Below are 72,089 nucleotides of genomic sequence, written 5' to 3'. Positions count from 1 at the left end.
TTATTGATTGGCCTCTGAATATAAATCATTGTTTCATCACAATTTTTTCATATTTTAAACTCTATGTTTTTACACATTTCCTTTTTTAAAGTAGCTGAAATGTAGTGATTTCATTCTCATTTATATATGAACTCAGAGATCAATATTAGATATCAAAATCACATAACTGATCAAATTACAAAATTTAAATTAGTTGCAACACAGTCATATTTTAAGTAAAATAATGAGTATCAACCAACACCAATAAAGCTAAAGTTATAACTAAATTATGACAAAAATATATATGTTGATTAGTTGCCTAAGTACAAAGTTTGGATTTAATTACATTTCTGACCGTTTCTTTTACATCTTTATTCCTCAGGCTGTAGATCAGGGGATTGAGCATAGGAATCATGACGGTAAAAAACACAGTAGCCACTTTGATCAGGAGCCAGGAGCTTTTGGAGTTGGGTACACAGTAGAGAAGAAGGATGATCCCGTGGAAAATGGTGATAGCTGTTAGATGGGAGGCACAGGTAGAGAACGCTTTGCGGAGTCCACCAGTGGAAGGCATCCTAATGATGGTGACGACAATGAAAACATAGGAAGCCAGGATTATCAGGAGGCTGGTAGTCTCATTGAATGTGGAAATGATGAAGCAAACCAACTGGCTGAAGGAGGGATCAGAACAGGATAAAGAGAGAATAGCAGAATATTCACAGCCAAAATGTTTTATGAGGTTAGGACCACAGTAGGTCTGGTCTAAAAGAGAATATGTGATTGTTAAAGAACATAGTCCTCCCCAAGTGTAGGTTGCAGCTACCAAGAGTGCACAGAGCTTACGAGACATAGCCACAGTATAGAGTAGGGGGTTACACACGGCCACGAAGCGGTCATAAGCCATCACTGCTAACATGAACATTTCAGTAATCACAAATGCACAGATAAAGTAAAATTGGATCATGCATCCTCTAAAGGAGATGCTTCTATCTTGCACAACCAAGATTTCTAGGAGTTTGGGTGTAAATACACTGGAGTAACAAATATCTAGAAACGATAGATGGCTAAGGAAAAAGTACATGGGTGTTTGCAACTTGGGGTTGATCCTCACCACCACAATGATGCCTAAATTCCCCACTACAGTGATGGTGTAGATGATCAAAAACACCAAGAAAAGAGGTGCCTGGAGATGTGGAAAATCTGAAAAACCCAGGAGGATGAACATGGTTACTGAGCTCTGATTTCTGTTCGCTAGTAACATGACAATTCCTAATTAAAAGAAAATCGAGGAGTGTGCAATAGACTATATCTCAAAATTAAAGAGGAACTGAGGAAAACTCAGTGTAAACCCAGGAAAGCATAGCAGAATCTTCTCTTTTCCTTTGGATTTCTACTGAAAAATTTGATGGTTTTTATATTTTGAGCCATTATAATTCTCCTTTACAATGTAAGTTTCTTTATCTGGAAAACAAGAAAAATCAAGTTTTATCAATAAACAATTTCCATAAATTATTTATACATGGATGTCATCATGAAAGCATGTAACGCCTTATAATTAAAATATGAGGGCAAATAAAATAAAGAGAATAATATTGAATTTATGATAGCAATTATATAAACATGACAAAAATAGTCCGGGGAAGGTAAAACAATTTTTCTAAATTAAGTAATATTGACATTTTGTTTACTTAGGCAAAAATAAGTATTCAACCATTTTGAAGACTATATTGATCTATTGAGTGCTTTCCTATTATAATGATCTTCTATTGTCAAGAATTCATAACTCCAGATTTTAGAATGAATTTGGCTAAAATTTGCACCAGTAAAATTTTTCAATGTCTATCCATCATTTCATCTTTCATCAGACTCACATATTTTGTGGGTAAACTATTTCTGAAGAGTTGTTCAAAATATATCCTTTTAACTTTGAATTTCTGATGCATGTTATTTATTCTGTAGTATGTAATACATAAGGAAAAATGGTTTGTGTTCAATGATTGCATGACAGAAGATCTACAGTACTCACACCAAAAGCATCCATGACAACACTGACCAAAACCCTCTACTCTTATAGAAAAAAAACTTTACTCTGGTGATCAATAAGAAATTACTAAACTATATGTGTGAATTGAAATATATACACTTCCTTTCTGTTAAATTAACATGTTGAACATTATAAGCTTCGAACAATTCTCGCATTATGAAGTATAAAACAAATATGTTTCTCAAAATGGATGTGGAAACAGAATATGATGTGATTTCAAATGTATTTGATAATGGACACTAATTTTGAGCTCATTGGGAACAAGCAATCTTGACATTCAGTCTACCACTGATCCCAACCATGAAGAACCAGCAATGAGATACCATTTTCTTTTCCATGAAAAAATTTTCAAACTTTAGTAAATTCCCTAAATTTTATCATAGAAAACTTTCATTTTCTGTCTTATTATAAAAATCACATGTGCTCTTTCTAAATTTTCTACTATATATTTATTTTACTAAATTACACCTATTCCAGTTAATCTTGGGAGACTATCTTGTATAGTTAACAAGAAATCTTAACTGAAAGTTTATTAATAAAAGTTACAGAGTATGAAATGGAGAAAACCCATATGACTAATAGAACTTAAGTTTGTGAATAATTCTAAACCATAAGTTAGTGACATATAGAGTAGAAAAGAGATAATAGTAAAATAATGAAAAGCATAATAATATATAACTTATATTCAGTTTTCCTCTCAAATATTTCTATTAGCAAATTCTTACAGTAAAGCTACTGGAATTTATTATCTAATGATTCATTTCATTTTTTTTTTTTTTGGTTTTTGGGCCACACCCGGCTGTGCTCAGGCGTTACTCCTGGCTGTCTGCTCAGAAATAGCTCCTGGCAGGCACAGGGGACCATATGGGACACCGGGATTTGAACCAACCACCTTTGGTCCTGGATCAGCTGCTTGCAAGGCAAACACCGCTGTGCTATCACTCCGGGCCCAATTCATTTCATTTTTTCTTTTTTCCTCTTTTTTTTTTTGGTTTTTGGTTTTTGGGTCATACCCAGCAGCACTCAGGGGTTACTCCTGGCCCTACGCTCAGAAATCGCTCCTGGCAAGGCTCGGGGGACCATATGGGATGCCGAGATTCAAACCACCATCTTTCTGGCATGCAAGACAACACCAGACCTCCATGCTATCTCTCCAACCCCATGATTTATTTCTACTTCAGTAAAAGTTATCAAAAGCAGTAGTCATCATAGTCAAGTCATTCATGTATCTTGTATCATATTCTTCATTTAGTATTTCCTCTTACTTTTTTACATTGAATGGAGTTCCAAGAAATCAAAGTTGACCCTTTTAACATTAAACACTTTTAACATTACACAGCTATGTATATTATATAATATTTAAATAAAGTCTTCTGATAATCCTGTATAAACTTATTTTTAACACATTTTGCGGTGGTACCATTTTCTTTCTTTACTGGTTTTGAATATTTTTCTGAATATACTCAGTATTTTGATAATACCAAATCTTCTGAAATGATATTAAAATATACTTATCTCAGAAATGTCAGCCCAGTCTATAAAGTCTTAATCTCAGCAATATGCTTTTTCTTGCCAAATATTTTGCGATATTGCTCAACTATTGTAGGAGAGCTTATTGAAAATTTCATGAAGCAAGCAATATAGTGCTACTTAAAACAAACTACTTAAACTATTTTGTTCAATTTGCTACCCTGACAATCTTAATTTATCTTGATTGTATCAGCAAGCAATAAATAAAACACATGTGTACTTGAAGTTTTCAAACATGAAGACTGTATTTATTATCCAATCAAATGAAAATCTCCGTCTGTTTTCTTCTGATACTCATTTGTCTTAAATATGGAACTGTGAGAAGGCAGTTCTTTTGGAGAGTTGTAATAAAATTATCTTATCTGTCTAAACAAAGCATTTATTGGTTATGGTATTTTTAAATGCAAATTAAATCAGAAAATAAATACTACACTCAGATATTTCAAACTCCAGAGAAACAAATGGACAAATCAGTAACAAAATCTCTTCTAAAAATCTGTCTATTATTCACAAGACTCAAGCAATAGAGCCAATGCTGGAGTGTCATTAAAATAATGACATTTGACAGAAACCTGGTATAGATCAGTTAAAATTCACCTCACAAAAGCAACTGTTTATTTCAACAATAGTATAGCATCGAAAAAAATATCCTAAGGCAACCAAGTCCAAAATAATCAACCCCATATAACAATCACAAACAGCAAGTAGAAGATATCCCTATGAAGAACTGGACACACTCCAGATAACTTTGGAATGCCTAATGTCCATAATTGTAACCATTTACAATTTAATTAATGAACAGAACTGGTATGCCAAGAAAAGTACAGGAATACAAATGCGGGCTTTTGATACTGTCTTCAACCAGTCTGGGTTTCTGAAAGGTTGAAGTGCCTTTTGCTCTGTTTTGCTCTTGGTCTCATCCTGCGTGTCTTGAAGACATTGACTTATACCTCAAGTAAAAGACATTCAAGAGTTTTCATGTTAATAATTTTCTCCTGAATTTAATAATCCAATAATCCTATCAAGCCTCAGTTCAATGCATTAGATTATAATTTACTAAGACTGAGATGTAGTACTGTGTACAGTATTGAAGGTGGGTTATATTTAAAACATCAAATTGAAACAACTATATCTGCATTTTTAAAATAGTCCCAGACATTTGCTACGATCCTTTTGCTTTATTTATTGCAAAATTTTTCCTTCCTATTAGGACTTTAAGTCTTTATAGCAAAAAAGTTATTATTATTATTGTTGTTGTTTAATTTTCTATTATTTATTTTTGTGAAGTAACTCCTTTTTCTCAGCATTACATAGTTTCTTCAAGAGTTACTGCCTAGCACTACCATTAAAAGGTTAAAATCTGTGGCCAGAAAAGTGGTGCAGCTGTAAAGCATTTGGATTTCTGTGTGCATAGCCAGGAATAACCCCTGAGTGTCACCGGGTGTGGCCAAAAAAACAAAAAACAAACAAATAAAAATGGTTAAATCCTATGTCTCTAATTTTATTTTACTTTGTTCTACAATATATGGCATAGTTTGTTATTTTATGTGTCATATTGTGTGTCTATGGATAAACATGTGTTTGAATTGATATATTTCTCTGCCAAACAACTTCTGAAGTATAAGTCTTACAGTAGGGATTTTCTTAAGATAAACTATAGTGTTTACCAAAAATTAAGGACTTTTTTTTAATATTATGTGCAATGGTTCTAAAATAATTCAAGCAGAATTGACACTTTATTGTAAATTTTGAACTAAGTGCTAATGTTTTCTTTAACAGAAAATTTCTTAATTATTACATACCACACAGCCAAATGAAAACATGATCCTATATTTAATCAACTCACCCAAAGTCAGATATTCCTGAAGGATTTTTATTGAAGGCTTTCTTTTTTACTATTATTCAGCCACTTACATTAGTCTCAAAGCTATGTTTTTAATTTAAAGATGTCCAACTAATTATATTTGCTAAGAAATTGAGTTGGTACTAAAAAATATCATTTTTTCCAACTTTAAGAAATCTTAGAGGGACCATCATAAAGATCTATGGAATGTAGATCTGGAAACTAAATTCATAATTATGCTATTTGTTTTTATAAACTTACCTGGGAGACACAGACCCTGGAGAATGCTGATAATTTGTTGTGATGTTATAACCAAAATAATTGGAAGAAACAATTCTCTGCTGCAACTTTCATATTTTTAAAAATCATAATTATTTGTATCATTATTTCTCAAGTTGATTTACTCTATTATAGAGACTACATTTCTTGAAATTATGAAAAGTGACAGGTTTATTTAATCCAATAATCCCAAACAAACAGTATTGCTACAATACATTTTTTCAGACATTATATTTTGATCACATATTTTTATCCTTATATTTATAGAGAAAGAAGTAATATAATGATATACATATTTATTTTATTACAGTGCTTAGGTTTGAGTTGGCTATATAAGTAAAATAGTTGAAGCATATGCCTTGCATGTAAGAGGCCACATATAACATCTCACACCTTTATTCCCACATACAAACTTCTTCAGGTCCCAAACCCAACAGGCACTATTGCACCACATGGTTGGGGGAGAACCTCTTGGAAGAAACACTACTGCACCCACAAACCAGAATCAGGAATAGCTTCTGAGCTCTGACACATGTCAACCCCCAAACAATAAGAAAATAAAAGAAATTTGGGCTTGTTTTGTTAATTCATGAATATACATATCCTCAACTGAGTTTAGAAGTGTTGAAATATATTTGGTGGTCCCATAGCACAGTGGTAGGGCATTTGCCTGGCATGTAGTCAACACTGAACAGACCTGAATTCAATCCTAGGCATCCCATAAGATCCTCCAAATCTGCCAAGAGTGATTTCTGAGTGCAAAGCTAGGCTTAACACTTGAGCTTGCCAGGTGTGCACCCCCCATTAAAAAGAATAGGTCAAATTATGTTTTTTGGGTAGATCAATAGCTTATGTTTTAACTGCATTTCCAGATGTTAGAATTGCAATGCTTTGACTAGAACTGCATTGAAGCAATGGCAGATAGGGCTTTCACATTGTGAGTAGCAGACCAGGTTTGATCCTTGTTATGACTTAAGATCTTTTGGACCCTACCAGTAATTATCTCTTAGCATACATCCACAAATAAGCCCTGAGCATTGACAGATATTGCCCAACACAAACAAAAAGAATTTGATATTGTAACTATATTAATTTGCATTTATTTCATGTCTTTTAGAAATTCCACTACATAAGGGAAACAATAACATGCAGATTTAAATATTAACCCAATAAATAATGATCAGGCAATTGCCACAAAATCCCAAGATATGTGTATTGGCAATGGCATATAAAAGCAAAGATCACACAAACTATACAAGGGATTTATTTGTCTGGCATAGCTAGTATATAAATTGAGCCAAATTGACAGTCAAACATTAATCAATTGCTTAAATTCTGGTTGATTTGTTTCAAGGGTTGAGGCACATCCAGATATAATCATAGAATAATCCTTGCTTTGTTCTCTGGAATCATTCTTCGGTGATTCTGGGAACCATATGCAGTGTCAGAAATTCAAACCAGAATTTAATTGACTTTACCCTATACTGTCTTTCTGGTTCTAAGTGCACAGTTGCCTGCCATGAAGCTCTTTATCAGGGATTCATAGCCTTGAAACCAGTTTCCCAAAAGAGCTTGTTGAAATGGCAGGACAGGGGCCTGAATGATAGCACAGCGGTAGGGCGTTTGCCTTGCAAGTGGCTGAAATAGGATGGACCTCAGTCTGATCTCTGGCATCCCATATGGTCCCCCCGAGTCAGGGGTGATTTCTGAGTGTGGCCCAAAAAGCAAAAAAGCAAAAACAAAACAACAACAACGACAAAAAGAAATGGCAGGACAAACTTCCCAACCTGTGGCATTAAATATGGCACCCATCAATGGTGCCTCAATTGTCCTCTATTGAATTAAGAAAGGTATGTTTACTCTTATCTATGTAAGGTATTTTATACATTGTAATAATGATTTATTCTCACTTATACTTTTTGTTTTATATCTGATCATTTTCTTCATCCAGAGAATTTTACTGAAATCTATTACTTACTGCAGATACTTAACCTGTCTATATAATATAATATTTTCTGATATAAACCAATATTGTCTTTCTTAGGATAAACCACTATACTTTATAGGCTATTTAAATTTTCTTAATTAGGGTCTAGAGCAATAGTACAGCAGGTAAAGCATTTTCTCTGAATATAACAACCTGGTTTCAATAATCAGCATCCCTTATTGTCCCCTGAGTCTGCCAGGAGTTCTTTCAGAGCACTAAATTACGAGTAATGTCTGAGTGCTGATAGGTGAAACCCCAAAACAAAAAGTCTCCTAATTATTTTCACTCAGTAAATTTTACATTTGAAGGTTTTGCCTATTTCATAGAAATAATAAATTACATTAACACAGATTTTTAAAGGTTTTATTTATTATGGGGAAGGCAAGATAATCATCACCGAAGTAAAATAAAGAATAAAAAAATAAAAATAATAAAGAATAAAAGTAAAAGTAAAAAATGAAAGGACTACAGTGATTTACAATGGGTAAGAAATTTGTCATGCATGCAGTTTATTCAGTTTGGTTTCAACTCAACCCTGGTATCACATATGAATTCCTAAGCACCATCATGAAGAATTCATGAGCACAGAGGCAGGATGGCTTTGATCCTCTTTGTACTCTAACCAAGGTATAAGCCTCCTTCCAGGTTTGTCTTTATTGGGTGGTTGGGTGCTCAGACTTTGGAGGGTAATTAATCCTCAGAGCCTACTGGTGTAAAAGTAGTGCCAGAGTGTTAGCACAGAGGTAGGGCATTTGCCTTGCACACGACTGACCCTTGATGGACCTGGGTTTGAACCCAGATTCCCATATGTTCCTCCTATCCTGAACACATATCCAGGAGTAACTCCTGAGTGTCACAGGGTGTGCCCCCCCCCACATACACAAAACAAAAACAAAGTAAATCTTCTGCTATTCCAATATCTGCCATTTGATTTTTTGTTTGTTTGTTTGCTTGCTTTTTGTTTTGTTTTGTTTTGGGTCACACTGGGCAGCGCTCAGGGGTTACTTCTGGCTCTATGCTCAGAAATCATTCCTGGCAGGCTCGGTGACCACACAGGATGCCGGAACTCAAACCATCGACCCTCTGCATGCAAAGCAAACGCCTTACCTCCATGCTATCTCTCCTGCCCCTGTTTGTATTTTTTTTGGGGGGGAGGGAAGGGATCACAGCCGGCAGCTCTCAGGGGTTACTCCTGGCTCTACACTCAGAAGTCACTCGTGGCAGGCTTGGGAACCATATGGGATGCCGGGATTTGTACCACCGTCCTTCTGCATGCAAGGTAAATGCCCTACCTTCATGCTATCTCTCTGGCCCGTATTTTGATTATTTTAAAGTCAATAAGAATCAAAAAACAAGGGTGGGAACAGAACCGATAGCACAGCAGGTAGGCAATTTGTCTTGTACAAAGCCATCCTGGGTTCAAACCCTGGCATCTCACATGGTCTCCCCAAGCCTGCCAGGGTTAACTTCTGAGTGCAGGGCAAGGAGTAACTCCTAGTGCTCCAAGGTATGACTAAAAAAAAAATACAATCAGAACAAAATTGGCAATCAATTATACTATGCTTTCTCAGTACATTTGGCTGACTATAGTTATCACTTCCTGGGGATTGAAAGGGATCCCCATTTTTAGTGTAAGTGCTCTAAATTTCCCCACCATGAAAATGTTTGTGTTACTTAACATTTTTACAGTAAGTTTAATTGGGAAGATTGGGACATTTTTTCAGAAGCTCTTATGGATATTTTACGTATAAGAATTTTCCTGGGGCCGGCGAGGTGGCGCTAGAGGTAAGGTGTCTGCCTTGCAAGCGCTAGCCAAGGAAAGGACCACGGTTCGATCCCCCGGCGTCCCATATGGTTCCCCCAAGCCAGGAGCAATTTCTGAGCACTTATCCAGGAGTAACCCCTGAGCATCTAACGGGTGTGGCCCGAAAAAACAAAAAAAAAAAAGAATTTTCCTAATAAATATGATATAATAAAATTTTGGTTAACTATATTACCAAACTAAGATTTTGGAACAGACCAAAAATATAAAAGTAGTTTTAAGCATGGGAGATAGTCTGAGTCAAGAGGAAATATGCATGGTCGTAATTCTATCAATAAACTTTGTGCAGGTAACTTTACAAGAAAAAATTGATTTATATGTGTATTTAACTATGTAATTATAATAACTGGATTAACTGAATATTTGAGCCAATTTTAATTGGATTCATGTCAACAGAGAAATTAGAGTCTAATAATCTATGGTTATAAGATGGTTCATTGAGAGTGATTTGATTTAGTCATAATATAAAGCAGATATTATTTAATATATACCCTAATCATTTAATATAGACCCACCACAATGTGGTATAATGTGAGAAAATAAAATGGTAACTCTTCCCAGTTGGTCTTTTAGCACCAGCAATGACCACTCTTCTTGAGCACTGTTTGTAAGCTCCCACCTCTGTAAACATCTAAAGATAAAAGTTGACTGAGAGCATCATTTCTTGACTTTTTTACAAAGAATATATTAAATGTTATTAGAAAGTAAGAGAAAAAAGAAGTACCCAATCATAGAAAAATTTAGTTTAATACTAAATTATCTTAATAAGTTTACACTGAAGGCTGGAGAGATAGCACAGTGTTAGGGCATTTGCCTTAAATGTGGCCAACCCAGGACAGACCCAGGTTTGATTCCTGGCATCCCATATGGTCCCCCAAGCCTGCCAGGAGCTATTTCTATGCGCAGACCCAGGAGTAACCTCTGAGCACTGCCTGATGTGGCCCCAAAACCAAATAATTAATTGACCTAATAAATAAATAAAAATAAAAAATAAGTTTACACTGCAGTTAAATTAGTTGTCCCAGCAATTGTTCATTTATTGTGTCAATAATATAAAAAAATATCAATAAAATATTAGTAAGATGTATATATAAAAATCAAAATTCATAATTTATATTGAATTAATTTTAAATTTATAAAAATTATAATTTATAATGTATTATTTTTAAATTGTTAAATTCTTAATAATTATTTGTTATTATAATTAATAAAATTATTTATTTTATCATAAAATAATTAACGATTTGAAGAGATAATTTGAAGAAAACAGACAAGTAGAGACCTAAATACCTAATAAACAAAAAAACATAACCTACTTTAAACTTGATTTAATGATTTACCTATTTTTGTTTAATGATGGTATGAATTATTTCATGGAATAGTCTATAGTTGGTTAGGAATTGCTAAGGAGACTTCAGGTCTCCTTCCTCATTCAAATTCAAATTGTTCTAAAAGCTAAGAGCAAACAAAAAATTAAAATGAAAGTTGAAAAATAATTTATTTTTAAGATACATGCATGTTACATATACTTATGCATTTAAACAGTAAAATAATATAAATTGAAAGAACATTTATGATGAATAGATATTTATAATCAAATAATAATAAGTTATGACTATTAATAATACATCTTGATAATTAAACAATGTTTAAAATAGATGATGGATTTGAAATGTCATGTTTAAAGTAGCCAATATTTATTACTTATTTCTTCATATTTCTCTACATTTTAAATTGATAAATTTAGAAGTATGACTGCATGATTAAAGAACAGTTAAATTCTTATTTCTTTTCATAAGGTAAACCCTTATGCCAGTATTAATAATTTTCATTTTCTTTGCATTGTACTCTAATTAAGGTAGATATATTTGTACATACTTGCATAAAATATAAACAAATGCAAAAAACATTTGTTGTCGACTCTAACTACAAATTTACCAAAGACTCTATACCAATATTATCCTTAACACTATAATTTGTGTACCTAAAAAATCAAATTAAATTGTAGCATGATAATGAGGCTAAATTAAATCCAAGCTAAAATTATTATATTTTCTGGAAAAAAGAAATTTAATGTTGTAGGCAATTAGACAGGTATTAGATACCTGACTGGAATTTCATCTTAAAGGTTTCAATATTTCAGAAATTTAACATACAATAACTCATCAATAATTTCTAAAGTAAAATTACATTTCTCTTTATATTTTATCACAATATAATTTATATATTTTTCTTTACAGTTTACCACAGTTTAATTTAGTAGAAAACAATTTCCTAACTGTTTCTTTCACATCTTTGTTCCTGAGGCTGTAAATCAGTGGATTCAGCATGGGGATGACCATTGTGTAAAACACAGAGCCCACCTTGAGCATAAGCCCTGAATTTTTGGTGTTTGGAACATAGTAGAGAAAGAAGATGGTTCCATGGAAGATGCTAATGACAGTCAGATGGGAAGTACAAGTGGAGAAGGCTTTCTGCCTGCCCCCTTTAGCAGGCATCTTCATGATGGTAATGAAAATCAAGGCATAGGAAGTCAGAATGATCAGCAGAGTGCTTAACTCATTAAACATACCTAACACTAACGTGATCTGTTGGATAATGTAGAGGTCAGAATGGGAGACAGAGACAATGGCATTAAATTCACAAAGAAAGTTATTTATGGTATTTTTTCCTTTGTAAGACAATCCCTGCAGAAAATAGGTAAGAATCAGAGTCACAACAATAGCCCAGGAGTATGATATACCCACCAAAGTGGCACAGAGCTTCTGGGACATTACAGTAATGTACAGTAGGGGGTTACAAACTGCCACAAACCTATCATAAGCCATCACAGCCAGCAAGTACATTTCTGTCACCACAAAGGTACAGAAAAAGAAGAATTGTGTAATATATGCTGTGAAGGCAATGGTTTTGTCTTCCACAACCAAGTTTTCTAATAGTTTGGGTGTAACAGCTGTAGAGTAACAGAAATCAGCAAAGGATAAATGGCTAAGGAAGTAATACATTGGCGTGTGGAGCTTGGGATTGATCTTGATAAGCAAGATCATACCCAGGTTCCCCAGCACAGTGACTGTGTAGATGGTGAAGAATAACAAGAACAAGGGAACCTGGAGTTCTGGATATTCTGAGAAACCCATGAGAATGAATGTGGCCACAGCACTCTGATTGTCTTGGATCCTATGGAGAAAAAGGGAGAGATTAATTTTTTTAGAAAATTGTGAGGTCAACATTAAAATAAGCATGTTAAAATGTGAAAACATTGGTGTGATAAATAGCAGGTATATTGCTTGCCTTAAACAAAGGTGATCTGAGTTCATTCCCCATCACCCCATATGGTCCCCCAGCTCCACCAGGTTAATTCTTGAGTGTAGAGAACCATGAATAATCCCTGAATATACTCAGGTGTGACCCCAAACACATAATATAAGTTAAAATACCAATTAATTACCAAAACTCCTCAAATAACATTGTGGAAAATACATGGTTTTAATAAAACTAGGTTTTATGAATGATCAGGTGTAAACAAGGAATTCTAATTAGCATTGTTTCGGTGCTCTGGCCTTCAAATTGATAAGCAATCAAACCTTTGAAACAATCATTACAAAACCATGTAGGGGAGGGGTGATAGCACAGCAGATAGAGCATTTGCCTTGCATGCCACTGACCTATGTTCGATCTCTGGCATCCTACATGGTACTCTGAGCCCAGAAGGACTGATTTGAGCTCAGAACCAGGAGTAACCCATGAACACTGCCAGGTGTGAAAAAAAGAAAAAGTAGAATACAAGCTTCATAACCATTTAAAAAAGTATGTAAACTGTCTTGAGTTAAAACCCATCACACTTTTTTCATACATTTAAAAAGCCATTATTTGTTCCCTAAGATAATTATGAAAACATCAGATTGGCCAGGAGTGAAAGGAAAAGCATTTTCTTTTGGGATAAAAGTAATGCAGTTGTACCTTACCTACACCTATCCCACAAGTTTATCTTCAGCCCAAGATTTATTCTACAAGACTTGGTTTTCATGTTCAAGATTGCCCACTGAGCTGAATGAACTGTGACAACCATGCTCAGGTGGCTGAGAAATGAGGAACTTTCCATACCTTTTCTCCTTAAGGTGACATACATCATGTCTTTCTTATTGCATATCTACAATACTCTCAGCAATCCTAAACAAAGAACTTATAAATATTAAATATGTGAGCCTAGAATTATTTTTAGAATTTTTTAAAATATAAATCAAATAATAACAAATAAAACAATGTGTCACTTCTTTTTATTATCATAATTAATAGCTACTTTGAAAAGAAGTCTGAGTAGGCTGGAGAGCTAGTATAATTGGTAGATTCTTTACCTTCCACATAGCCAACACAGATTCCATCTCTGGTATCCCATATGATCCCTCATGCCTAGTAGAAGTGATCCTTGAGGGTAAATTCTTAATGCTGCTTTGTGTGGCCAAATATTCAAAAATAAATAAATAAATACATAAGTAGTAAGTCTAAGCATATTTTGTATTTGATCAAGAAAGACTTCAGATTTCATACTGTAAAAGTAAATAATGGTAACATTCTCCTTGGAAGATAATATCTAAAGTGAATAAAGTAGGTTTATGGTAATTACATGCAAATATGTGTCTGTGTCCTCCAAAGATTAGTATAACATGATTTGTTCTTGCAAAATGAAAAAAAAAAAAAAAGAAATGAATCTGCTCACCTTATGGAAGTAAGATTTGACTCAGTCATTTATGGAAGCTTCTTTGCTAAGATGAAGGAGTTCCAGGAAAAATTTTGTTGATAATTTAACAACTGTATATATTATAAATGCCAAAATATAATAAATTTAAAGGGTATGTCAATGCATCTTTAATAAACATGCTATTTTATTCAATGATTGAAAGCTATGCCAAGATGCAGAGAGACAAAGGTAAATCAACTAGCTGAAAGCATAGCAACAATCTGTGTCAGATATATATATATATATATATATATATATATATATATATATGATAATAGGACCTAGGGGCTGTTCATCCTAGGGAATACCATAGAATCTTTACCCTAGAGAATACTTAGAGCAATTTGATGAGGCATTATCCTATTTAAAATTTTGATTCATGCAACTTTCTTTGACTAATGGGGAAGCACTTTATCTTCAATTAAAGGTTATCAATATTTTTGTTAAATGTTGTTTTAGACTTAAAATATTTCATATGTAAAACCTATAAAATATAGAAATGTAAATAAAGATTATTTTCTATTAAATGAGAAAAATAATTTAACTAATCTTGTTATATATTTACAAAAGCATACTCATGTATACGTCAGTACTTAAAGTATGCATATACATATTTATTGTATGCACAATTTCATATACATATGAGCATAAATGGAAAAAAAGGAACACCTAATAACTTAGTGATGAGTTTGAATATCACATAGGTCCTGGAGCAATAGCACAGTGGGTAGAGAGTTTTCTTGCATGTGGCAGGCCCAGGTTTGATTTCTGGCATACCATGAAGTCCCCTGAGCCCACCAAAAGTGTTTCCTGGGCACAGTGCCAGGAGTATCCACTGTGTACAAACAGGTGTGGCCCAAAATCAAAATAAAAAAACTATATAAATCTCTCAAAATAAAGAAAAATATCCCTCATTACAAAACTACGAGTGAACTTTGACTTGTAATGTATGCAAAGAATATAAGAAAAGGTTGCTACCTTTCTTTTCATTGAGGTGGAGAGATTGTTAAATCTATTAATTTAAAATCTACAACGAACCAAATAAATTTCCATACTATGAAAGACTAATAGAAGTTACAGAGCATTTTGTTCAATTTAACTTTAAGTATTTTGACAGCTTTTAAAGATATATACTCATTCTGCTTTTTTTACTTGTAAAGCCATTTTAAACTTTACCTTTTATTTATGTATTATTTCATATGTCATAATTCAAAGTAGTCCTAATTCTTGATTATATTTTAGTTTAAAAGAGTACAGTTCTTAAAGATGAAGTAAAAAAAACTGCACAATCACATTGACTTGTGCATTTTCCATAGTCTGTGAGTAAGTATCATAATGATGTAGAATTCTCATTAATAACACACCATTTGTGATAACCTCAAGATGTCCTTGTTGTTATGTCACTGTAAAGATATACAATGGTATAAGATTTTGGGAAAAACAGTTTCTCACTCCTATCTATGTACAAACCTCAGGACACCCATAACCAAAAATTCAGTGTCATTTCACTATGAAAATTAAATGTCAAGCTATTCATTGTCTCCAAATAATCTCCATGTCTCAAATCTAGAATGCATAGACAACTAAAAGATTTCAACTCTTAAGAAAGTTTAGAATCTAATAAGAATGTTCCAGAAGAATTCAGCTCTGATACCTCACTTGTTATAATATTATTTTTTTCATTTAAGGTTCCAGGCTTGGTTAGGGAGCAATAGTAAAGCGGGTATAATATTTGCTTTGCATGCAGCCAACCTGAATTCAATGCCCTGCATCCTCAATGGTCCCCATACCTTCCAGGAGTGATTTATGAGGTCAGAGCCAGAAGTAATCCATGAGTGTTGCTGGGTATGGCCCAAAACCAAAAAAAAAAAAAATGTACACTTGAGGCTGAGAGAACATCGTGTAGAGGGTTTGCCTTATACATAATCAATCCTGGTTTGATCCCTAGCAACCTATATATATGGTCCCTGGATCCCACTAGCAATGTTTTCCCTGAGCACAAAGCAGGAGAAAACCTAGGTGTGGTTTAGCATATCATGAATAGAGACTACATACACTCAAAAAAGTATTTTCTACTTATATAAATATGCTCTTTCTCTAAATATATATTTATATTGGTACAACTATTTTAAAAATGATGTTTTTTGTTTTGTTTTATTTTTGAAACCAAATTCTGAAGTGCTCAAGTTTAATCCTGGGAATTTTTTTAGAAGGGTTTGAGTCACACCTGAGATTGCTCTTGGATTAACTTCAGACTCTGAATTCAGGATTAGTCCTGCATAGTATGAGGCCCTAAAATGGGATTGGTGATGGCAATGTTAGATCCCAGACCCTGAAGTTCTAACTTGCCTCAAAGAGCAACAAGCCAGAAGCTGCTTGAAAGTTTATCCAGACCTTGAAGCTATTATTCACCTTAATGAGCATCAAGTCTGTAGCTGCTTAAAAGTTTTTTCTTTCCCCTCCCTTCTAAGATATTCGTCTTCCTCGCATTCCCAGGCCAAATTCTGAGAAAATGAGATGTCAGCTTGCACCTTAAAGTGGTCAAGGCCTCCTTGTTATGAAAGTTCAGTTTTTCAGCCCAAATGGTATCAGACCAGATTGAGGGAGGGGGGTGGTGGCAAGAAGTTAGGACATCTGTGAGACGTGAGACACCTTTGCAAGGAATGGACACAGGGAATGAAAATGAAAATAGAGCCAATCATATATACTGTGGAAGTTAAACTATTTATGTTAATCAACAAAATGCTTAGTCTGCTGACAACAACAACAACCTGCTTACAGGACAGGGCTCTCTGCATAGCCCTTTATTTGTGAGGTGAAACTAGAGGACACTCCACACCATCCTGACTTCAATGTAGGATATGCAGATCCAGGATCTTTAATACAGAAACATGATACCAACAACAGAGAGTGTGTGAAAAATAAAAGTGTATTGGCACTACAGGCAATGACTTGGACAAATCTTTTGCCTGAAGCCTAGAGTCGGTCTTATGCCAGGAAATTTCAGGGGTAAGGTCTCCTTGTATTTAGGCCAAGGCTTTTACTTTCCATGTCCCTCATATTTTGGTGGGCCTATGCAAACAATAATTGCCACTCTAACACCATTTTACTGTGCTTCTTTGACTCCAATCCTTAAAAATAAAAACCATTTAAAATTTTAAGGTTAACTTAAACTAATATGCATGTGCATAGAAATGTAAAAAAGTACTATTCCTTCAATGTTTAAGGAGTTACATAAGTTTTATGGCTTTAGATTGCTTTGTGTACTGCTAAAAAATATTATAATGTACTACAATCTGGGGACTTGAGGGACAAAGTAATTGTACATGGGTTCTGTTTTATTTTTCTTAGTGTTCTTTGGCTGAAACTTCAAAATTAAGGTATCAGCAAGGGGACTTCTGAGAATTCTGTTTATGGGCCATTGTCCTTCCACTGTAACTTTACCTTGTCCTCTTTCTTTACATCTTTGTTCTCATAATTAAAAATAAAAATTTAAAAAATATATGCTTAGTCTGCTAAAGCCTGTTAATCCTAGATAAACTGCCTGTTTATCATGCAGGGCCTTTTGTCTTTCATTAAACTGGACCCAACTTTAGTGGAATAAACTCCCTTTTCCGTTTTACATTATCAGAGGTGGTCTTGAACTCTCAGAGTTGGCTGGGTTATCTGCTCGGACCCTAAAAAAACAGCAACATCTTAATCTCTGTATTATCTGTCTAACTCAAGAATTACTACATTTTTACCCTCACAAACATTTTAAAGTAGATTCATATGTAGTTTATGGATACATATGGATCAATTACAGAAACACAGTGTAATATACATCTGGAAGGTCATTCAAGTATGCATATTTTAAAGAGAGTTATAAGATAGAGGGTTTGAGTTTCACTCCATTCTTCACCCAGAGTTCGATCCTCAGCACCAGAGATGTCCTCTAGTGTCCTGCCAGGAGAGATCCCTGAACTAAGAGCCAAAGTCAAGCTTTGAGCACCACTGGGTGTGGCACAAAGATTTGTTTGTTTGTTTGTTGTTTGGTCCACCCCACCTATGCTCAGGGTTTATGCCTGGCGTGTGCTCAGAAATTACTCCTGATAGCCTCCAGGAATGATATGGGATTCCAGGTCAACCACATGCAAGACAAATGTCTTACCAACTATGCTATTGCTCTGCCCCCCCAAATATATATATATATATATATATATATATATATATATATATATATATATTTAATTTTGGGTCACACCTGGGGATACTTAGGGTTACTCCTGGATCTACACTCAGGAATCGCTCCTGGCTTGGGGACCATATGGGATGCCAGGGATCTGACCTAGGTTAGCCACATGCAAGGCAAATTGCCTTACTGCTGAGCCACCACTCTGGAACCCAAAGATAATTTTTAATTCAAAATTGGAAAAGGAATTACAGTTTTAACTTACCATCTGCCATTTAAAATGCACCAAGTCTTACTTTCTATCTCCAACATTTGGGAAAGAAAAATAAAAACATATTTATTAAATAATTTTAACTTTTTCAGAAAGTATAAATTTTATTTGTATAAATTAATAGTTAATACATTTTAAGTAAATTACATTAAATATATAAAAATATTAATTTTTCTACTTACAATTCATTCTTGTGTGACTATAAGCAAGAGAAACAAGGATGATTCAGATCTTAAAGACTAAGATTTGAAAATTATTTAAAAAAACATCTCTTATTTTTTTGTTTGGAATCACAACTAGCAGAGATTTGAGATTATGATGGCTGTGTTGATTTAGAAATGACAAAATATTACTCTGCGGACAAGGGATTAGAACCAGGGATTCAACTGCTTCAGCTGCAAGAAAGGTAAATTCTTATTTTGAGGCACCTTCCACCATGTTAAACTTAATATGAAAGCCACATATACAGAGACTATCACGTAATACAATATATAATGAAATTGTGTTCAACAGTATTAATTATGCACTTTGATAAAAAAAGGTCTTGGCTATATTTGAGTTATAAAAGTATGAATTTCTGAGCCGAGCAGTGGCACAGCGGTAGGGCATTTACCTTGCACATGAGAAACCTAGGATGTACCATGGTCTGATCCCAGGAATACCATAAAGTCCTCTATGCCCCTGAGTGTCGTCAGGTGTGGCCCAAAAAGCAAAATCTAAATAAATAAATTTCAGTATTTCTTGTGAATGAATTTCTAGGTTGTGTGGCAGCTCAATTCTTATTTTAGTGAGAACTCTCTATACTGTTTTCCATAAGGGTTGAATTATGAGAGTTTCTTTTCAAGAAAACCCCACCAATACAGATGTTTTTAATATTTTTATATTTTCATTTCCACTGTTGTGAGATAATATCTCATGATTGTCATGATGAATTTCCCTAATTATAAGTTGTGATGAGGATTTTTTATGTGCCTGTTGGTCATCCATTGTTCTTCCTCAGAGGAGTTTCTGTTCATGTCCTTTCTTCATTTTATCTTAGAGTTTTATTTATTTATTTTTATTAATGTTTATTTAAGAACATCATATACCCTATATGTCAAAACTCTGATATGTTCAATATGAATATTTTATCCTATTTATTTAGATGCCCTTTAATTGTAGCCTGTTTGATATTTGTTTTCTTGGTGTTTTTATTTTGCAATGCAGTAACTCTAAATTTGCATAGTTTCATATTTTTATTTTGGCTAGGGTTTTTTGCAGTGAAATTCATTTTATATGAAAATGACTCATTTTCTAAAATAACATATTTTTCATTATTACTTTAATCAATAAAATTACTAAACATTTATTCAACACTGAGGCTTAAAACAAAAAGATACTTTATATTTAATTTATAATATACATTGATTGGGATACTTACATGTTATTATGTTAACTAGCTTAGTATCAGTGATAAATTTAATGAAATGATTATTAGCCAAGTTATTCAAAGGTCTATGTAGCAAATACTCAGGTATTTTATATCAAACTTCATTTTTAAATTTTAGAAATGAATATTCAAAAACAATATAAATCAATGAGGTTTGTTCTATACCAAACATACCTTATATACTTGAGTCATACAGGTTATTTGATTCAATGTGTAAGCACTGAATTAAATGCAATTAGTCTCCAGTCATCTTCTGTCATCTGCTGGTGGGGGTGGTGCTTTAGCTCAGCTCACAAGTCGAGGCTGAGCTGAAAGGTAGTTGACTGACTGAACTGAACAGAAGTGGATGCCACTGAACTATATATCCCACAATATTCAGTGCTTTTTATGAGACCAACAGCAGTGATGATGCTATCTGTGAATTCAGTGATGACGACAATGTCTATGCTGATATTCTCACATCAGATACAGCCGAAGCTCTATTTGGACATACAGATGATGAGGAGGAGGAATCCAGTTTTGATGAATTTGTGATTTAGCTTGATTACCTGTTAAGCTACAGTTTTCTGCACTTTATTTAAAGTTTTAAAGTTTAAAGTTGCTAGTTTCCAGTTTTTCTTTAGCAATAAATATTGAAAAACATTTAACCTACTGATTTCTCAATTGTGATTGTTTTGGGTATATATTTTTATTTTTTAAATTTAGCAATGGCTACTGCATTTTCCATCTCGGCTTATACTTGAGCCACCAAGCTTTTACAGCTCTTAGGATAAAATTAGCGGGGGTCAGCTTATATTCAGGTTGTCTTACACTCGATTGTAAACTGTAATTATTTATGTGGAAACTAAATTTATGAAATATTTGTTTTGTCAGGCAGTCTTTATTCAATTATATTGAGCAAATTCTGAAATTGTGTCTAGATCATTGTTCAGATATTCAAAGTTTAAAATAGAAAGGTACCCTCCAAATTGTGTCATATTACAATAAAATTATGGTACTAAAAAGACAGTGAGAAATAAATATTTTCACTAAAATACATTTTGATCTACATTGCATATCATGCAAAAGTCTGTATTACTTAATGTTTTTACATTAAGTTTAATAGGGCAGATAGGGGCATATTTTATGAAGCTCTGATAAATTTTTAATATTTAAGAATACTTCTCAGGGACAGAGAGGTGGTGCTAGAAGTAAGGTGTCTGCCTTGCAAGTGCTAGCCAAGGAAGGACAGCAGTTCGATCCCCCGGTGTCCCATATGGTCCCCCAAAACCAGGGACAATTTCTGAGCGCTTAGCCAGGAGTAACCCCTGAGCATCAAATGGGTGTGCCCCCCAAAAAAAAACAAAAAACAAAAACAAAAACCAAGAATACTTCTCATTAAATATCATAATAGAACTTTGTTTAACCGTAATGTCAAGCTAAGATTTCATGAACAGAAATGAAAAAATAAATCAGTTTTATGCAAGGAAGATATTCTGAGTCAATGAGGGATTTGCACGGTCATGATTCTATTAATAGACTTCAAAGCAAACATTTCTAAAAGCAAGGAGTAAACTAAAAAATAAGTAAATGTTGAAAAATGATTTAATGTTATTATATCTGAATATCACATATATTTATGCATTTAAATATTAAAGTAATAAAAGTAAAAGTAAAATTATTAATTAAAATATAATGACTATTAATAATAAATGTTTTGACAATTAACCAATGTTTAAAATATACTAGTAACTTGAAATATCATATAAAATTAGCCAAATATTTTACGTATTTCTCTTATGCTTTTAAATTTTAAGTTTATCAAATTAGAAGTATGACTAGATGGTTCAAAGACATTTAAATAGTTGTTTATTTTAAACAGTATTTTTATACCATTTTAATAATTCTCTTCTTATTTTCATTATACTTTACTTAAGGAAGATATAGTTTGTACATACATATATAATATATAAACAATTGCAGAGAACATTTTCTGTAGACTTTAGTTTAACAGGAATCTTACTAAAATTTTTAACATAACAATACTATTCTTAAGAATATATTTGTATACCTATAATTTTCTTAAAAATAAAGTTAAATTGCAGCATGGTAGAACATGCTAAGTTAAATTCAAAACTAAGATTATTTTTTCTAGGCCAGAATAATCATATGCTGTGGTAAACTAAAAAGGAAACAAATACCTAACTAGAATTTTACCTAAAAGAAGTTAAAATATTCAGAAATTTGATGTACAATACCTCTTATCAATAATTTCTAAAGGAAAAATTACATTTTCTCTTTACACTTTGTCACAATATAATTTATATAATTTTGCTTTACATTTTACCACAGTTTAATTTAGTAGAAAATAATTTCCTGACTGTTTCTTTCACATCTTTGTTCCTGAGGCTGTAAATCAGTGGATTCAGCATGGGGATGACCACTGTGTAAAACACAGAGCCCACCTTGAGCATAAGCACTGAATTTTTGGCGTTTGGAACACAGTAGAGAAAGAAGATGGTCCCGTGGAAGATGCTAATAGCCATAAGATGGGAGGCACAGGTGGAAAAAGCTTTCTGCCTGCCCCCTTTAGAAGGCATCTTCATGATTGTAATGAAAATCAAGGTATAGGAAGTAAGAATGATCAGCAGGGTGCTTAACTCATTAAACATACCAAATGCTAAAGTGGTCTGTTGGACAATGTAAATATCAGAATAGGAGACAGAGGCAATGGCATTAAACTCACAGAGAAAGTTATTTATGATATTTTTTCCTTTGTAAGATAATTCCTGCAGAAAATAGGTAAGAATCAAAGAAAGAACAATAGCCCAGGAGTATGATATACCCACCAATGTGGCACAGAGCTTCTGGGACATTATAGTTATGTACAGTAAGGGGTTACAAACTGCCACAAACCTATCATAAGCCATCACAGCCAGCAAGTACATTTCTGTCACCACAAAGGTACAGAAAAAAAAAGAACTGTGCAATGCATCCTGTGATGGCAATGGTTCTGTCTTCCACAACCAAGTTTTCTAATAGTTTGGGTGTAACAGCTGTAGAGTAACAGAAATCAGCAAAGGATAAATGGCTGAGGAAGTAGTACATTGGGGTGTGGAGCTTGGGGTTGATCTTGATTAGCGAGATCATACCCAGGTTCCCCAGGACAGTGACTGTGTAGATGATGAAGAATAACAAGAACAAGGGAACCTGGAGTTCTGGATATTCTGAGAAACCCATGAGAATGAATGTAGCCTCAGCACTCTGATTGTCTTGGATCCTGAGAAGAACAAAGGAAGGAGCTTTTTTAGAAATACAGCAAGTAACCATCAAAATTAACCAGTTAAAATGTAGACATATTGGAGTGATATATAACAGGTAAGCTATATAGTGATATATAGAAATACAGCAAGTAACCATCAAAATAAACCAGTTTAAATGTAGACATATTGGGGTTATATATAACAGGTAAGCTATATAGTGATATATATAGTGATATATATATATATATATATAGCTTGCTTTACATATACGCAGCCCATAAGGGTTCAGTCTCTAACACCCCATTTGGTCTTCCAGCACTACAATGGTCAATATTTGAGTGGAGTGAAACAGGAGTAAGCCCTGAACATAGGCAGTTGTGATCCCAAACACACAGAAAACAAACACAGAAAAATTTAAAATATCAAAACTTCTCAAATAGTATTGTGGAAGATACAGTATCACTAAAACTGGGTTTCTGAGAATGAGCAAATGTGAATAAGAAAGTTATAATTAGCATTATTTTATGAATCTGTTCTGCAAATATATACTTAATTTATTTCTTTCATTATTTTAAAAACTATTTTTATTTATTAGAGTATGTGATAAAGTTCTTATCAAAATTGTGTTAATAAATAAGTAGAAATTTTGAGATATAAGTAATAAAATATAATGATGCTAACTTATAATCACTCAGTATTTTTAGACACTTAAGCTTCTCAAGAATGACCAAAATAATATATGCATGTATATTTAAATAAATTTAAGTTATTTTTATTTCATGTAAATATAAAGTCTTGCCTTGAACATTCTACATATAACTATTTCCTATCCTAACTTTTTCACATACATTATCTCATGCTTTTATATTCTAAGCATACACATTATGACTTTATTATTTACATTTACCCATTTGTTTACTGCTTTTTCTACTTGGGACTATTTGGAATTATACCCCTTGATGATAAAATGAACACATTAAATAAAATCTGTTGGGATATATGAGAAATCCATACATTTTAATTGGGCCCCAGAATGACTTTGAGTTTCAAGCACCTCTGAAATGTAATCATTTTGTGGAAAATTCTGCTAACAACATGAGTTTGCAATTGCCATTTAAAAAAGGGCTGACAGGTATGGAGGCACTGCTTGTTCAGATGAAACTCTAATAGATATGCTCTGATTATATCTCTAAGTGGAGTCTGTCAGAATTTAGATAAATATTGATGACCATAAATTTAGTTAAGTATTGTCTACCCTGATTATCAAAGAATTGTGTTGTTAAGATACCCCCCCAGCTCATTTTTATTGAGTGCATGTGCCCTACTAATAAATATTTGAATGAGAAAATTGCAAGGAAGATATAAAATAAAGCTGATACAAATAGTAAGAAAGTTGGATTATCCTGATAAATCTAAACTATGCTCTGTAAACTAAAACAAACAAATGAATTTCTATATTAAATGAACCTTCCAAACAATAGTTAGACATGTAAGTTGGCATGATAGTATAGTGGGTAGGGTATTTGTCATGCATGCAGATGATCTGACTTTGATCTCTTGTATCCAATACTGTCCTCTAAATCCATCAGAACTAATTCCTGAGCTAGAGGCACACTTGAGCACTGCAAGAAAGAAAAAAAAGGAAAGAAAGAAAGAAAGAAAGAAAGAAAGAAAGAAAGAAAGAAAGAAAAAGAAAGAAAGAAGAAAGAAAGAAAGAAAGAAAGAAGAAAGAAAAGAAAGAAAGAAAGAAAAAAGAAAGAGAAAGAAAGAAAGAAAGAAAGAAAGAAAAAGAAAGAAGAAAGAAGGAAGAAGGAAGGAAGGAAGGAAGGAAGGAGGAAGGAAGGAAGGAAGGAAGGAAGGAAGGAGGAAGAAAGAAAGAAAGAAAGAAGAAAAAGAAAGAAAGAAAGAAAGAAAGAAAGAAAGAGAAAAAAGAAAGAAAGAAAGAAAGAAAGAAAGAAAGAAAGAAAGAAAGAAGAAGAGAAGAAGAAAGAAAGAAAGAAAGAAAGAAGAAAGAAAGAAAGAAAGAAGAAAGGAAGAAAGAAAGAAGAAATAGAAAAGAAAGAATAAGAAAGAAATAAAGAAAGAAAAAAGAAGAAAGAAAGAAAGAAAGAAAGGAAGGAAGAAAGAAAGAAAGAAAGAAAGGAAGAAAGAAAGAAGAAATAGAAAAGAAAGAATAAGAAAGAAATAAAGAAAGAAAGAAAGAAAGAAAGAAAGAAAGAAAGAAAGAAGAAAGAAAAGAAAGAAAGAAAGAAAGAAAGAAAGAAAGAAAGAGAAAGAAAGAAAGAAAGAAAGAAAGAAAGAAAGAAAGAAAGAAAGAAAGAAAGAAAGAAAGAAAGAAAGAAAGAAAGAAAGAAAGAAAGAAAAGAAAAAGTGAGAAGCAGAATATTTTAAAAATATGTAGTTTTTTTTCCTCTCAGGAAAAAATATGTAGTTTTGAGTTAAATGCTGATCAGAGACTATATCTTTTTCATACATTTTAAAATTCATTATTTGTTCCTTAAAGTTATTATGAAAACATCAGATAAGCTAGAAGTGAAAGAAAAGCATTGCCTTGTGGGTATAAAAGTAATTCAGTTGAATCTGACCTACACCTTTCCCACAAGCTTACTTTCAGCCCTAGATATTTTTTTACAAGACTTGGTTTTCCTGTTTAAGGTTGAGCATTGCAATACATGAACAGCAACAACAATGTTCAGGTGACTGATAAAGCAAGGTACTTTCCAGGCACTTTCTCCTTAAAGTGACATATATCATATATTTCTGAAAAATAATGCATATAATTGCAAATAAAGCAACATGTGACTTCTTTTTGTTGTTACAACCAGAAGTGACATAGAAAAAATTCTGAAAGGGCTTACATGATAATATAGTACAAGGCTTACCATGCACATAGCCAACCCGATTACATTCCTGATATCCTATATGATCCCTCAAGCCTGCGGAAATTGATACCTGAGTGTACAGTCAGGTGGAAATACTGAGCACTGCTGGTGTGTCCAAAATAAATAAATAAATAAACAATGCATAGTATGTCTAAGCACATTTTGTATTTTAAACAAGAAAGACTGCAATTTTCATATTGTAAAAGTGAATAATGGTAACATGCTTCTTGGAAGATAATAATTTAAGAGAATGAGAGAGGTTTTATGGTAATTACACACAAATATGTGTTTGTGTCCAACAAAGATTAGTAAAACATCGTTTTTCCTTGCAAAATGAAAAACAATAATGAATCAATCTGCTCACCTGATTGAAGTAAGATTTGAATTAGTCATTTATGGAAGATTCTTTGCTAAGATGAAATAGCTCAGGGAAATTTATTATTAATAATTCAACAGCTGTTAATATTATAAATGACAAAATATAATAATATTTGAAGTGTATGTCATTCCATATATAATAAGCATGGTATTTTATTCAATAAATTTAAAGCTATGTGGATATGACAGACACAATGTTAGATCAACTTACTGAAAGCAAAATCACCAATCTGTGTCAGATATATATAGCAATAGGACCTAGGGGCTAATTGCCTAGGGAATACCAAAGAAGCATTACCTCAGAGACTATTTTGAGAAATTAGCTGAGGCACTAAACCTATGTAAAACTTTGGTTCATGCAACTTTCTTTAATTGATAGGGAATCATTTCAACTTTAATTAAAATTAAATTTAAATCTAAATTAATTTAATTAAAATTAATTTTGAATCAATTAATTTTTTGAATTAAGATAGTCTTATCTAAATTCCTAAAATATAGAAATGTAAAAATAACTAATGCTCTGTTAAATGAGGAAATTATAATTTAATTTAATATTTTTGTTATTTATTTACAAAACATCTTAATGTGTAGATCTATGTATAAAGTATGCATATAAATATTTATTATATATTGAATTTCATATATGTGAACATATATAGAAAATAGAACAACTAAAAAACCAATGAAGAGTCTGAATATCTATAAAAAAACACTCACTTAGGTTCTGAATCAATAGCATACTGGATAGAGTTTTTCTCTCATGAGGCAGATCACAGTTTGATTTCTAGAATTCTATAGGGTCCCCTGAGCCTATGAGAAGTAAACTCAGCACCAATAGGTGTGGTTCAAAAACAAACCAAACAAACAAACCTCATGTAGTCATACCAAAAACTAAGAGTGAACTAGTAACTAGCAAAGTGTGTAAATACAAGAATTTTGCTGTCTTTCTTTTCAGTGTGGTCAAGAGAGATTGTTAAATACATTAATTTGAAATCTACAACAAACAAAGTAGATTATCATACTACTAAAGACTAATAGGTGTTATATTTGTGTTCAATTTGTTTTGTTTTGCTTTGTTTTTGTTGTTTTTTGGCCACACCCGTTTGATGCTCAGGGGTTACTCCTGGCTAAGCACACAGAAATTGCCGCTGGCTTGGGGGGAACATATTGGACGCCAGGGGATCAACCGCAGTCCTTCCTTAGTTAGCAATTGCAAGGCAGACACCTTACCTCTAGCACCACCTCACCGGCCCCATATTTGTGTTCAATTTAAATCTAAGTATTTGTGAGAGATTGAAGGAAGAAGCAGGATGGAGGGAGAAGAGACAGGCTTAAATGCAGGGCTACATATGGAGCTTGCTTAAAAGGTTTAGGATCATAGGCCTCACATGTTGGCCAGGGCCTTAATAAATTTGATGTCTCATGAAAACTGACTGCCTGTGGAGCATTTTCTCACCGCCACCCTAAGACCTGCTGTCTGAAGGGAGTTGCAGGTGTGTGGCCCAGGCTGGAAGAGAAAGCCCTCTCCATCTATCTCACCATCATCCACCTCCATCCAGGACTCCACAATTAATATCTTATTCTACCATAGGCCATCACAGCCAACATATATGTTACTGTCACCACAAATGTACATGAAAAGACAAATTTGATAGTTCTGTCTACCACAATCAAGTTTGCTAACAGTTTGGGTGTAACGAATGTAGAGTGACAGAAATCAACAAAGAATAAATGGCTGAGGAAGTAGTACATTGGGTTGTCGAGTTTGGGATGGACCTTGGTAACCAATATCATACCAATGTACCCTAGTACAGTGACTGTGTAGATTATTAAAAATAGTATGAACAGAGGCATCTGGAAGGTTTTGATTTCCTCTTTGATTTCATCTCGGACCCACTAATTATTCAGTATGAGGCTATTTAACTTCCAGGTGTTAAAATTTTTCTTCTGTGTCCCTTTGTAGTTTATATATAATTTCAGGGCTTTGTGGTCAGCAAAGGCAGCCTGCAAAATTTCTATCCTCTTGATATTATGGAGGTATGTTTTGTGTGCTAACATGTAGTCTATCCTAGAGAATGTCCCATGTACATTAGAGAAAAATGTGTATCCAGGCTTCTGGGGGTGGAGTGTCCTGTATATATCTACTAGGCCTCTTTCTTCCATTTCTCTCCTCAGGTCTAGTATATTCTTGTTGGGTTTCAGTCTGGTTGACCTGTCTAGTGTTGACAATGCCGTGTTGAGGTCTCCCACAATTATTGTGTTGTTATTGATATTATTTTTCAGATTTGTCAACAGTTGTATTAAATATTTTGCTGGCCCCTCATTCGGTGCATATATGTTTAGGAGGGTGATTTCTTCCTGCTGTACATATCCCTTGATTAATACAAAATGTCCATCTTTGTCCCTTACAACTTTCCTAAGTATAAAGTTTGCATCATCTGATATTAATATGGCCACTCCTGCTTTTTTTTGGGTGTTGTTTGCTTGGATGATTTTCCTCCAGCCTTTTATTTTGAGTCTATGTTTGTTCTGACTATTCAGGTGCGTTTCTTGTAGGCAGCAGAAGGTTGGATTGAGTTTTTTGATCCATTTAGCCACTCTGTGTCTCTTAACTGGTGCATTTAGTCCATTGACATTGAGAGAAAGAATTGTCCTGGGAGTTAGTGCCATCTTTATATTAAAGTTTGGTGTGTCTGTTGGTAAGCCTTGTCTTAAAGTATGCCGTTCAGTTTTTCTTTTAAGAATGGTTTTGAGTCTGTGAAGTTTTTGAGCTGTTGTTTGTCTGTGAAACTATGTATTGTTCCTTCAAACCTGAAAGTGAGTTTTGCTGGGTGCAGTATTCTAGGCGAAGCATTTATTTCATTGAGTTTTGTCACTATGTTCCACCATTGCCTTCTGGCCTTGAGTGTTTCTGGTGACAGGTCTGCAGTAAATCTCAAGGATGTTCCCTTGAATGTAATTTCTCTTTTCGATCTTGCTGCTTTCAGAATTCTGTCTCTATCTATGCGATTCGTCATTGTGACTAGGATGTGTCTTGGGGTGTTTTTTCTGGGGTCTCTTTTAGTTGGCACTCTTCGGGCATGCAGGATTTGATCACATGTATTCATTATCTCTGGTAGTTTCTCTTTAATGATGTTCTTGACTGTTGATTCTTCCTGGAGATTTTCTTCCTGAGTCTCTGGGACTCCAATGATTCTTAAGTTGTTTCTGTTGAGCTTATCATAGACTTCTATTTTCATCTGTTCCCATTCTTTGAGTAATTTTTCCATTGTTTGATCATTTGCTTTGAGGCTTTTTTCCAATTTCTTCTGCTGTATGTAATTGTTATGTATCTCATCTTCCAGTGTACTGATTCTATCCTCAGCTGCTGTTAACCTGTGGGAAATCTCAAACATGTTTTTCTTCAATTCATCTACTGAGTTTCTCAGACCTGTTATTTGATCTGAAATTTCTGTTTGGAGTTTTCTCATTTCTATCTTCATATTCTCCTGATTCTTTTTAGTTTTCTCTTCTATACTTTGTTTGAGTTCTTTGAACATGTTCCATATTGCAACTCTAAACTCCTTATCTGAGAGACTGACTAGGTGGTTGGTCATGTTCAAGTCATCAGAGTTGCCATCTTCATTCTCTATGTCTGGCACTGGCCCGTGTTGTTTCCCCATTGTCACACTAGTACTGCGTGTTTTTCTACGTGTTGTGATTGTATTCATCGGCTAAATGCTGTGCACCGTCGGGAAGGGGAGCGGAGCAACCATGCTCCTCTGGCTTCTCCCTTTCTGGGTGTGTCGACTCACCTCCACGGAAGGCTCACAGGAAGGCAGGCTGGCAGATGGGCCGCACCCAGGATGAAATCAGGCCAAAAATGCAGGACAGCAGAGTAGAGAGGCAGAAGGGTGCTGGCATCTGAGATCCAGCGAAGTTCAGTGGCTCCTCCCTTTCTGGGCGTGTCACAGGAAGGCAGGCTGGCTGATGAGCCGCACCAAGGGTGAAATCAGGCCGAAAATGCAGGACAGCAGAGTAGAGAGGCAGAAGGGTGCTGGCATCTGAGATCCAGCGAAGTTCAGTTATCAGAACCTATGGGACACAGCAAAAGCAGTACTGAGAGGAAAATTTATAGCTTTGCAAGCACACATCAGGAAAGAAGAAGGGGCATACCTGAATAGCTTAATGACGCAGCTCATAGAATTAGAAAGTGCTCAACAAAAGGATCCAAAAATAGGGAGGCAGAAGGAAATAACAAAGCTGAGAGCAGAAATCAATGAAGTGGAAACCAGAAAAACCATCCAAAAGATCAACGAAAGCAGAAGTTGGTTCTTTGAAAAAATAAACAAGATTGATAGACCACTGGCAAAACTAACAAAGAAAGAAAGAGAGAGAAACTTGATAACTCGTATTAGGAATGAAAAAGGAGAGATCACTACTGATATGGTAGAGATTCAAAGGGTAATCAGAAACTACTTTGAGAAACTCTATGCCACTAAAAATGAAAACCTGGAAGAAATGGATAAATTTTTGGAATCTTATAATCTTCCACGATTGAATGAAGAGGATGTAGCATATCTAAACACTCCCATTACTATTGAGGAAATTAAGAAAGTAATCAAATGTCTGCCCAAAAACAAAAGCCCAGGCCCAGATGGATTTACTAATGAATTCTTTCAAACCTTTCAAGAGGAACTACTACCAATCCTGGCAAGACGCTTTCATGAAATTGAAAAAACAGGAAAACTTCCAAATAGCTTTTATGAAGCCAACATTACCTTGATACCTAAACCAGACAGAGATGCTACGAAAAAAGAAAATTACAGACCAATATCGCTGATGAATGCAGATGCAAAGATCTTCAACAAAATCCTGGCAAATAGGATTCAATGCCTCATTAAGAAGATCATCCACTACGATCAAGTAGGTTTCATCCCAGGAATGCAAGGCTGGTTTAACATCCGTAAATCTATCAACATAATACACAACATCAATAACAAGAAAAATAAAAACCACATGATCATATCAATAGATGCAGAGAAAGCATTTGACAAGGTCCAACACCCATTTTTGATCAAAACTCTCAGCAAGATGGGAATGGAAGGAACCTTTCTCAATATAGTTAAGGCCATCTACCACAAGCCAGAGGCAAATATTGTCCTCAATGGAGAAAAACTGAAAGCCTTTCCTCTAAATTCTGGCACAAGACAAGGCTGTCCTCTCTCACCCCTCCTATTCAACATAGCACTGGAAGTACTCGCTATAGCGATTAGGCAAGAAAAGGATATCAAGGGAATCCAGATAGGAAAGGAAGAAGTCAAGCTCTCACTGTTTGCAGATGACATGATACTCTACTTAGAAAACCCCAAAGACTCTACCAAAAAGCTTCTAGAAACAATAGACTCATATAGCAAGGTGGCAGGCTACAAAATTAACACACAAAAATCAATGGCCTTTCTATACACCAATACTAATAAGGAAGAAATGGACATTAAGAAAACAACTCCATTCACAATAGTGTCACACAAACTCAAATATCTTGGAATCAACTTGACTAAAAATGTGAAGGACCTATACAAGGAAAACTATAAAACTCTGCTCCAAGAAATAAGAGAGGACACGCGGAAATGGAAGCACATTCCCTGCTCATGGATTGGCAGGATTAACATCATTAAAATGGCAATACTCCCCAAAGCACTGTACAGATTTAATGCGATCCCCCTAAAGATACCCATGACATTCTTCAAAGAAGTGGACCAGGCACATTTGAAATTTATTTGGAACAATAAACACCCTCGAATAGCTAAAGCAATCATTGGGAAAAAGAATATGGGAGGAATTACTTTCCCCAACTTTAAACTTTACTACAAAGCAATAGTTATCAAAACAGCATGGTATTGGAATAAGGACAGGCCCTCAGATCAGTGGAATAAGCTTGAATACTCAGAGAATGTTCCCCAGACATACAATCACCTAATTTTTGATAAAGGAGCAAAAAATCCTAAATGGAACAAAGAAAGCCTCTTCAACAAGTGGTGTTGGCACAACTGGGTAGCCACTTACAAAAAATTGAACTTAGATCCCCAGCTAACATCATGTACGAAGGTAAAATCCAAATGGATTAAAGACCTCGATATCAGCCCCAAAACCATAAGATATATAGAACAATACGTAGGTAAAACACTCCAGGACATTGAGGCTAAAGGCATCTTCAAGGAAGAAACTGCACTCTCCAAGCAAATGAAAGCAGAAATTAACAGATGGGAATATATTAAGCTGAGAAGCTTCTGCACCTCAAAGGAAATAGTGCCCAAGATACAAGAGCCATTCACTGAGTGGGAGAAACTATTCACCCAATACCCATCAGATAAGGGGCTAATCTCCAAAATATACAAGGCACTGACAGAACTTTACAAGAAAAAAACATCTAATCCCATCAAAAAATGGGGAGAAGAAATGAACAGACACTTTGACAAAGAAGAAATACAGATGGCCAAAAGACACATGAAAAAGTGCTCCACATCACTAATCATCAGGGAGATGCAAATCAAAACAACGATGAGATACCACCTCACACCACAGAGAATGGCACACATCACAAAGAATGAGAATAAACAGTGTTGGCGGGGATGTGGGGAGAAAGGAACTCTTATCCACTGCTGGTGGGAATGCCGTCTAGTTCAACCTTTATGGAAAGCGATATGGAGATTCCTCCAAAAACTGGAAATCGAGCTCCCATACGATCCAGCTATACCACTCCTAGGAATATACCCTAGGAACACAAAAATACAATACAAAAACTCCTTCCTTACACCTATATTCATTGCAGCTCTATTTACCATAGCAAGACTCTGGAAACAACCAAGATGCCCTTCAACAGACGAATGGCTAAAGAAACTGTGGTACATATACACAATGGAATATTATGCAGCTGTCAGGAGAGATGAAGTCATGAAATTTTCCTATACATGGATGTACACAGAATCTATTATGCTGAGTGAAATAAGTCAGAGAGAGAGAGAGAGAAAAACGCAGAATGGTCTCACACATTTATGGGTTTTAAGAAAAATGAAAGACATTCTTGCAATAATAACTTTCAGACACAAAAGAGAAAAGAGCTGGAAGTTCCAGCTCACTTCAGGAAGCTCATCACAAAGAGTGATGAGTTTAGTTGGATAAATAACTACATTTTGAACTGTCCTAATAATGAGAATGTATGAGGGAAATTGAGAACCTGTTTAGAGTACAGGTGGGGGTCGGGTGGAGAGGAGGGAGACTTGGGACATTGGTGATGGGAATGTTGCACTGGTGATGGGTGGTGTTAAGAAAAAAAAATATTGTTATTCAATAATGGAATACAATGTAAAAAAAAAAAAAAGAAAAAAAAGAGGCATCTGGAGTTCTGGATATTCTGAGAAATCCAAGAGAATGAATGTGGCTTCAGCACTCTTGTTATCGGGGATCCTGAGGATAACATAAAAAACTTCATTCATAAAATTGACAATCCACAAGGGTAATATAAAATTCAAAATAGAGAATATGATTATCTTTAAGCAGTGATATACAACATATCTTTGCACATATGTTATGTTAGTATGTGAACCTAGATGCAGTAGCTTTTTGGTTGTGGACGATGTTAGGGGAAAAACATCTCAGCATCATGTGGTTCCCTTAGCCCTCACAAGAGTTAGGAGATGTACCTGGTTAAAAAAAAAATTCAAGAGTAAGATGAGCATTATATGTGTGACTAAAATTCCAAATTAAAATAATAATTGATGACCATATCAAACTTCCAAATTTAGGCTAGATATACTTTGTGAAAATGAAGGTGATGGGACCAGAGAGATAGCACAGCAGTAAGGTGTTTGCCTTGTACTCAGACAATCCACTACTGAGAGTGGTTTGAATCCAGCATCCCTATGGTCCACCATGTCAAAAGCTATTTTTGAATGCAGAACCAAGAGTAATTCTTGAGCTCTGCAGGGTGCAAACCAAAAACATACAAAAAAAAAAAGAAAGAAAGAAAGAAAGAAGAAAGAAGAAAGAAGAAAGAAAGAAAGAAAGAAAGAAGAAGAAAGAAAGAAAGAAAGAAAGAAAGAAAAGAAAGAAAGAAAGAAAGAAAGAAAGAAAAAGAAAGAAAGAAAGAAAGAAAGAAAGAAAGAAGAAAGAAGAAAGAAAGAAAGAAAGAAAGAAAAGAAAGAAAAAAGAAAGAAAGAAAAAAGAAAGAAAGAAAGAAAGAAAGAAAGAAAGAAGAAAAAGGAAGAAAGAAGAAAGGAAGGAAGAAAAAGAAAGAGAAAGAAAAAGAAAGAAAGAGAAAGAAAAAGAGAGGAAGAAAGAGAAAAATAAAGAAAAACAAAGAAAGAAAAACAAAGAAACAAATAAGAAGAAAGAAAGAAAGAAAGAAAGAAAGAAAGAAAGAAAGAAAGAAAGAAAGAAAGAAAGAAAGAAAGAAAGAAAGAAAGAAAGAAAGAAAGAAAGAGAGAGACAGAGAGACAGAAAGAGAGAGAAAGAGAGACAGAAAGAGAGAGAGAAAGAAAGAGAGACAGAAAGAGAGACAGAAAGAAAGAAAGAAAGAAAGAAAGAAAGAAAGAAAGAAAGAAAGAAAGAAAGAAAGAAAGAAAAGAAAGAAGAAAGAAAGAAAGAAAGAAAGAAAGAAAGAAAGAAAGAAAGAGAGAAAGAAAGAGAGAAAGAAAGAAAGAAAGAAAGAAAGAAAGAAAGAAAGAAAGAAAAAGGAAGGAAGGAAAGAAGAAAGGAAGGAAGAAAAGAAAGAGAAAGAAAAAGGAAATGAAAGAAAGAAAGAAAAAGAGAGGAAGAAAGAGAAAAAATAAAGAAAAACAAAGAAAGAAAAACAAAGAAACAAATAAGAAGAAAGAAAGAAAGAAAGAAAGAAAGAAAGAAAGAAAGAAAGAAAAAGAAAGAAGAAAGAAAGAAAGAAAGAAGAAAGAAAGAAAGAAAGAAAGAAAGAAAGAAAGAAAGAAAGAAAGAAAGAAAGAAAGAAAGGAGGGAGGGAGGGAGGGAGGGAGGGAGGGACGAGGGAGGGAGGGAGGAAGGAAGGAAGGAAGGAAGGAGGAAGGAAGGAAGGAAGGAAGGAAGGAAGGAAGGAAGGAAGGAAGGAAGGAAGGAAGGAAGGAAATGAGGATGATGGTTACTTGCTTGTGAAAATGTGTATTAGTATTAGCAAATTTTAATCTAATTATTTTATTTGAGATCATGGTTAAAAATTGTTCATAATTGAGTATCAGTCACAGAATGTAGACCATCTTTCACCATCTTGCACATTTCTGCCACCAATGTCCCCCCACATACCCTCCACTGCCTGCCTCTCTTTTTTTATTCTCTATTTCCTAATTTTAGTGTATACTGTTGTAGTAACAGTTTTAATTCAGTTCAGCTATTTTTTATATCATAGACCATTTTAATCAAGTTGTTCACTTGAATATAACCCAGTGAAAATAGTATAAATTCTGTTAATGGTAATGAAGTTCTTGCCTTTCTTTTTTATTTTTTTAAATAATTTCTTTGAGCACAGTAGTTACAGAAATGTTCATAATTGGGTTTCAGTCAAAGAATGTACACCACCCTTCCCCAGTGCAGCCTTCCCACCACTATTGTTCCCCATTTACCACACTCACCCTCTTTATCTCTCTTGTACAGGCATTTTTGCTTTACTCTCTCATTATTATTGTCTGTGGGTAGTCAGTGCAGTTAGTGCTCTAACATCACTTTTTTTGTGGCAAGCTTGTGATATAGGTCTGGTTCTCATGGCCTTATCTCTATTGTTTCTGGATATTATTAGCATACTGTCTTATTTTTCTTATATCCTGTGTATTAGTAAAATTATTTTATCTCTATCACTCTCCCTCTGATTCATTTCATTCAGCATAATAATCTTCATGCGCATTCATGTAAAGGCAAATTTCATGACGTAATTTTTCTAATGACTGCATAGTTTTCAATTTTGTAGAGGGACTACAGTTTCTTTAGTCAATCATCTGTTGTTGAGTACGTGGATTGCTTACAGATTCTGATTATTTTAAGTAGTTGTGAGATGACAAGAGGAGAACAAAAGGTACTTTTATATTGTGTCATTGTGTTTCTAGGATATATCCCTAGGAGTGAAATTGCTGAATCCTATGGGAATTTATTCCAGTTTCTTGAACAATATCTATATTGTTTTTCAGAAATCCTATATAGATGATATTCACACCAGCAATGAGTGAGAGTTCCTTTCACTCCACATTCATGCCAGCATTGGTTATTCATATACTTTATGATATGTTAGCAAACTTTCAGACATTCACCAACATAAAAGAGTATGCATTCTACTATACATTGAAATTAATTACTTCCTTGAAAATGAAGTGAACTTTCTTTTTCTGTGAAAATGTACAAAACTATAATACCATGTTACAAATACAAACCTCCAAGTAAGATTAAAATATTCTATGAGGGGGCTTGGGGAAATATTGGTTTGTTACGTGCATCTAGCCTATGCCCAACTTGTTAGATCTTTATCATGATATTATCCCCCACCAACAATGGGTGTGACCCAAGAAGCCCATGAGCGAATCCCAGATATTTTTTAGCCTTAAAAGCATAGCAGCGGGGTCCGGAGAGATAACACAGCGGCGTTTGCCTTGCAAGCAGCAGATCCAGGTTCAAAGGTGGTTGGTTTGAGTCCCAGTGTCCCAAATGGTTCCCCGTGCCTGCCAGGAGCTATTTCTGAGCAGACAGCCAGGAGTAACCCCTGAGCACCGCTGGGTGTGGCCCAAAAACCAAAAACAAAACAAACAAACAAAAAAACCATAGCAGCAGCCTGCTCTATTGCAACATCTTTGTACAACAGTATTCAAGCATCTGATTATGTCAGCTGGACTTGCGAGGAAGTCCACAGTCTCACTGTGCACCAGTAATAACCTTCTAACCCTTAAAAAATAAATTTATCATGAGTTTATTTTCACTGCACATACATATTAAAATTTTATTGTGTTATTACATTTATACTTATTAAACCATAAGCACACAATTTGCATTGTATATCCAAAATATTTACTATAAGCTTGATTGATGTTTTATTAAAAATTAAAATAAACCCATTATTGCTTTTATGACACTTTATCATGAATTCTCAGATTATAATTTGCAAAACAACTATGATATAAATATTATATTTTATAACAAAATAAAACATGGATGGGGGCCGGGCGGTGGCGCTGGAGGTAAGGTGCCTGCCTTGCCTGCGGTAGCCTTGGACTGACCGCGGTTCGATCCCCCGGCGTCCCATATGGTCCCCTAAGAAGCCAGGAGCAACTTCTGAGCGCATAGCCAGGAGTAACCCCTGAGCGTCACAGGGTGTGGCCCAAAAACCAAAAAAAAATAAATAAATAAAATAAAACATGGGAAATACATCGAGAGTTTTCTAGATTTACTTAGAACAGAGAAAAAGTGACATGTACATGACATGTACATTTTAATTGTCAGCCTAACCTGTCACCAGGTTAGGTTATATTTCAAATAGAGAAAATTAAGATAAATAATTTAATTTATAACAAATAGCAATTTGATTGAAGAAAACCGACCCATTCAATGGACAATTTATCCAGCACCAGGTACATTCATGGGTTATGTTACATGTCTATGGAAACTTCTAAATTATATAAAAAAAGCATGTCTTTGAAGCAATTAAAGTTATATTTTTGTGAATCTTTAATCAAATCAATCTAACTTAGATTATTCTCTTGAAAACGTTTATTCTAAAAAAGATCCAATTTTTTGTCATGCTTGCTTTGTAATGGGCTTTCACACATCAAATGCTAACAGGTCAGACCCACAAAAAACATAGGAATATAGAGAACACAAAGAACAAGTTTTTAAATTTGAAATTTATTTTATTTTCCTGTGATATAGCATTAGCTGCAGGTTATTAAACAAATTTTACAAAGAATATTATATTCAGATTAACATATATACAATATTATTTAAATTAGCTCAGTCTTACTCTGAATTAGTATGAATGGTAACTATAGAAATACCAAGGGTCTTACTGCTTAAAAATAAATTTTTTTGCATTGAAATAAAGTTTAGGTTTATTTTTTATAAATAAAAGTACATGACTGAATAAACCTGTATTTATATCTTTATTAATACACCAGTTTTTGTACTGTATTAGGTGATAAAATAAAAAGAATAATGAATATATATATCATTATAAATATGACATACATCAAATATTAACCATTTAAATAAAATAAAAATTCATTAATAAATTTTAAATGTGACACATAAATATAACTGTAAAATGGAGTGTTGAACATAAATAGTATGTTTATGTTTATATTTATGTTGAACATAAATAGCAATTTATGTAATTTATCTGAGAAAATACATAAATTATAAATTGGTGATAATAACCTTACAAATAATTGTAACATATTATAATTTAGCTACATAATAGGCTGAATTTTGAAAATTAAAATATTTAATGAGTCTATTTGTATATATTAATTTTAAATATGCAAGGTGGTTCTTTTACAATGAAGTGCAATTTGATAAAAAAAATTAGAATAAATGTTTGAAGCTCCTATATTTATATTCTCTGTTAATAATAAAGATTTTTACAGCAAGTAATAATTTTTATATAATATATGTGCATTTTATATGGAATAATAATAATTAATAATATTAGTTATCCAAGTTAATACTATTTAACTTGGATACCTAATGGCCATATCTGAAAACAGAAAGATGATGTTTTTGCTTTATATTTTATCACAGAAGAACTTAGTATGAAATAACTTTCTGACAGTTTCTTTCACATCTTTATTCCTGAGGCTGTAGATCAGTGGGTTCAGCATAGGAATAACTACTGTGTAAAAGATAGAGCCCACCTTGACCATGAGCCATGAATTTTTGGAGTTAGGAACACAGTAGAGAAAAAGGATGGTCCCATGGAAGATGCTAATGGCAGTGAGATGGGAGGCACAAGTGGAGAAGGCTTTTTGCCTGCCCCCTTTAGAAGGCATCTTCATGACTGTAATAAAAATGAAAGCATAAGAAGTAAGAATGACCACCAGCGTGCTTACTTCATTGAAGGTAGCAAGGATGAAAAGGAGTTTCTGACTAATATAGGGGTCAGAATAAGAGACAGAGGCAATAGCAGAGTGTTCACAGACAAAATTGTTTATGATGTTCTTTCCTCTGTAAGTTGCTACCAGGAGAAAGTAGCTTAGAGGAATAGCACAGATTAAACCCCAAGAGTATGATGCACCCACTAACATGGCACAGAGCTTGTGGGACATCACAGTTGTGTATTGTAGAGGGTTGCAAACAGCTACAAATCGATCATAGGCCATCACAGCCAACAAAATTGTTTCTGTCACCACAAAGGTACATTGAAAGAAGTATTGAGACACACATTCTGCAAGTTTGATAGTTTTGTCTTCCACAACCAAATTTTCTAATAGTTTGGGGGTAACAACTGTTGAATAACAGAAATCAACAAAAGATAAGTGGCTGAGGAAATAGTACATTGGGATTTGGAATTTAGGGTTGATCTTGATAACCAAGATCATTCCCAGATTGCCTACCACAGTGACTGTGTAAATTATTAAGAAAAGCACAAACAAAGGCAGCTGAACTTCTGGATATTCTGAGAAACCCAAGAGAATGAATGTGGCTTCAGCACTCTGGTTATCTGGGATCCTGTAAATAATATATCAATATTTATTCAGATAATCATCAAATGAACAGCTTTTGAAATATGCTAGTTAAAATTAAAACCTGAAGAAATTTTTGAAAGTTTCCTGTGTTCAATAAATACCTTACCTTAAGATCTACAATTTCGAGCATCATTACAATGAAATGAACTACAATTTAGAGCATTGTTACACTAACACTGTTTTCTATAAGAGGTCAATATAGGGAGTCAGTTGAGGAAAGAGTAAAGGTAGAATTAGTCAAGCAAATGTTTTGAATAACAGGATTACTTGAACAAACACCTGGTCATCTATTTACTAAGCAAATATTTTGAATCCATCTGAGTATAGTCAAAAATACACCCTTCGCGATAATTCACATATCTTTTCATTTGTTGACACAGCCTAACGTCTTTAACTATGACAAGTTAGAGCTGAAAATAACATCAGTGGCACAGAGTCATGCTTTATTAAAAATGAGTTGAATTCAATCTATGTAATAATATTTTTCATAAATTCTTAAACACAATCACAAACTTCAATTATTTTTCTCCAACCTTATCTGCCAGTAATGATCAACTTCCAGCTTCCTGGTGTGTCAGTAATGGACTAAATTCTCCCAAGAACATGACCAGAAAATAACAAGTCCCAACCTAATGACCAGAAACTGTTTTTATCTCATTCTAAAAATTTTCTTATAAGCCAAGAAAAACTGGAATAATTGTAGTATCTTAAGGTCCAGGATACCAGACTTTGGCATCCAAGGATGTAAGCTACCAGGGAGAAATTAAACATAAAATATTGGGAATTAGAAATGTTTGGGAGCAACAAAAAATGTCATAAAGGTAACCTTATTCCTTGAACAAAGCTTTCTGAAAGGATCGCCCATTGCCAAGCCTGTGAGTTATCTCTGATTATGGGGAGGGGTGACTAGCAACCCTCTGAGTGCTCTCCATCGACATCTCAGAGTGTGCCTCTAAGACCTCTATTAAAAGTTCCATTGAGAACAGCAGTAGAGAGGAGATTCAGCCTATTTATTCATCTTTCATCATTAATTCAATCATTTTAATACTTACATTTTAATTGTTTGCTTAACAAAATTATTCCATTGATCACCAACAGTTAAGTCAAGTTCAAATTTTGAAAATGTCTGTTGTGCATTATTGATATATTGCAATAGTTCTGCTAAAGAACTCTCTGCTTAACATAAGTCTAATTATAACATGTCAATTAATTTGATGGAAAACTATATCACATCATTATAAGATGATTAACTTAACCTACCTAAAATTTCCTGAGTTGTGATGCATTTTCCTGAAGTATTTCTTGTGATTTTTAATTTTTTTCATAACGTATTCTTGCATTAAGCAGATTTTTCGACTTCTTGATTACTTCATCCATGTGACCCTGCTTAACACATTTCTTAAAGTATGATATTTTATTAAGTATATGTTATCAATGATTATATTGTCATTAACATAGTAATTTCCAAAAAATAACAGTATGTATTTCAATTTTTATTATTATTTACATTTGTATCATTTACATTGTCATTATTATCATTTAATTTGTAGCATTTACATTTGTTGTTTTTTTAAAATAAAATTTAGTTTATATAAGCATAGATTAAACACTACAGTACATCTCTCCAATAAACTTATATGTAGGTGTAATTTTGACTACATAATAACTACATAGTTGATATTATCTTGCTTAAAGGTAAAGCTCCTAAAACCCCTGTGATTTTACAAATAATAAAATCTGGGGCTGGAGCGGTGGCGCTAGAGATAAGGTGTCTGCCTTGCAAGCACTAGCCTAGAATGGACTGTGGTTCAATCTCCCAGCGTCCCATATGGTCCTCTCGAGCCAGGACGATTTCTGAGTGCATAGCCAGGAATAACCCCTGTGTGTCAAAGGGTGTGGCCCCAAAACAGACAAAAACAAAACAAATAATAAAATCTATAAAAAATACCTTTAGATAATCAGAAGACTTTGTAAGATTTAAAGGGTCTCAATTTTGTGATTAGAGATGTGGAATTGTCCTTGGCAAACTTTTATCTTTAAGAGGAAGAGAAAATAATGCTTGAGATAGTATTTAGATTAAGAATATTTCCTCCTTATCTACATACTAAATCCTCATAATATTAAAAAAGAATGTGTTTTAGAAGAGCATCCCAATATAGAGAGTTGAACACCAAAGGACTATGTGGAACAGTAAGATTCTTTCCACAATACATAGCTTTTATGTCAATGTCCTGAGTTTTGTTCAAAAACTAAAAACTGATATTGCAAGAACAAAGAGCTTCCTGAGTTTTATGTACAAACTAGACAATCAATATAAATCCCAAAGGCAGAATTTCTAACCTGTTATCTATAGCCAATTTAAAAGTTCAGACGACAAAATTTCTGAGCTTGGACATGATGCCAGAGAGCAGTATTGCAGATCTGAATAATTAGTATGTAAAATATTATGAAATTTCCTTGTGGAAGTGTATAAATTGAAAACTTGAAATCCTGTTACAGTCAAACAAGTGTACTATTAAGTGTGGAAGTGTAGAGAAGACACTAAAGTTGTGTACAAGTCCCCAAAGTAAGAGTAAGTGAATGAGCAAATCTCAGCTACACATTTAGGTAAAATGTTATTATGCATTTGGGTAAGTGATAATAAACTAATAGTAATATGAGATTGGTAAATCAGTAAAACATTGATAACACATCTTCTGGCCTACAAAATAACTAATAAACATGAAATCTCTTGGGAATGAAACATCCTGAGTTAACCTATGATGGGTGTTGTTATTTTTAAACATCCTGACATTAGGGGGGAAAAATACAAGTGCATTTTCTATCATTACACATAATTACCCTTGAAGCTACCTTCTGACTGCTTACCTAAAACATACATGTCACTGTTCTAAAGGGAAGAACTTTTCACATAAAATGCTATGATGTTTCTAGGCTTTAAAATAAGTTGCAGTTAAGCACTCTAATTTCCACTCTGTGATGACTTTACTATTGAAACTGTGCAAAATACTGAATGAATCCAAGAATAAGCCTTACCTATCACTATGGTTTACCATAATTTTCTTTTATAATACTTTAATATTTAGATTATTATTGCATGTATTACTACTTTATGAGTACTATTTACAATTAGCATTATCAATTCCACACACATATCAATGTGTGAAAATTTTATCAGTATTCATACATATTTACACATTTCAGAAAATTGATTTTCTCTATAAGTCTTATGACAGTGAAAGGTTAATAAGAAATCATTGACATAAAGTATACATATATTTAGGAATTTATTCATGGCATACTCACTTTGACATTGTTAGCTCATTTATATCTAATATAAATCTGGAAACTACGAAATGTTCAAGAGAGAAGTGAAAAATGTATATGATTTACATATACAAAGGGAAACTACTTCACTATCAGCAAAGTGAAAAGTTGATTTTGCTCTAAATTGTAGGTAGCTAGATAATGTTGTAATTAATGAAATGAGTCATAAAAAGAATAATAGCAGATTATTAAATTGATAAAGCAATATAAAAAAACCAATACCTAGGAAAACAACATAGAATGTTCACAAATATCTCATATTTTACTACAAAACTAAAGTTACCAAGAAATAGGAAGAGGAAGTTTTAGTGAAGGAAATAAAATACAGATCAGAAGTGATATAAAGACAATGGTAGAGGGACTTTAATTGATGAGAGATACTAGTACTTATTAATATTCTCAAATTTTAATTAACATAAAGATCAATATTTTGTGCCTACTTTTCAGAACTTAGGGCCCAATGTTCAAATATGGTAAATTATATGAATGCATACTCATTTCAGTTATTACCTTAGACCACTTGTTAATTTTGAATCACTGGTGAGATGTTGGTTACTAAAAGACTCACAAGTCCTAAAATATTAAATATTAAAAATAATTTTACTTTGTTTACAAGTAATAAGAAAAGCTAATTAGTGATACTCTTAATTTTAATATAAACTTAAAATATATTTTAAATACTACCATGGGCTTGAAAGACAATTTAGGGACCAATGTGTTTGCTTTTAAAGTAGAGGGACCCAGTTTATTTCTCAGTACTAATAGGGTCCCTCAACCATCTGAATATAGAGTAACTTCTTAATATATAAAACCAGGATATTAGTCTGAAAAATTTACAGAAATTATATAAAACAAGTATAATATAACTCTTTCTGAAACCAAAGAGCCAACAATAAGTATCAAATAACTAAAGATTATTTATTTTGACAAACATACATATTTATATATGCTCTCATATATACATATATGGAGCATTTTGACAGAGGGACAAGAGATCATGTACATTAGTTTAGCATATTTAATTTATTTATTACTGCAATAATACTAACGAATATTTTTAATTTCTTGACAACTATTTGTTTAATATGGTTATCCCATATAAACTTACCAATTATATGCCAATATGTGGCTGAAGTCACAATGTTCAGAATCAAATCAAATAAAAGAATGGTCAGCAATAAGAGCTAGCAATAAGAGCTTACTATACCCTCTAGCATTGACCCTGTTAGAGATACAATGATTTTCAAGATTTGCTTGTCACTGTATTTGTTTCTTCTTAATTCCTTCTCTACTCTTCTATTTCTTTGTTTTGATTTCTATTTTTTGTTTGATCTTACACACTTGTCCATACTACTGCAGGTGCCAGGTATATTAAATGAAGTCGTATATAAGATTAAAGAGCTAAAAATATTTAGGAGGTAGAAAAAAATTTAAGAGTGAGTCAAGTACATGCAATACATTTGATTCCCAGTACCCTATTTTGTCCCTTGAACACTGCCAGTAGTGATGCTGAACACAGAATCTGAGATGAGCCTGGAAGCAGGGATAAATCCTTAAAACATGCTGTGGCTCAAAAACATATATACTCAGAAATCTGAACTAAGGAGAGATTGTTTATTTTTACAAGAGAATGGTATGAGTCACACTTGAAAGTCCTCATAGACTACTTCTGACTCTACAGTAAGGGCACTCTTGTGTAGTATGAGGACTTGATATGGTATTAGCAATAGGAAATAGGCAATTAAATTAGAACAAATTAGAACAGAAGTTCAAATGCTCGAAGTTTCCCATTGAAATCTAAGGATTGTTATGATTAAAACTAGAAGGATCTAGGAATGTTTTGTTCTTTGCTTTCCAGTTACTCCTGTCATAGAATTGCCATTGCATAGCCACAATGAACCCCCAAAGTGATGTTAATTAGATAAATTGATACTTTAAAATCCAGTTTTTCATAATTTCTGGGTAATATTCTGCATAATAGGAAATAGTATAGTGTGATATAATATTTCTCTGTGTGGGGCCGGGCGGTGGCGCTGGAGGTAAGGTGCCTGCCTTACCTGCGCTAGCCTAGGAGACGGACCGCGGTTCGATCCCCCGGCGTCCCATATGGTCCCCCAAGCCAGGAGCGACTTCTGAGCGCATAGCTAGGAGTAACCCCTGAGCGTCACCGGGTGTGGCCCAAAAACCAAAAAAAAAAAAATATTTCTCTGTGTAATGTTAAGCATACATGAATAAGAAAAAATAGCATATTTTTAGGTACATGTCAGAGAGTACTTATATTTGTGTTCTAAGATAAAGATTCAAATACTTTCAATAATGAGCTGAGAATTATAAAATAAAATATAATTAGACCTTTGACTTTTGCAAAGATTATTGGACATGGGATGAAATATGAAATTACTATAAAGCTATTTTAATAAAAATTCATTTACTCACTTAAATGCTGGATAATTTGTCTTGTTCGATGTGGAAAATTTTTGTTGAAATTGGTTGATCCAGTGCAATTCCTGGTGATTATTTAACTTTTTATTGAAAATAATGATTGATTTAAAAAATAGTGATAGATGATTTTATTGTTTTTAAATGTATGTTTAAGATTTATAAACTGTACTTTTCTACCTTAAAATAAAATCAGTTTAGAAAGAGAAAATATAAAAGCTGTGTGCAATACCAGCCTGCATACATTAATACACCACCAAGTCCTTAGAGATGTTAACTCTAGAGAATATCATTGGAATGGGGTGCCCAAGAGAGCAAATGAGAGATTCAAACAAAGCAAGTTGTTCCCTGATTTTCATCACATTTAACGTCTGAAACTATTATTCAAGAAATATATCACAAAGATGGACTTGACATGAAGTTTGATTTATCTCAAACAATATTTATTTAACTCCCTGTTCAAAGGTATACAATTATGTATCTCACCGGAGTTTAAATTATTTTTAATTCTGCTAATAAAAACTGAATAATAACTGCTTTTATATTTATAGCAAAATGCCACTTGGTATTTTGTGTTGCTGGAGAAAACTGTACAAAAGGCTTCTGACAGTAGCCCTTTGACATCAACACAAAGAACATATAAAATGTGTATTTTATATTGAGTCCTAAGAGAAAAAGAAATTCCCATTCACAGTTTTGGGGAAGACCTTGTGGTGTAATCATTCTAAAAAAGTATATGGTGAATTATCAAGAAATATAAAATGAACTCCCTTATCATCCAATAATTACACATAGCATCTAGCCTATGAAAGAAAAACTAATTCAAAATATGCATATCTATTTATGTTCATTACGCTATTCTACAGAAACAAAAACAACTCACATATCTGGTATAAAATTAGTAAACAAAGAATCTGATATACAAAATACCAGATATGTGAGTTGTATGTAGCTATTTTCATGTGCTCTGGTGGTCTGTGTCAGGGGCCAATCCTAGGTGAATGGGCCTGATGCATGAGTATGTGAGGATAAAGAAAGCAAGACAGACATAAAAGAGAAAATTTTAGATTCAGGAGGATCACAGTTTCATGCATTGAGAGCCCTGTTCTCCAACACACTGTCCTAAATCAACACTCATAGGAAGAACTCAAAAAGTTTAGTCCTGGGAGTTTCTCATCGTCTATTTCCTTTACTGTTCATTCTCATTGGGATTTTTTTCCTGGGTATCTGGAACCCCAGTGATTCAGGTCAGCGCATGCAAGACAAACATCCTACCTACTTTTGCCACTGCTCCAGCCCCAACCCCAGTGATGCTCATGTTTTTATATTTTTTTCTCTTGAGTTTATCCTCAAGTTCTATTGCCATTTCTTTATTTCTTTCAGAATACTCTCTTGCCTCTTCTGTTGTGTGGAGGTGCTATGTAGCTCATCTTCTACTTTGCTGAATCTATCCTCAGTGGCTGTATTCTGCTGATATCCTCTTGAGTCTTACAAGTTGTTTGTCTCATCATTTCTTTATATTCTTTGAATATTTTTTTTTAAATTTCCTCTTTTAAATTCTTTATTAGATATGGTATGTGAATGGCTTTCGTTGGTTGGGTCTCCAAAAGTGCACACATTCAGTTACAGATTATAGTGGGGTTCTGCTTAGTTTTCCTATTGAGAAATTTGTTTTTATGGTAATGTTATTTATGGTACAATTTCCAGTACATGCCTTGACCTGAAAAAAATGTGCAGCCATAGAGCATAACAGAAGGTTGAGATCCTGCTGGTCTCATTCACCTCAGTTTGATTCAAACAGAGGTTTTCTCCCCCCCAAAAAAAACTCATCCTACAACTGACAGGCTGGTTTTTGTGGTGTTACATACTTCAGGTTCAAATCACACTGGCACTTTTTAATTCCAAGCTCTGGCAACTAAGACTGCTCTGGCTGATCTCATACACTTCAGCTTAAATAAAATTGGGCATTTTTATTCCTCCAAATTTTTGCCCATATTTGACAGATTGCTGCATCTGGGTTCAAGAACCTCTAGTTTATTCAAACCAGGACTTTTTAAAATCTAATCTCTGGCCAGTGTCTATGTTCATGTTAACTAGTCACACACACCTCAGCTCAATTCAAATGAGAATCCCCCCAATCCTAACTCCTTTTACAATCAAGAAACTGCTGTGTTTCGGTTCACATACCAACATAATATACATAGATATAATTTATACACTTTGTGTTCCTGATCCAGTGAATATTTACTACATTACTGAGAGGCAATAATTAACCATATGCCATTTATAAACATTGGGCAAATCATCATCTGCATTGAATGAGTAGTAAAGGAATGCAGTTAGTATTACTACATACAAAGATATAAAAATAGAACTGAATTTGCATTCTTATAAATCAATTTTTAGAAATAGTAGTCAGCAATGTATTCCTTGAGCACCATTTGATGTGGCCCAAGAAACATAACACACCAAAAGGAATAATAACTCATATTCATGACTATTTATGTAAGTATCTGAAATAAAATGTACATTTCAGAAGGCTATAGTAATATTATAACAGTAGCACATTTTCTTGCTTGCAACTTATCAGAATTTGGCCCAGCGCCATGTGCTTTTCTGAGTCCCCCAGGAAAGTTAGGAGTGATATTTGTTATTTTAATATTTATAGAAAGTCATATGTAAAAAAGAAAAAGAAAGTCCATGTGTGTTGGGAGGGGGATGGTTAGGCCTTTCTTGGCTAGGCCTGGCTCCTGCATCCCCTTTGACTGGTGGGTCTTTAGGGTGCATGATGATGGTGGAGAAATTCACAAAGCAATAAGATGAAGTTCCAGGAGTCAGCCAGCTTTATTTCATGGTCCTAAACACCATGTACATTTCCTCAAATGGATCCATGCTAAGCCTTTTCTAAGAGCTTCTTCTCTGCTCCTTCTCTGGCTCGCTCTGCCTCTGTCTCCCTTTCTGCTGTTCTCCAGGCTTCCCTGATAACTCTCCTTCTATTACCCTTAATCCCCCCCAATCAGACACCTCTACCAGCCCATTCCAGGAGTGGGCAGTTCTGATCATTCAGGTAGGAAAAACAAGAAATTGGGAGAGGGGATACCCACAATCTCTGATAAAAAAAAATAAAAAGTCAGGAGTAAGACCTGAGCATTATTGGTGTGACCTAAAAACAAATAAAAGAAAAATTGATAACCATAACCCAGGGGTCTCAAACTCAATTTACCTGGGGGCCGCAGGAGGCAAAGTCAGGATGAAACAGGGCCACATAAGGGATTTCACACAAAAAAAGTCCTCAAACGTCATTATTAACAGTTTAATTATTTCTTCTGAACATGAATAGAGCATTGAGTGAAGATCATGAACAGTTCTTCTGAACATGGCATCTTTTGCTTATTCCTTGCAGCCAGAGACTTGACAGTGCTTCTTCTCACAACTCTGAACCACATTTGGCTTTAGAGAGGAAGCAGTTGAGACCCTCAATATGGCTTGAAGATGATCATCATTAAGTCTAGACCTGTACCTTGAATTATTGAAGTTCAATGTGAGAATAACTTTTCACACAAATATGTGCTCCCAAAAAGGCACATGGTGCGCTTGAACATTCGGGAAAGCTCAGGGAAGCTGGGGGGCAATTCTCTCAAAAATTGCCCATGCATGTCTGCTTTTCCACTAATCTCCCTGAACTTGGCTTTGAGATCAGAGTTGCATTGCAGGTCAATGAGCTCCATTTGAAGCACAGGAGGGGCATCTTGCACATCAAAGGAAAAGGGATCCACAAAAACTTGGAAAGTGGCTCTGTCCTTTTTGAAGACTGCAAATCTGTGATCAAATTTCTTCTCTAGCTTAAAAATAGCATCAACATATTTCTCACCACTGAATGGCATGCCTGCATCCACAAGTTCCTTGCATGCTGGGGAATGTCAAAGGTTTGTCTGAGAGAGCTGGGATTTCCAACATTATAGAATTGTCTTATATAAAGTGTCTGAAAATAAGTCTAGTATTACTGTTGTAGTGAAGGTAGTGTGCTAATATGGTAAGACTTGCTCCATTAAATTTGAGTGAAAACCCACAAAGAGTTAGGGACTGGGTGAATCCTAAGTATGTGTTTGGGTAAAAACTACAATAACTCTAATTATCTCAATAAACTTGATGAATCAGAGGAACATCTATAACCTGTCTTTATGCCTAAAAACTAATAATCCTAAACTCTCTTGGGACTTGAACCCCTGAGTTAACCTAAATAAGTTCACTGGAGTAAAAACAAATAATGGTTATTATTATATTTAAATGCTCTGTTTCTGGGGGAAAAAAAAGCCTCAAGAGCATTTTTCTACAAGTTTATGCAATTAGTCTCAATGCTACATCCTGAGTGATTAATTAATTCAGAGATGACACTAGGCATTAAGGGAAGAACATTTCACACAAAATATTATAACATTTCTAGGCTTTACCATAAATTTCAGTTAAACTTTCTGTAATTTCCACTCACTTATTGCTATCTGTGGGGAGAACTGTAAAATGTATCTATGGGAGCCAAGCATAAATATGACATATTATAAATGTTTCAACTATTTTTAATTTATAATCCTTTTGTTTTGTAGTGTAATTTACTTTCCTATTTCATGTATCATTACTTCCTGAGTGTATCTTTAAATTTCACACAAATATCTTTGAATGATAATTTTATGAATATTCATACCTACTTAGTTCAGAGCATCTTCATTTTCTAGAATTATTATGATAAATTCTAAGAAGTTATGGGTTGTAAGGGAAATCATTTACATAAATTATAAATGTATTCAGAAATTTATTCAAGTTATTCTGACTTTCATATTGCTTTCACAGTAGTTTTAATGTTCTACTACACCTACAGAAAATGCTATATTTCTAGTATAAATGGTGTAAATACAGAAGTTTGGTCAAATGCTCAAAGTTTTTCATTGAACTCTAAGAATCATAACATATTTAAGTGACAGAGAATGTAAGTCTTGATGAAGGGTTTTCTCTGCTTTTCATTGACCAAGTGTCATAGGATTTTCATCAAGAGCCACTACATACTCCTGAAATATCATAATAAGTTAATAGTTATTTGTAAAAACATTTGTAAAAATAGTTAATAATATAATAAATAATATATAATTATTATATAATCTAATATGATAAATAACAGTAATTAATAGTTATTTGTAAAAACATTGCTGACATTTTTCAGCAATAATGCTTTTCTATAGAATTTTCTGATATTATAATTTATGTATAATCACAAATAATGCATCATGATGTAACTGGTCTCAGTATAATATTAAGCATGGTGTGAACAACATATGAAAAGTAGTTCCTTAAATTATAGGTCAGAAGTACGTATGCACATATTTCAAGAAACAGATTAAAATACTAAGAGTAACAGAAAACTTAGAGAGTCATACAGTAAGATATAAGTAATCACTTGACTTTTACAAATATCATTGGGACATGGAATAGAACAAGTTTCTCTCAGTGTGAACACAAACAATATTAAATCTACTTAAATGCAGAATAATTTGTCTTCTTTAATATGAATGTCTCCTTGCTGAAATGAATAATCCCTGTAAAATTTTTACTGACCATTTAACTTATTTGTAAAATAATTTCCAATATAAAAACTAGCAATAGAAATTTACATAACATTCAAATGCATATTAAAGAAAAATAAATTGTTCTTTCATTCTAAAAAATTCAGTCAGTAGAAAGTAGAAGGATAAAAGCTGTGTTGAACATCAACTTGTATACATTTATTTACCATCAAAACCTTAGAGATGTTAACTCCAGAGAATATCATTCCCAAAATAGCAAATAAGGGAATTAAACAAACCAAGGTACTCTCTGATTTGTATTTCATTTAATTGATGCTAAAGGTTAGAAATAATGATTCAAGGAAGACATGGATGGGAATACAGATGATGATTGACTCATTCTAAGTCTTAAATCTGGTATCAAAGGTATCATTGATCAAAGGTCATATTATCATGCATCTCACTGGAATTCATGATTACTTACTTTTCAACAATTCTAAAGAAAACATGTGTGTACGTTTATACCAATGTATTAGTTGCTCTACTACATTGCAAAGAAGAAAGCAAAAGTTACATGAAAGTGCCCTTGTGGCACATTTATTTTACAGTGAAAGAACCTGTTAAACTTGAATTTAACCTGGAATTCCAGGAGAGAATACAAACCCTTACTCATTAATTGTGGGAAAGCCTTCTGATACAACAGTTCTAAAAAACAAAATGGTATATCATCAAAAACAAAAACAAAAAAAAAACTAAAAATGCATTCCCATGTGATCATGCAATTGGACTCTATCAAAAAATTTTATTCAAAAAGTATAAGCCTACCTCTGTTTACTCATCTAAATAAGCCAGGTGAGACTCTATAGTGCTGGGTGGAGGGTATTACTCATATTAGCAAATTCATCAAAAATATTCACCAAAAAATGAGCACTCTTTTCTAATGGATATTATAATTGATCACTCTGATAAAATGAATTTTAAAAATAATAGTAAGAAATTACTCAATACTAAATTTTAAAATCCAAATTAAAATTTTACTTTGAGGGCCAGGGAAAATATATGATTATGACATATGCTTTGCATATAGCAACCCTAGTGTCACAAGATGGTCCCTCGTCGTCAATGGGTATGATACTGGATGCCTTTAAGAAGGTCCAGTATGGACGTGAGCACTGTTGGGACTGAGCAGTATTGAATTATCTGATTGTGTAGGTAGAGAATCTGATTGCAGCTGTCTCTGTCTCACAAATTAATTATGAGTTTCATTCTAGAAATCTTATAAAATATGCCAAAAATTCATGATGCACAACATTTTAAACTTAATTGTGTAATTAAATATATTTATTAAACCACAAGCACAAAATTTTAATTGCAGAAAAAGAATATTTAAAGATTGGTTTATTTATTTATTATTATATTTTGTTTTCAGGCCACACTCAGTGATGCTTAGGGTTTACTCCTGGCTATGCACTCAGAAATCACTCCTGGCTTGGGGGACCATATGGGATGCCAGGGAATTGAACAGCAGTCTGTCTGTCCACTTGTGCCATCACTCTGGCCCCTAGATTGGTTTATAGTTTATTAAAATATAAAAAGAATCTCTAGGGACAGAGTTATAGCACAGCGGTAGGGCATTTGTATTGCAAGTAACTGACTCAGGATGGACCTGAGCTTGATTTCCATATGGTCCCCTGAGCCAGCCAGAGTGATTTCTGAGTGCAGAGAAGGGAGTAACCCCTGAGTGCCACTGGATATGACCCCCAAAACAAATAAGTAAATAAATAATTGGAATCTCTTATTTTTATGACGCTTATAGAGTAAATAGTTTATTCTTCATTTACCAGCCTACAAATTAAATGATACTAAATTGTGTAAAAATTGTGATAAAGAATATTTTATTTCCATTAGAAGTTTTACATACAATTTACATAAAATATGTATAGATAAAATAACATTAACTATATTAATGCATAGCAAAGACAAACAGATATCTGCAAATTTTATGCATATAAATTCAAATTCAAACAACTTAACCTGGTGGACCAGAGAGATATCACAGCATAGGGCATTTGCCTCGCACTTGACCCTGTATAATTTCCAGTATTTCATATAGTTCCCTGAGCCTGGCAGGAGCGATTTCTGAGCCCCAAGCCAGGCGTAACCCCTGAGCACCACCAGGTATGACCCAAAACCAAATCAATATATAAAAATAAAAAAAAACAAACACCGGTATCAAAAATAATTTTATTTTGACAAAAATGTCATTTGTTTATAGTAATCTAAAACTTGGAAAATAATAGCATATACATATGGGACTAACATATTCTGATGGAAACATGAGACATTATCAAGAAGGTATTTTCCTGGGCCTGAGAGTTAGTACAACAGGTTTGCCTTGCAGCCAACTCAAGTTTAATCCCTGATATGCATATCATATCCTGGGCCCACCAAGAATATTTTCTAAGCTCAGAATCAGGAGTAACTCCTGAGTATCACCAAGTGTGACCCCAAACAACAACAACAAGTGCTTCTTGAAAGAAATATTGAAAGCGTTCGTTGGAAATTGAGTCAACACATTCTAACTCAGACTTGAAAGTTTTCTATTCTTAAGGAAGGAGAAATTTTTGTCACATTTGGACTTCCTAATGGGCTTTCACACAATAAAAGATGAGAACCACAAAGAACATAAGGAATTCATTGTATTTTTAATGTATTTTATTTTTCAGGGACTCAACATTCAATGAGACTACAAAATGAATGATACCAGGAATTATATTTATTTATTTATTTATTTATTTATTTATTTATTTATTTATTTATTTATTTATTTATTTTTGTCCCCCAATTCACAATACAGACCAGCAAAGGGCTTGATTGAGGTGCATATGGGGAGCATTTACTATACCTCCTTTTTCTATATAGTCTGTGTAAAGAAAACAAGTTGTGATAATAATTGGGAAGCCTTATTTTTTTCTTTTCTTTTTTTTTTTTTTGATTTATATATATAAAACCCTTTACCAGTGCAATACTCCTATCACGAATATCCCAAGTCTCCTTCCTCCTCACCCCACATCACCCTGTACTCTAGACAGGCTTTCTACAGAAAATTTCTACAGGAATTATATCTAGATGGACATAAAATGAAGATTAAATGATTTGTTAGTTCATTCTTGTCTTGAAGGATATAATTGGTATCTGTAGAAATGCCTACTTGCTCACAGATATTAAAGGCAGATTAGTAGACATATCATGGTTGTTCAGTTTTTATAATAAATAATAATGACTGGCACACTTATTCAATTATGTATTAATATAAAATGTTATTTCATATTGTAGTAAACAAATTTGACAAAAAATAATGGAAACTTTTATACTATAAATACAATAAATGAAATTTTTCAATAAAATTTATAAAATAAATAACTCATTAATAAGTTATAACACATAGATGTATATAAAAACTGGAGTGTTTAATCTAAATATTATTTATACTATCATTAAGAGTTTTTATAAGTATGTTATATTAACAATAGAAAAATGTAAAAATTTAGCTACAGAGAAATTTAAATTTAACATAAAGTGCCGATATTTTTTAACATATCAAAAACACTAACCCAAAATAATTATTATACAATGAAATGCAATTTTATAAAATTATATTCAGGATATTATGTTCCACTTTTATGAACATTTTCATTGTAGGTAATAACATATTATATGTGTATATGTGTGTATAGAATTATACATGGCTTAAAGAAATAAAATTTGACTGGAACATCACATTTATAAAAAATAAATTTGACATATTTGTTTTATTTTTTTTTTGCGGAATAATTTAGTATGACATATCATTATAGCTGTTTCTTTCACATCTTTATTCCTAAAGCTGTAGATCAGTGGGTTCAGCATGGGGATGACCACTGTGTAAAAGACAGCGTCCACCTTAACCATGAGTCGTGTATTTTCAGAGTTAATAGGAACATAGTAGAGTAAAAAGATGGCCCCATGGAAAATGCTAATAGCAGTCAGATGGGAGGCACAGGTGGAGAAAGCTTTCTGCCTGCTCCCTTTTGAAGGCATCTACATGACTGTGATAAAAATGAAAGCATAGGAAGTAATAATGATCACCAGAGTGCTTATTTCATTGAAATTAACGATGACAAAAATGAGCATTAAATTGAAGTGGGGGTCAGAATAAGAGATAGAGGCAATGGCAGAGTATTCACAGACAAAGTTGTCTATGATATTTTTTCCTCTGTAAGATGCTTTAAGTAGAAAATAGGTTAGAGTGAAAGAACAAAAAAATCCCCATGAGTATGTTGCACCCACCAAAAAGGAGCAAAGCTTTGGGGACATTACTATCGTGTAGTGTAAAGGGTTCCAAATAGCCACAAATCGGTCATAGGCCATCACAGCCAACATAAATGATTCTGTCACCACAAATAGACATGCAAAGGCAAATTGAGTGACACATTCTGAAAACTTGATAGTTCTGTCTTCCACAGCCAAGTTTTCTAATAGTTTGGGGGTAACAGTAGTTGAAAAACATAAATCAACAAAGGATAAGTGACTAAGGAAGTAGTACATTGGGATATGGAGTTTGGGGTTGATCTTGATAAACAAGATCATACTCAAGTTCCCTAGCACAGTGACTGTATAAATTATTAAAAATAGCACGAACAGAGGCTTCTGGAATTCTGGATATTCTGAGAAACCCAAAAGAATGAAAGTGGCTTCTGTACTCTGGTTGTCTGGAATCCTGAAAGCAGCACAGCAAAGTTTAATCAGATAACTGAAAAAACCATTTGGAATATGCAATTGAAGATGAGGAAAGGTGATCTTCCTTAACTATAAGGAAGATACCTAATTTCATTGAAGACCTACCCCAAGCAATCCAACCTACTATGATCACAATTAAAAACCACAAAATTTTATTAAAGAATATCAATTTAAGGGGGCTGGAGCGGTGGTGCAAGTGGTAAGTTGTCTGCCTTGCAAGCAGACTAAGACGACTAGACTAGGACCTACCCACTATTCAGTCCCGCAGCATCCCATATGGTCCTCTAAGCCAAAAGAGATTTCTGAATGTATAGCCAGGATTAACCCTGAGGCTCACAGGGTGTGACCCCAAAACCAAATAAAAATAAAAAATAAAAAAGGAATATCAATTTAAAAAGTAGGATGAGAAGAGAAGAGAGCAAAGGTAGAATTCATCAACATGTTTTAAAAAATAGGGTATCAGTCATGGAATTTATGCAAATAGTATGCAAATTTATACAAAGTATACACCTAGTGTACATGTAACAATGCCTTTAAACTTTTAAATCTATGTGCAATTAAAAATTTTACTGAATGTAAGGCAAACACTTATACTATATTTTCTACAGCCTAACCCTTTAAACAATACGTAGAATTGAAAATAAATTTAGTGGCAAAAAGTCATTTTTTATCTAAAAGTCATTATATTATTTTCAATAATTGCATTTGAATTTTCTTTCTTGCTTTCTTTCTTGCTTTCTCTTTCTTTCTTTTTCTTTCTTTTTCTTTCTCTTTCTATTTCCTTCCTTTCTTCCTTTCTTTCTTCCTTTTTCTTTCTTTCTCTCTTTTTTCTCTTTTTTTCTCTTTTCTTTCTTTTCTTTTTCTCTTTTTCTTTCTTCTTTCTTTCTTTCTTTCTTTCTTTCTCTCTCTTTCTCTTCTTTCTCTCTTTCTTTCTTTCTTCTTTCTTCTTTCTTTCTCTTTCTCTTTTTTCTTTCTTTCTTTTTCTTTCTTTCTTTCTTTCTTTCTTTCTTTCTTTCTTTCTTTCTTTCTTTGTTTCTTTCTTTGTTCTTTCTTTCTTTCTTTCTTTCTTTCTTTCTTTCTTTCTTTCTTTCTTTCTTTCTTTCTTTCTTTCTTTCTTTCTTTCTTTCTTTCTTCTCTCTCTCTCTTTGTCTGTTTTTGTGATGCTCAAGGGTTAATCCTGGCTATGTGCTCAGAAATCTCTCTTGGCTTGGAGGACCACATGGGACACTGGGGGATCGAACTACTCTCCTCCTAGACTAGAGCAGGCAAGGCAGATACCTTACAGCTTGCGCCACTGCTCCAGTCTCTTATTTGAATTTTCTATCCTTAACAAATATAGGTCAATTTACATATTATGTCTTAATATTATTAGGTTTGGAAAATTATTCCTACGAATATCTACATTTAGTTAAAAATAAAAATTGAAAAACTTGGGGCCTGAGAGATAGAGCAGCAGTAGGGCATTTGCCTTACATGTGGCGAAACCCAGAGGGACCTGATTCAATTCCTGTCATTGCATATGGTCCCCCAGCTTGCCAGGGGTAATTTCTGAGTGCAGAGCCAGGAGTAACTCCTGAACATCGCTGAGTGGGACCCAATAATCAATCAATCAATTAATAGCAATTTAAAAATTGAAAAGCTTGCCCTTCATTGTGTATTTTAGTAATGATTATTTAGAGTTAAATAAATAGATATAAATAAGCTTAATTATATCATTTGCCTAATGTATTATTTTTCTAGAGATTATTATCACCACACCTTAAAATTAACAGCTTAGCCTACTTCTAACCTACCAGGTGGGGAATTTCTTCTTCTTGAGGTATTTATTTTAATCTTATTTTTAATTTATCAACTAGCTTTGTTAATATATGCAGAGTAGTCTTAAAATAAACATAAATTATAACACTTTATTTAATATATTTGTTATTTCCTTATTTCTTCATTAAGAAGATACTTGATTCATATATCATGATCATGAATCTTTAATCATATCATTGTTGATGTGTATATTCCCTCGTATACGCAATATGCTAATTTCATTCACAGTGGCAATAAGGCTTATTTCATATATTTTTTCTTATCTACTATATCATCTCTGTGAAGTACAATTCTCAAGAGGAAAGCTGTAATACTAGGTATACTAAGTATGAAGTGAGCAAAGTCATATGTTCAATAAACAAATATAGGAGTGTAAATTCAATACATAATAAAACATATTATGATCCAAGAGTGTAATTTTATTATATGATAATAAATATTTAATCATACTTTCTTATACACAAAGTCTGTAATTTGTGAAATCTCCTATAGTATAAGTGCTACAAAGAATATCTTAAGTTATGGAATGACTTTGGAAGTTACCAAAGGAAGTAATACTGTGATTATAGAATCCTAATTTATCAGTGGAAATCTTAAGTTTTTTCTTAAGAGGAAGAGGAAATAAAAGTTGACAAATTAGTTAATGATGAAGCTAGTTCATTTCTTTTTTTGTTTGTTTCTTTGTTTTGGGGGGCCACACTTGTTTGATGCTAAGGGTTACTCCTGGCTAAGGGCTCAGAAATTGCCCCTGGCTTGGAGAGACCATATGGGACGCCAGGGGATCAAACCGTGGTCCTTCCTTGGCTAGCACTTGCAATGCAGACATCTTGCCTCTAATGCCACCTCTCCAGCCCCTAATTCACGTCTAATTAAGAAATCCTCATAAAATATTAAAATCACAAGCTCATTTATAGTGAGGTCTGTACTATAAAACAGAGAACTCAAAATTATTTTCCCAAACATAGCTCCTTTCTGACTTTTTCAGAGTCTTGTTCATTAATTAAAAACAAGTATCCCATAAGAAAAAGTGCTTCTTGATTTCTACACATGATTTAGCAAATCAATATGAAGCAGAAAGGTATTCCTTATAATTTACTTATAGCAATTTTAACAGGAGTATAGATGCAAAATTGTCATAGAATTAGAGTGGTATGTGGCTTGAGAGCAGTCCAGAAAATTTGAATATTTGACATGTAAAATCTTATAAAAATTTTCATATAAAAAGTGTGAAAAATTAATATATCTAAAAATTTCTAACACTCAAAGAATTGTAACATTATGGATAATTTTCTTCTAACAATATATTGGAAATGATGTGAGCCTCTAGAAGAAAGGTATATGAATGAGTGAATTTTAGGTATTTGTCTGGCTAAATAGTGTAATAATTCAAAGTAACTAGAACTTGTTTAATCAAAACTACAGCTCAAACCAATAATAATCCTGAAATCTCTTGGTATTGAAACACCATGAATGAGCAAAAAAAAGGGTCTATATGTAGCTCAGAAATATTAAGCTATTTTGATAAAGCATTATTTTTAAAATGCATTTTATCATGAATGATGTCTTTTTATAATTATTTTGAGAAATTGTGTGCATAATTACAAATGACAGATTATGATATAAACTTGTTTGTAAAGATTAGCCTAAGATGTTCAGGTCAGGAAAAATACATGCACATATTTTAAGATAACGAATCAAATATATTTAATAAACTGAACTAAGTGTGCCAGGCACTAAGATATATTCATTTTATTTTCACATAATTTTAACTGGGCTTAACCATATTGTTTCTAATGTAAATATAATAAAATGGAATTAACTTATCTAAATGCAACATAATTTGACTTATTCATTTATGGGTAATTATTTGCTGAAAGAATAACCAGTAATTCCTGTTGACAACTTATTTTCTTAAAAACGGTTGTTAACTTAAAATGTTATTATGCATTTTATAAAATGTATGTTAAGAAAGTAATTGTTAATCACTAGAGGTTCATGGAAGAAGAAAGTTTAAAAGCTAAGTTTAACACAAAATTTGTTATATTTATGTATAACCAAGGCCTTAGAGACATTAACTCTAGAGAATATCATTGAAGTGATATTGCCCAAGGTATAAAGTCAATTAATTAGAGGAAACTAATTCCTCCATGATTTCATTATTTTTAATGCACAATGGTAATTAGCAATAATTTCAGTATATACATTAATCCATTAATTTTTTTGTTTCCAAGACTGAAAAATTTTGATGTCATATTTTCAAATGCCAATTAAAAGCAGAAATAAATAAAATACATAGAAAATACACCATCCTTGGGGCCAGAGAGATAGCACAGCAGTAGGTACATAGCACAGCACATGCTTTGTATGTGGTTATCCAGGAAGGACCCAGTTCAATTCCCTATATGTTTCATTTTACTATATGGACCCCCGAGCCTGCCAGGAGTGATTTCTGAGTGTAGAGCCAGAAGTAACCCCTGAGCACTTCTGGGATGGCATCCCATCCCAGCCTGCCAGGGTTAATTTCTGAGTGCAGAGCCAGGAGTGGCCCCTAAGCACTGCTGGGTGTGGCCCAAAGACCAATCGATGAATCAATAAATAAATTTTATCAAATAAGGTTAAAAAATAGAAAGTACACCATCCTATACCAGGGCACTTTTTCCATTGCCAATGTCCCTGATCTTTGATTCTTCTCCCCTCTATTCATCCCACCTGTTTCTTGGGCAGGCTTTTCAAGCTTTCCAGAAAGATGGCAGTCTTTCCTTAGAATATTGGAAAAGAGTAGAGAGGGATATCAGTAGGTTTCATGAACAACAAGGCCCTAGGGTAGTTCACATTACTGCCTTTCCCTTACGGTCACAAGGGAAAAAATGGACAGCAGATCCAAGTTAAAATGTCTGGCTCAAGAGACTAAATCAGAAAAATTATGAGTCTTCTGATGACAAGATTCTGTAGAAAAACATAAAGATTGACTTGATAATGAGGAGGAGGAAGAATTGGAGGAAGACAATAAAAATCTTTTGACTGGCTACAGCCCTTCCTCCTATGCAAAATCTAGAAAATTTATATAAAAAATTAGACCTATTACCGTATTTTTGGGCACTACCCAGGAGGTTTACCATACAGAAGATTTAAAGTTCTGTTTCCTGTAATGTTGGAGAAGGATGAGTAGCCTTCATGGCAAACTTTGCCTTTTAAATTGTTAATTCAAGGGAACTGAATGACTGCACAGCAGTAGACGTTCTGCCTTGCACGCGACTGACCTAGGATGGAGCCAGATTTGATCCCCGCATCTACATGGTCCCCTGAGCCTTCCAAGAGCGATTTCTGAGCGCAGAGCCAGAAGTAACCACTGGGCACCACCAGATGACCCCCTCTCCCTATAATATGCATAAATCACTTGCCTGAACCACTTAGAAAAAAGGTTAAGTGACAAAAGAAGAGGCCAAAAATATTCTTAAGTCGAAAAATCAAAAGGGAAAGGACTTTATGACCTATAAGAGTTCAGGGAAAGAAGATTTATGAGTCATGGGGCTGGAAAGATAGCATGGAGGTAGGGTGTTTGCCTTGCATGCAAAAGGACGGTGGTTCGAATCCCAGCATCCTATGAGATCCCCTGAGCCTGGCAGAAGCGATTTCTAAGTGCAGAGCCAGAAGTAACCCATGAGCACTGCTGGGTGTCACCCAAAAATAAAAAAATTAAAAAAAAGGAAGAATATGGATCTTATGGATTCTGGCATTGATGTGTCCTGCATTTCAGGGAAAGCTTGGCCTTCTTCGTGGATGTTCACTTCACTTCCTCCTCTATTTTGGTCCTGGACTTAGCTCACAATGTGGCCCAAAGTTCTCAGATTTTGATTTGAGATGATGAAGAAGGCACAGGGACATTTTTTCCATGCATATCGCCTGATCTACCCTTTTCTCTTTGGAGAAAGAGACATACACGGAGAGATGATGTATTAACAAAAAGAAAAAATTTAACTAATTAGCAGCTTTTTTCCCTAGGGGCTGCTGTTCAAAATTATGCTGATAAAAATAATTGTAAAACTAATGAGCCTGTTTGGGTAAGGGCAGTGGCCCTTGGTACATATACACAATGGAATATTATGCAGCCGTCAGGAGAGATGAAGTCATGAAATTTTCCTTTACATGGATGTACATGGAATCTATTACACTGAGTGAAATAAGTCGGAGGGAAAGAGAAAGATGCAGAATAGTCTCCCTCATCTATGGGTTTTAAGAAAAATGAAAGACATTCTTGCAATAATTTTCAGAGACAAAAGAGAGGGCTCAAAGTTCCAGTTCACTTTCTGATGCTCACCACAAAGAGTGATGAGTGTAGTTAGAGAAATAACTACATTGAGAACTATTCTAACAAGAATAATGAACGAGGGAAGTAGAAAGCCTGTTTAGGGTACAGGCTGGGGTGGGTGGGGAGGAGGGAGATTTGGGACATTGGTGATGGGAACGTTGCACCGGTAAAAGGGGGTGTTCTTTACATGACCGAAATCCAACCATAATCATATTTGTAATCTAGGTGTTTAAATAAAGATATTAATTTAAAAATATATAAAAGAAAAACATTATGAAAACTCAATTATAAAAACTAGGGGTAATCCAGAGCACCAACAGTCAACCACAAACAAAATAATATCTCATCATCTTTAATTTTAATGTATACACTTTTAACAAAACTTACATTACAGAAGCCCTAGATAGAGAGAGATTATAATAGTGAGGGTATTTGCCTTTCATATATTTTGCATGACCCAAAATTGATTCCTGGTAGCCTGAGCATTCTTTGATTAATATCTGAAGGAAGAGCAAGGAGTAAGCCCTGCATACAACCAACTGTGACCAAAAGGTAAAAAGAAAAAAATTAAAACTTGTTACATAAAATATATATATATCAACATAACCAAATTACAAATTTAAGCTAAAAGCTGTTGGAAATTGAAGGTTCTGGGCAGGGTTATGCATTTCTATTAGCAAATTCATCAAAGACATTCATTCACAAATAAATGATCACCCTTTCTATAATGGATATTGCAGTTGATCACTCCATAAAGAAAGTAAATTTTAAAAATATAATAGTAAGAATTTACAAATTTCTAAATTTTTAAAATCAAAATTAAAAAAATACTTTGAGGAATCAGGGAGAAATAAAGGATTATTTGCATATGTGAGATGGTCCCTCACCATCAATGGGTATGACACTGGGATCCCTTGAAGGAAGCCTAGTTGGTCCTTCATCACTGTTTGGATTGAGCAGCATTCTTGGTACAAATATTGAAGCATCTGATTGGGTAAGTGGAGAATAATAATGCATACCATTAGAGATTCCCTTGCTCATAAAATCAATATATTATGAGTTTAATTCTAGAAATTTCATGAAATATGCCAGAAATTTTATGATGCATAAATATTTTAAATCTAATATGTAATTGAATGTATGTATTAAACTACAAGCAAAACCTTGTCATTGGAAAAGAATAATTAAATTTTCTTGATACTTAATTTAAAATTAAAATGTATCCCTTATTTTTATGACACCCTTATAGAGTAAATAATTAATTTTATATTGACAATAAACAAGCTAAATAAGTCATATAATTTGTGTAAAAATTGTGATAAAGGACATTAATTTCCATAATAGATTTTAGATATAATTAAAATAAATATGAAAATTATGGGACTAACAGCATTTCCTAGATAGTTTTATAAAACAGACCATTGGGATTCTACCTATTTTTATGCATATAAACTTTCATTTAAAATTGACTTTATTTTTTACAAGTAGCCATTTGCTTATAGCCAATCCATTGATCCACTGTAAAACTTGAAAAATAATAACAGGCATACTCATGGACAACCTCATATGCAGTGGCAAAAGCAAACTAAGGTTTCTTGATAAATCAAGAAAGTATGTTCCAGGACCAGAAGAATAGAACAGTGGGTAGGCTATTTGCTTTGCCCTCTGTCTACATGTGTTTCATCCCAGGCATTCCATATTTTCTCACAGGTCAGCCATGAGTTATATCTGAGTACAGAACCAAGAGTGCCCCTTGAACCCAAATAGTGTGTTTCAAAAATGCAAAACAACAAACAAAAAGAAGAGCATGTTTTTGAACATTGCTTTGGTGAATTTTAAGACAAAACATTCTAACATAGATTGTTCATTTGAAAGATTTCTATTCTATTTTTATATGTATTTCTACTCTAAAAGAGGAAGAAACAGTTGACCCAATTAGACTTCCTGATGGGCTTTTATACATTGAAAAATTAACAGATGAGACCACAAAAAAATTAAGAAATGCTTTGGATTACAAATAAATTTTATTTTTCTGTGACTCAACATTGATCAGACTCTTAAAAAAACTAAACAAAAATATTATGATAATATTGCATACATAGGATGATATTAGTTGATTTGATATCTAACTCTTTTTTAAATTAATATTTTTATTTAAACACCTTGATTACAAATATGATTGTAGTTGGGTTGTTATCAAATTCTTGAAGAGTCACAATGAAGTGACATAAATCTACAGAGATACATACTTCTTAATGAACAGAGTTTGATTACAGAGCATTTCACTGGACATCATTATTGTACATATTTTTAAATAAATAATTACTGGAAAAACATATGCTTGTATAAGCCATTATATAATATTGTAGTGAACAAAGCATGATATTATATAAAGAAAACTACTTGATTATTAATATAAAAATAACAAAATTATCAATGAGTTTTATAAAATAAAAAAATCTTATTAATAAAGTAAAGGTATGACAACATAGATTTATTTGATAAATTGAGTGTAGAACATAAAGTTAAAATTATTTTGTTTTCACAGAGAAAATATTTAATAATTCAGTGCTATTTGCATTATAGCTAATCATAAATACTATGTTAGCTACATCATAATTTGAACTTTAAAAGAAAACTAAATTTTAAAGCTTTATTTTGTTATATCAATATCAAACTTGTATGCTGATTTTCTACAATGAACTTCAATTTTGTAAAAATATATAAGGTATTATATTTGATGCTCTTTATATTCAATTTTTATAATAAGAATGAACAGTGTGACTGCAGGCAATAACTTTATATTATATATGTATATAAATATTTATACATAGAGATATTACACATGGCTTTAGCAAATAAAATTTTAATTTGTCATCCATGGCCACATATGAAAACAAACGTTTTATATTCTTGCTTTATATTTTATCGCATAATTATTTAGTATGAAATAATTTCCTGACAGTTTCTTTCACATCTTTGTTCCTGAGGCTGTAGATCAGTGGGTTCAGCATGGGGATGACCACGGTGTAAAAGACAGAGCCCACCTTGACCATGAGCCCTGTATTTTTGGAATTAGGAACACAGTAGAGAAAGAGGATGGCCCCATGAAAGATGCTAATAGCAGTAAGATGGGAGGCACAGGTCGAAAAAGCTTTCTGCCTGCCCCCCTTTGAAGGCATCTTCATGACTGTGACAAAAATGAAAGCATAAGAAGTAAGAATGACGACCAGCGTGCTTACTTCATTGAAGGTAGCCAGGATAAAAAGAAGCTTCTGGCTGATGTAGGGGTCAGAATAAGAAAGAGAGGCAATAGCAGAGTGTTCACAGACAAAATTGTTAATGATATTTTTTCCTCTGTAAGATGCTTCCAATAGAAAGTAAGTAAGAGTGATGGAACAAATCAACCCCCAACAGTATGTAGCACTCACCAATAAGGCAGAAAGCTTTGGGGACATCACAACTGTGTATTGTAGGGGGTTACAAACAGCCACAAATCTATCATAGGCCATCACAGCCAACATAAATGTTTCTGTCACCACAAGGGAACATTGAAAGAAGAATTGAGATACGCATTCTGCCAGTTTGATAGTCCTGTCTTCGACAACCAAATTCTCTAATAGTTTTGGGGTAACAACTGTTGAATAACAGAAATCAACAAAAGATAAGTGACTGAGGAAATAGTACATGGGGATGTGGAGTTTGGGATTGATCCTGATAACTAAGATCATTCCCAGGTTTCCTACCACAGTTACTATGTAAATTATTAAGAATAGCACGAAGAGAGGCATCTGAAGTTCTGGATTTTCTGAGAAGCCCAAGAGAATAAAGGTGGCTTCCACACTCTGGTTATCTGGAATCCTGAAAGCAGCATATCAAAGTTTATTAGGAAAAACTGACATTCATTTAAATTATGTAAATAAGATGAGAAAAATATTTATCCTTGAGTACTGATTGAAAAATACCTACTTTCAAAGGATACTTTACCCCAGGAACTCCAAATACTATCATCACAGTTATATCTGAACATTAAATATTATCAGGATAGTGTTCAGGATGTCTGAACATTAAACATGTAAAATCATGTTGAATTTCCACATATAAAGTGTGAAAATTTAGTAGAAATCTACAATATCTACAATTCACAGAATTGTACTATTATGATAAGTATTTCCCACAATTAACTGGAATTTTGTACAGGCCTCTCAAGAAAATATATGTGAATGAGGGAATTTTAGGTATATCTGTCTAGCTAAAAATGATAATTTAAAATAACTAGAAGAACATGCTGTATCAACACTACATTGCAAGCACATCTTCAAGCCTACAAAACAAATAACAAACCAAAATTTTTTGAGAATAGAACTCCTTGATTTAGCTGAAAATAAGGTTTTTAGGGTAAACATGATGAAAATACAGATTGCATTGTAATTCTGTCAAAATGTCTCAAGAACATTTTCAACCAGTTAACACAATTGTTCTCAAAGTTCTTCCAGATAGCTTATTGAAAGCTTAGATTAAACTATGAATAAGGATAAAAATATTCTGCATAAAACTCTTTACAACTATAGACTTTATCAGTTGCAATTAGGTAGTCTAAGATTCCACTAAGACTTTTCACTCAAAACTTTACAAGGCTCCTTTAATTTTCTCATCAATATATCATAACCATTTATTTATTTATTATTATTTATTTATTTTGGGGTTTGAGGTCACACCCAGCATCTTTCAGGGGTTACTCCTTGTTCTGTACTCAGAAAAGGCTCCTGGCAGACACAGGGGACCATATGGGATGACAGGATTTAAACTACCTTTTATCGCTGAATTGACTGACTTGGACATCCTACTGCTGTGCTATCTCTCCTGCCTCCTACTCTTTAATTGTCCCTTTATGTTTCTTTGATTTGGTTATATCAGTTATTTCAATATTGCAATTATATGAATTCTGAATGTATTTTCCAGTTTCACAAAAATCTTTGTGGCTGAAAATTTTATCAATATTCACATCAATTTTATACTTTTCAAAAAAATCTATATTGTTCTCTAGGATTATTATGGCAAGTTCTCAACAATCACTAATTTAAGGTAAATCATTGGCCTAAAGGATTAATATAATTTCTTGATTTGACTCTGGAAAATGTTTCAAGTAATTCTAACCTTCACATTGTTCCCATAGGTTTATCAAATTCTTTCAATAAACCTCTAGAAAACTTATATATCTCTGGCAAAAATACAGATCTGGTCACAATTTTTACTTGAACACCTAGTTTATCATCATGTTCACAAAACTGAGATTATAAATTTATTTTAACAGTTTTTTTTCTGATTCTCAGTGACATCTGTAACAATGTTTTAATTATAAGCCACCATGTAACTCGGAAATATTAGGGTCCTTTGAGAAATCATTATTGGTAAAATATATTTTTCATCATCAATGATGTTTGGTTTTATAATTATTCTGAGAATAAGTGTGTATAATTGCATATAATAGATTGTGATACAATTTTGTCTATAGAAGATCTGTGTTCGAGAGAACTGATTAAGGTAATTTTTCAAGAAAAAACTAAAAAGAAAATTAAGGTATCAGCAAGGGGATTTCTTTTGAGAATTTTGTTTATGGGGGATTGCCTTCCCACTGTAACTTTACTTGTCCTTTCTTTGCATCTTTGTCTTCAAATAAAACAAATTAAAAAAACTGAAAACATTTAGTTAGAGGTCAGATTATGCATACACATGTTGTCAGATAAAGAATCAAATATGTCTAATAAACTGAACTAAGTGAGTCATTAGCTAGATATTCTCATTTTATATTCACAAATATTGTTGTAACGTTGATTTAACCATGATATATTTTATAAAGTTAGTATAATAAAAATTGAATATACTTACCTAAATTCAAAATAACTTGATTTATTCATTTATGGAAAATTATTTGCTGAAATTGATGACACTAGTAATTCCTTTTGACAATGTTACTTCTTTAAAAAACAATAGCCAACTTAAAAATATATTATGAAGATTTTCATGTTAAATATGTTAAGTAAAGGAATTTTTTTCACTGCTTAAATTATAATCACATAAAGGTTCATGAAAGAAGAAAGTATAAAAGCTGAATCCAACACAAAATTTTGTTATATATATGCATAACCAAGACCTTGGGGATGTGACCTCTAGAGAATATTATTGAAATGATATCTTTCAAGGTAGTAAGTAGATTAATTAGAGGAAATAAGGTCCTCCATGATTTCATTATTTTTAATGTACACTAGTGATCAGGATTCATTCATGATAGAACTTAATCCATTAATCATTTGCTTCCAAAGATAGAACACAATCTGATGTCATATTTTCAAATTCCAGTAAAACGAAGAAATATATAAAAGACATATAATGTACACTATCCTCAACTTTTACTTGGTTCATCTCCCATATACGCCCTACTGCCTATCTCTGGGACAGACATTTTGCTTGTCTGATTGTGTTCTCTCTCTCTCTCTCTCTGTCTCTCTCTCTCTCTCTCTGTCTCTCTCTCTCTCTCTCCCCCTCCCTCCCTCCCTCTCTCTCTCCCCCTCCCTCCCTCCCTCTCTCTCTCCCTATCTCTTTCTCTATCTCTCTGCTTTTTTTTTGGCACTGTGCTTTGCACTACAGTTGATCAAGGGGTGCCATCCATGCACCCCTTTCAACACCCAGTGCTTGTTCAGAGTGATCAGTTCCAACTAGTATAGTCAGTGTAGACCCTTCTCTATTCTAAATGCACTCTCAACTCTTTGTAAGAAGCTTCCTACCATAAACTGGTCCTCTTGATCCTTACTCTTTTATCTCTGGTTATTATTACCAGAATGCCTTTTTTATACATTCCACAATTTATTTTTAGAAAGTAGCTGAACATTTTAAGGAATAGTAAATGTTGAATTTTGTATGCATAAAATTATGCTCACATATATAAAGGTTTGGCATCCTTGATTTTTATAAAATATTGTAAGTAGAAAGAATAATAATTTTCAAATAATGGAGTTATATTTCAGCAGGTAAAACATCAGTCTTGTATGCAGCTGATGGATTTTGAATCCTGTGACCACTCTATATGGTTCCTGAATCCTGCCTGGATTGTCCCTTGAGTGCACAGCAAGGGGTAAACTCAGAGCAGATTCCTAAGTGCTCTAAGGATAATAATAATAATAATAATAATAATAATAATAGGCATTATTATTATTATTTTGGTTTTGAGGCCACACCTGTTGATGCTCAGGGGTTACTCCTGGCTATGCACTCTGAAATAGCTCCTGGCTAGGGGTACCATATGAGACACCGGGGATAGAACTGAGGTCTGTCCTGGGTCAGCTACATGCAAGAACAATGCACTAAGTTACCAAGTCATAGGAAGAAGACATTTTAGTGTAGAATAGAAAGTGGAGGCCGTAAGAGGTGGACATTAGAGAGACTAAGATTTATCAAATTTCTCAAAATTTTAATATATCATAAAGATAATTATATACCTTTTATTAAGGGCTAGGTTTTAGTATATCATAAAGATTAATTAAGCTCTTCTTTTCAGGAATTAGGGCCTAATGTTCAATATGGGGTATTATTTCATCAAAAGCATAAACTCATCTTTTGAACAGCTACTATTACCTTATTACCACAATTTACCTTAGACCACAAAATCATCTTGAAATACTGATGATTCATTGGTCATTGAAAGACTCACACATGGGGCCGGAACGGTGGCGCTAGAGGTAAGGTGTCTGCTTTGCCAGTGCTAGCCTAGGATGGACCGTGGTTCGATCCCCCAGTGTCCCATATGGTCCCCCAAGCCAGGAGCAACTCCTGAGCCCATAGCCAGGAGTAACCCCTGAGCATCACCAGGTGTGGCCCAAAAACCAAAAAAAAAAAAAAAAAGACACACATATTTAGTGAAATGCGGAATATCATAATTCTACATAACTTTAGTATAATGTTAAAAAAGCATTAAAAATTCTACCATGCATGGACCAGAGAGATAATATCAGGACTAATATGATTAGTTTGTACAAAGATGAACCCAGTTCAATCCCTAACACTTTACGGTCCACCAAGCATTACTAGGAGTAAAGTCTGAGCAAAGAAGCAGCAGTAAGGCCTGAATAATATCTCAAACAATAAATAAATATTTATAATAAAATAGTTATTCATATAAAATAATTAACTTCTGAGCACTGAGGTAGGGGTAAGTAAATTTGAATGATTTCAAAAAATAGTTAAAAAATATTTTCAGAAAGAATGTAAGCCTTCCTTAAACCAGAGAGCAAACAACAAATTTCTAACATTAAAAGCTATTTATTTTTGTGTTACACTTAAATGACAAACATGTAAATGCTACTATATATACACATATTGTCCAGTGAAACATGTAAAAGAGACCAGGTAGAGTTTTTAACATATTTATTATTGAAGTAAAATTAACCAGTGTTTTAAATACATACATAATAATTTTATTAAGATAATACATATATGTTACCATTTGCATATTCTGATACTAAATAATTTTATTTGCTAAAATACTAAACAACAAACTAATACTAAGAAAAAAACATAAACTGCATGCCATTCACCATGTCATGCCATTCTTCAGAATGTGGGCATGTCCACATCCTCTAAACTATTTTATTTGGGTGAAAACAATCACAATTAGGGTTCAGAGCAATAGTGCAATGGTAGCACGTTTACATGATCCAGGATCAATTCCTGGCATCCCATATGGTCCCAAGCCAGAAGCAATTTCTGAATGCATAGCCAGGAATAACCCCTGAGTGTCACTGAGTGTGGCCAATAAAAACCCAAATCCAAAAAAAAGAAAAGTGTAAAAATCAAATTGTAGAAATAATAGTTGACCAGGAATATGTCCTGAACACCAACAACCACCCCACCAAGTATTAATATCTCATAGTTCCATAGTTCTTAATTTTAAAGTAATTACTTTTAACAAAATTTACACTGCTTACTACTGACAGGTAGTTTAATAAGTAGAGTATATGCCTTATTTGTAGCTGACCCAACTTTAATCCTCGATCCCAAGCACTCCAGTATTGATTCCTTAAAGCAAAGCCAGGTGTAAGCCCTCAGAATACCTGACTATAATCAAAAAGATAGAAAAAATTTGAACCTTACATAAAATGCAGTTATCTCTATAACATTCAGAACAAAGGCACAGTGTGGAAATGGAGGGTGCTGGATGGGGGTATACATTTGTGTTAGCAAGTATTAGACATTCACAAAATATATTACAATTGTTCACTTTTTTGTAAAATGAATTTAATTTTAGATAATAGTACAAGATTACAAATTACAAAACATCAAAATCACAATTAAAATATACTTTGAGCAGCTGGGATTAGAGATGGGATTAGGATTCATGTTTAGCATATTGCAAGCCTAGTTAGATACTTGCAATGGTATAGTCTCTCAGCACCAGTAGATGTGACACCAGAAGCCATTGAAAAAAAGCCCAGACATCTCTGAAGTACTGATAGTCATGATCAGCAACGCAGCATTCTTGGGTATGAGTACAGAAAAAAACGATAGGGTAGTTGA

The 72,089-nt window shown here is 33.5% G+C and overlaps 4 protein-coding genes, 1 non-coding gene and 2 pseudogenes across 5 annotated transcripts in view; all 7 read right to left on the bottom strand.

Annotated features, from left to right (window-relative positions):
- Positions 1-298: 298 nt before the first annotated feature.
- Positions 299-1,240, bottom strand: LOC126018636 (olfactory receptor 5D18-like). The gene has a single exon (XM_049780736.1). The coding sequence runs from the start codon at positions 1,238-1,240 to the stop codon at positions 299-301; it is 942 nt and encodes a 313-aa protein (XP_049636693.1).
- Positions 1,241-11,718: 10,478 nt separating this feature from the next.
- On the bottom strand, positions 11,719-12,726 carry LOC126018635 (olfactory receptor 5D18-like). The gene has a single exon (XM_049780735.1). The coding sequence runs from the start codon at positions 12,724-12,726 to the stop codon at positions 11,719-11,721; it is 1,008 nt and encodes a 335-aa protein (XP_049636692.1).
- Positions 12,727-22,408: 9,682 nt separating this feature from the next.
- On the bottom strand, positions 22,409-23,402 carry LOC126018634 (olfactory receptor 5D13-like; annotated as a pseudogene).
- Positions 23,403-39,335: 15,933 nt separating this feature from the next.
- On the bottom strand, positions 39,336-40,280 carry LOC126017881 (olfactory receptor 5D13-like; the record flags this gene model as incomplete). The annotated part of the gene is made up of 1 exon (XM_049779945.1): positions 39,336-40,280. A coding segment is annotated over one exon (945 nt), but the record flags the coding sequence as incomplete, so codon positions are not given.
- A 7,656-nt stretch (positions 40,281-47,936) lies between these two features.
- Positions 47,937-57,906, bottom strand: LOC126018633 (olfactory receptor 5D13-like; annotated as a pseudogene).
- LOC126019435 (small nucleolar RNA SNORA51) lies at positions 54,446-54,576 on the bottom strand. Its single transcript, XR_007499144.1, has one exon. It is a non-coding gene; the product is annotated as a small nucleolar RNA SNORA51 (small nucleolar RNA).
- Positions 57,907-65,455: 7,549 nt separating the features above from the next.
- Positions 65,456-72,089, bottom strand: part of LOC126018632 (olfactory receptor 5D13-like) — an 8,044-nt gene continuing 1,410 nt past the window's right edge. The window contains exon 2 of the mRNA XM_049780734.1: positions 65,456-66,380. Within this exon, the coding sequence (XP_049636691.1) occupies positions 65,456-66,380 (925 nt within the window). The remainder of the gene's footprint in view (positions 66,381-72,089) is intronic.

Source organism: Suncus etruscus, chromosome 9 (assembly GCF_024139225.1).
Source record: "Suncus etruscus isolate mSunEtr1 chromosome 9, mSunEtr1.pri.cur, whole genome shotgun sequence".
Taxonomy (NCBI): Eukaryota; Metazoa; Chordata; class Mammalia; order Eulipotyphla; family Soricidae; genus Suncus; species Suncus etruscus.
The sequence above is the reverse complement of the archived record's forward strand: the minus strand, read 5'-3'. Positions and strand labels throughout refer to the sequence as shown.

Excerpts from the sequence above, each read along its gene's own strand:
- LOC126018636 (XM_049780736.1), bottom strand. The coding sequence starts at position 1,240 with ATGTTACTAGCGAACAGAAATCAGAGCTCAGTAACCATGTTCATCCTC.
- LOC126018635 (XM_049780735.1), bottom strand. The coding sequence starts at position 12,726 with ATGCTTATTTTAATGTTGACCTCACAATTTTCTAAAAAAATTAATCTC.